This window comes from Phragmites australis, chromosome 15 (genome assembly GCF_958298935.1).
Source record: "Phragmites australis chromosome 15, lpPhrAust1.1, whole genome shotgun sequence".
NCBI classification, from domain to species: domain Eukaryota; kingdom Viridiplantae; phylum Streptophyta; class Magnoliopsida; order Poales; family Poaceae; genus Phragmites; species Phragmites australis.
The window spans coordinates 1,032,375-1,104,463 of NC_084935.1; the positions used below are offsets into that span (position 1 = coordinate 1,032,375).

Genomic DNA, 72,089 nt, shown 5'->3' on the forward strand with positions numbered 1-72,089 from the left:
TTCAACGATCGACATGGCCGCCCTAGGCATTATGCCTCGAGATGTTTCCAGCCTCGATGAAGAGGAAGCTAGTGTGGAAAGTGATCAAGCGTCTCCTGGCCGACAAAGCTCTCGGCCGGACCAGACGGGTTTGTTGGGGCATTCTATCAGTCATCATGGCCAATCATCAAGGGTGACGCATTGTGCGCAATCGACGCATTCTTCCTCACGGATCGTCGTCATTTTCAGTGCATTAATGGAGCCCTGTTGACACTGTTGCCGAAGAAACCTGATGCAAAAGCGCCCAAGGACTACCAGCCCATTAGTCTGATACACAGTCTCCCTAAACTGGTATCCAAGTCGATGGGCGGCAGATTGGCACCGTGCCTCCACGACATGATACAATGCAACCATAGCGCGTTCATCAAGGGGCGGTCTATTCTGGACAGCTTCACATACGTGCAGAGGTCGGCAAGGGAAAACAGATGCTGAACCATTTTGGTTGTGGCTAGCGAAAACAGATGTGGATAGAGCTTGGTCCGCACTACAAATACAAGGCGTACGTGCCGTGCGCAGCGGCCGGGCTCATATCACATGCGTGCATGATCGGGTGCAGCGCGGTTGTGGGAGAAGATGAGATGAAGCGGCGCATCGGGCATCGATAACGCACGCACGCACGCATGTTTGCTCGATGCTGGTGCGTGATTCCGACGGGGAAGATGGCCATGGGCCTCGCTTTAGTCGGACAGTTGGGTGCCGGACCACGCCCACAGCTTTAAAGCTGCTAGCTATTTCCGTGCGAGCCGTGCCGATCGCGGCGGAGAGTGCGGACGACGTACGCGGCGCGAATGAAATTATTCGGTTTGTCGCGCGGGGAGGGCGCATCAGCCTGCACACGGTTAGAAACATGAGTTTTACACTTAAAAAAATTTGGACTCGTCGATCTTTAAAGATTTGGGTTTTTAAAAAAGTCTAAGATTTTTAGCACTATATATACAGTACAACATAATTTATTATAAACACGGATAAATAAAAAATAGATAATATTTTTTCTATATTATATCTCTTTTGCAATCGTTCTCTCGAGTAATCGCTAGACCATACCTGTTAGCAGTAATTTCTCAACACATTATCAGCACGAGACTCTGTCAAGAGATAAGTTAGGGAATCGAATCGTCTCGCTAGTAAGGATTGAAAGGTATGATCGATTTAAATATGTGTGGTGCCCGCACAGAGGAAGTGTGTATTATAGATAGTGGAACCACAAACATCATCTTAAGAGAGAAGATGTATTTTCAATCTATTAGAAATAGCTTTAAAAAAATGATGATTATCACTGGTATTGATAAATACATAGTAGGTTCTGGAAGAGTTATAGTCATACTACATTAGAGAAATACTTTGCACATTGAAGAAGTATTGTTGTATCCTGAATCTATAAGAAATCTTTTAAGTTTTAAAGATATTCGTGCTAATAGTTTCTATGTAAAAACTGATAAAGAAGATGGTAGGAAGTATCTATACATCACTAAGCATGATAGCGAAGTGAGAATATTAAAAAAAACTTTCCACCATAAGCAGTGGCTTATACTACACTCGCATTAGGCCACCTGAAGTGTTCACTACCTTGAAGATTATGTTTTATAGTGCAGAATTATTCTTCCTATGGCATGATAGATTAGGTCACCTTGATCTTAAAATAATGATAAACATAATTACCAACTCATAAGATCATGACATAAATATGAAGAATTTTTCGAATCATTAAAATTTCATATGCCCTACGTTACTACCAGGAAATTAACTATAAGACTATCTACCTTGAAGTTACAAGAAGAAATATCTGCATTCCTGGACTGAATACAGGGGATATTTGTGGTCCTATTCAACCACTTTTTAGTCAGTTTTGGTACTTTATGGTATTAATAGACGTATCCTCAAAGTAGTCACATGTATATCTATTATCTACATGCAACCACACATTTACAAAGTTAATCTCGCAGATCATACAAATCAGGAATAATTTTCTGGATCATCGAGTGAAATCCATTAGAATGGACAATACTAGAGAATTTAATTCTAAAGCGTTCGATGATTATTGCACTAGTATGGAAATTCAAGTTAAACATTCTATACTGCATGTTCACACCTAGAATGGACTAGTCGAAGCACTGATAAAAAGAATAAAGTTCATTGCTAGATATTTATTGCAGCACTATAATTTGCCTGCTACATATTGGAGACACACAGTCTTACATGTGATAACTCTCATTAATTATAGAACATCCTTATATAACATACATTCACCTATCCATCTAGTGCAATGGGTAATTCCAAAGATTTCTCATTTACTCAAATTTGGATGTATGATTTATGTGCCAATACCGTCGTTACAACAAACCGCTATGAGATCATTTCGAAAAATTGGAATATATATCAGTTATGAGACTACGACTATAATTCGATAATAAGAACCAACAACTGGAAATCTGTATACGGTCTGCTTCGTTGACTGCATTTTTTATGAAAATAATTTTCTGTCATTAGGGGGAGAAAATATACCCTTGGATGAAAAATGTCCGGAAATTATATGACAGGCTGAAGGAATTACGATGCATAATCCTCGCACTAGTGAAGCAAGTAGTGAAATACAGAAAATTGCAAACGATCTGCTAGATCATTTTTTTGATTTGAAGAGCGTGACTAAGTCGCATGTGTTTGCACACAATGCACCGAAGAAGGTGGAAGTGCAAAAGAAGGTACCCTCATCTTATTTTAGGAGTTCCGAAAAATAATAAAAGGACAAGAAATTCAGTTTCTCAGGTTCCGAATAGCCGGAGACATCTGGCGAAGGTGGAAAATAAGAATTTACCACAACCGATCGCAAAAGTACCCCAAAGATAAAAAGAAGGAGAGCTAGTTGAGACCTGATGATAGTATGGAACATCAGGAAGTAGACATACCAGATTTGAATCTTCCCATATAGGAAGAAACCAGTGAAAATGCATGTATTGAAATTGACGTTGGTAAATTAAATTACCTTGCTTCAACCGTAAGAAATTATGAAAAGCAAGATGAAGAAGCATTTGAAAGTGCAGCTCATGATGAAATAGCAATAAACTATGTAAATTTGAGGGAAATCTTAGAATAGAGCAACCATAATAGTTGACACATACTTCGCAAATAAAATTATCACGGTTATAGATTTTAACTCTGAGCCTGCATCGCTCACTGAATGTACAATGAGGTCAAATTAGGAAGACTAGTAGAAGGCAATAACAGCTAAATTGTTATGTCTGAACAAAAGAGAGATTTTGGATCAGTATGCTGCACACCTCTCTACATCAAACAAGTTGGATAAAAATGGGTTTTTGTTCATAAGAGAAATGAAAGGAATAAAATTGCGAGATACAAAGCACGATTAGTGGTATAATATTTCACTCAACGACCAGATGTTAATTATGAAGAAACATATTCCCCGATTATAAGTAACATTACCTTTAGATATTTAAACTTAATGGCAGTCAACCTGAAGTTGAAAATAAAATTGATGGATGTTGTGACCGCGTATCTTTATGAGAGACTAGATTCGGATATTTATATGAAGGTACCTGAAGGAATACTATTGGCAAATCAAGATGGAGGAAATAGTATAGTGTACAATTGAAGAAGTTGCTATATGGGTTGAAACAGTCAGATAGAATGTAGTACAATAGTTTGAGTGAATTTTTTGGAAAACGATGCTACAAAAATTGCACGGATTGTCCCTATGTATTTATAAGAAGGTCCCAGAATAGATTCTGCATAATATATATACGTAGATGATCTAAATATCATCGGTACAGAAGAAGAAATAGAGGAAGCAAGTTCATACTTAAAGGATGAATTTAAAATGAAAGATTTAGATAAAATCAAGTTTTGCTTGGGCCTGCAGCTAGAGCATGTGGCAGATGGAATCTTTATATATCAGTTAGACTACACTTATAAGGTGCTAGAGCGGTTTGATTTTGAAAAATCATTTCCCACTAAAACCCCCACGGTCGGAAAATCATTGCAAGCAAATCAAGATCCCTATAGACCTAGAGAAGAGGGGGAGGAAGTGTTGGAACTGGAATTCTCATAATAAGTGCATTAGGTGAGCTGATGTATCTAGCTAATTGCACTAAGCTAGACATAATATTTGCAGTAAACCTATTTGTATGATACAGTACAGAGCCCACTAAAAGTCATTGGAATGGTTTGAAGTATATTCTGCATTACTTGCAAGTAGCGAAGATCTAGGCTTGCTCTAAAAAAGAATCATGACCTGAGTTTGGTTGGATACACAGATACTGGGTACCTGTCGTACTCACATACAGCGAAATCACAGATTGGCTATGTTTTCTTATGTGGTGGAGCTGTAATTTTCTGAAAATCGATAAAACAAAGTCTTGTATCTACTTCGACAAAATACTCAAAAATAATAGCTTTATATGAAGCCATACGAGAATGTGCATGGCTTAGAAGAGTGATCAATCATATTCAACGGTCATGTGATTTGAACACTACTAACACCCATACCATTATCTATGAAAATAATATTGCATATGTCACACAAGTGCAATTAGGATATGTAAAAAGCAACTTAACGAAGCATATCAACCTCAAGTTCTTTTATGCCCAAGTTCTTTTATGCTCATGAATTGCATAAGATAAATGAAATAAAGGTAATACATACCAAATCATAAAATTTTGCATATTTATTCACTAAGTCTCTCCCTACATCTACTTTTAAAAGATATGTTCATTGCATTGGGATAATGAGCTTCAGAGAGTTGCATATTTTAGGAGGAGAATTTTCACATAAAACCGTTATGAAGAATTAGATCTTAGTCAAAAAGACTAAGTACACAAAATTAATCATGAAGATTATATGAAATATTTTGGATAAATTGCACTTTTTTTTCTCTTATATAAGTTTTTCTGAAGTTTCTCATATTAAGGTTTTTAATGAACCTATTTGTGTGAGCATGTCACGAGCTATGTATTTTTTTTCTATTTTTTTCACTGAGTTTTTAGAAAGTTTTGATAAGATATATGTATTTTACGAGAAATATACGAGTGAGAGTTTTAGTAAATCTAGAGTACAACTAGACTACAATTGGTAACAGCATCTCCTCAACACACATGATGAGGATAGTGTTGATTCGTGTGCGCCTGCGAGGAAGCCCGCTCATGCCGCTTTCCGATAGGAAAACGACAAGGCCGATGCAATTCGTGCGTCAGCGCAGCGGCGGGAGCTGCGAGGGAGCACTCGAGGCAGCGAAGCAACAGTTGCGTGGGTGCGTGCGCGTGTCAAACTCAGACGTCGGGCTACCGCATCGAAGCAACAGCGAAGCAAAGTTTTGAGAAAAAAATTTAAGAAAAAAGCTTTGTTCAAAAATTTTGAGAAAAAAGTTTTGCTCAAAAAGTTTAGTTCAAAAGTTTTAAGAAAAAAGTTTGGTGAAAAAGTTTTTAAAAAAAATTTGGCTCAACATTTTTGAGAAAAAAATTTTGAGCAAAAGTTTGGCTTAAAAATTTTCAGAAAAATTAATGACAAAAAGTTACTAAGAAAAAATTTGAAAAAAAATTATCGAGAAAAAGTTGCTGAGCCACCTTTCGGCGCTCCGCTGTGCCACGCCACACATCGCGTGCCAGACCGGCTTTGCTCATGCTCCTAGGCTGCCATTCCTTGCACGCTGGGCCGAGCCCCCTTCCAAGTCGAGGCCTCGCGCCCCACCCAGCCGAGCCGCAGAGTAGTAACAAAAAAAAGAAACACACGCGCGTGGACTCGGCCGACCAGCCCGAGGCCGACCGAGGCGCAAGGCAGGCCGCTAGGACAGCGCCGTCCGTGACTCGGCCGCTAGCGGGCGTGCTCGGAGAAGTTTTTTGGGGCACGTCGAGCGCATGTGCTACGTGACTACGTGCTGCCGCCGCCGCCGCAGCGGCGATGGATGGATGGATGGATGGATGGATCGGTGGGTGCCGAGATTTGGCCAGGCAGCGTCGACGAATGCTCGGAATTTGGTTTTTGATGGGGTAGGAAGGAAAGCCCCGAGTTGTGAAGGCCGATCTGGGCCCAAACGTAAGCACAGGAGGTCCACGAAATTCTAGTCGAAGAAACGCAATCTAGTGATTACGGCCCAAGCCGATAAACAAACAAAGGCTGGAAATCACAAAGACGGTGCGGTGCGTATTCCATGGACTAATGGCTTCACCGCAGGAAACTATTGGGCCAGGCCGCTATTTGCCAACTGATCTGAACTTCCGTTAGAGCTGCTCAATAGTACCCAAATGGTAACCTCCACACTTGATGCAAAGTGGTGAACTTGCAGAACTAATTACTTTTTTTCTTCCGAGTTTGGGAACTGATTGTTTTACTCAGGATTTGATTATCTATTCTATACTCCTATAAAATATTTAAATTATGACAGATCTGATCGATCTCACCGTTCATCAAAATTAATAAAACAGTCACCATGTAAAGTTAGACCTCATTTCTACTTCCAAAAATAATTTAATTTCTCATTATTTACACTCTATATTTAGATATCTAATATTTGTCTTTCATACATTTTAAAAAATATATTCATTCTCCTATTACTTATCTTCCATACCTAGACATCCAATATTTACATTTCATATATTCATCGCCGGGCCTCAGAGAGTTCGTCGTCTCCTGCACTTTGCTTACAGCGCCAACTTTCTGGAGATGGTGCACCGCTGCCCGCACATCGCCTCCACCACCGTCTACCATGAAGGTCACATCCGTCGCACTATCTTTATATCAAGTTACTATACGAGAATTATTTTTATCACCTTATAAACCAGTCACCATCTTAATCCTCTCATTGTTATGGCCGGTCAACTCTGAACGATACGGTCTCCTCTACTCTCATGTCCATATACTCGTCATTCTCCTCATTCTTGAAATTATATGATAATATTGTGAATTTTATGTATATAAATTTCTCTTTTGTTATGCTATATTCTTTTACTTCTTCAAATTACTATATCTTGAACTTATTCTAAATGTGTGAAACACGTATGCAGTTGCTCATACGTTTAAGTGAACAGATTACACCTTTGAACTAGTCTGCAAACATGAATCTGATTATGTGCACGGATGCATATGTTGACAATTCTGCAAAGACGAATGCAAACATTTAAATTATCATCACGCCATAGTGAATTATGGAACAGACAGCTAGCTTTCGTGCTACATCGACATCTCTCACTCATGCAAAATGGCTGCATCTAGCTTGCAGCCAACTGCGAGACAGCATTTGTTAATCAGTCCTGCCGTCTTCTGATCAATCGTTGAGACTTTGATCACCAGCTCATTTTGAATTCCGCCGGCGATTGTGAGTCCATATGCAGTAACCGGATCATATAGCAGCCCTGGGCGAATGTCATGCACTCGTGTGAGCAGTTACTACCTGTCTGTAATCGACGAAGCTCCGTCTACTGAATCACAATGTCTGAATCGTGTCGTCATATGCCAACTCTGAATTTTGTTCGATCAATTGCCATTTTCCCATGTCCTAAGAACCACCGTGTTGATACAAAATATATCTACTGAAAAAACAATGTACATGACAGCAGCACATATCCATCTCATACATAGCTAGCAGCAAGCTCTGGCCGCCCTCAATTCCATCGTCGTGTCCTCCCACTTTGCCGATCTACGTGAACGCCACCTCCACCCATCGATCATGGCCCTCAGCATCAATTTATCATCATATATAATCATCGTTCAACAACCATAAGAATGCCGCGTTTGAAACATCAATTGCATCCAAGCCAACAACCAAATCCTCAGAGCTCTCGCAACCAACATTCCAACAATAGCTAGCCATCTTACGCACAGCAAGAAACACCAAGAGAAAAGAAGATATAACAAGCACAATTTTTTCACCGGATTGCGCACATACACCAGCTGAAATCATTGCACTCGATCGATTGCCATTCCCATCTGCACAATGCCGTTCTGTTGCGTAGAGTGCAAGACATGCAATGGCATGCCCGCGCTCTTCAAGTGCCGGCGCCCGACGCTCCAGCTCCGCCGCGTGTTTGGCAAGATGAAGATGGGCGGCCGCCGCCGCCGCCGCGCCGGCAGCTTCAGCTCCGTCCGCGCGGTCTTCTGGCCGCTCATGTCCATGCGCTCCGACGTCGACGCCCGCAACGACGTCGCGATCGACCCCCCGCCGAGCGCCTCCACCGACGACAGTGGCGCGCGGGCGCCGTCGCCGTCACTGGACAACGACACGCCCGGCGCGGCGTCGACGACGGCCGCGCGGGTGCTAGCGCTGCAGGCCCGGCTCGGCGAGGCCGTGTCGCCGCTGACGAAGGCGGCGGCCAAGGTGGACAGCATCAACGTGCAGGCAGCACGTGACCGCGCCAGCGTCGGCGGCGGTGACCGCGACGTCGACGACGTGGAGGAGGCGTGCAGGAGCTTCGAGAAGCACCTGTTGGAGATGCTGGTGGAGGAGCGGAAGGTGATGGACCTCACGGACGTGGAGGAGCTGCTCTGCTGCTGGGAGAAGCTCAAGTGCCCGGCGTTCGTGCAGCTGGTGGGCCGCTTCTACGGCGAGCTCTGCATGGACCTCTTCTCCGGCGTGTCATCTGAATCAGAGGATTTAGCTGTTTGACTTGGCTATAGCCAATGAAGGCCTTTCTTCCATGACAGGTGGGCCCGGCATTGGATAGTTTGACCGTTCTATGTTTTGCCATTGCTTTGTGGCATGGCTCTAGCTTGCATCCGTACAGATACAGGATAACTCGGACACATGAAGCTACCATTGAGCTGTCTTGTACGTATTTTTTTGTGTACAATGTTTCAGTGTGTAAATCTGATTGATTTTCCTGTTTTGAAATCTTTGAGTGATTGAAACCGGCTTTCTGAAATTTGTGACCGCACTTCAGCAGGACTACCCACTCTGGAACTAAGTAGTGTTTGGTTGGTAGAACTGTATGAGATGGGGTGGGTATATTCTATTTTTGAGTTATTTGGATGAAAAGTAGTGAGATGAAATAATTTAAAATTAGAGAATATTTTTTAAAGATTTTGAACAAATTCGTTAAAAAATAGTGAAACATAGTCATTCTACTTTAAATATGACACTAACGATGAATATAAGGTATAAAATAAACTCGTTCTATCCTACTAAAATACTAAATATGACACTAAAAATGAACATAAGAATGCCGCATTTGAAACAACAATTGCATCCAAGCCAACAACCAAATCCTCATAGCTCTCGCAACCAACATTCCAACAATAGCTGTGGTCGCCGCCCAATCCGGCGAAAAAATTGTGCTCGTTATATCTTCTTTTCTCTTGGTGTTTCTTGCTGTGCGTGCAATGGCCAGCTATTGTTGGAATGTTGGTTGCGAGAGCTCTGAGGATTTGGTTGTTGGCTTAGATACAATTGTTGTTTCAAACGCGGTATTCTTATGTTCATCGTCAGTGTCATATTTAAATAGAATAATCCTATCATCAAATATATAAATAGAATTATTTTATCTCATCTCGTTCTCTAACTAAACGTGGGATAACAGATCGATAGCAGGCTCTCCTTCCCCCAAAAAATGAAAGAGAGCACAGAAATCAGCTCCTGCAAATAAGGCTTTGACCAAGAATATGGCAGTCACCAACTCACCATATCTACCAGAGAGCCTAAGTCTACTATAATAGAACATTATCTCCAATATAGAAACAGATAGATTTATATGGATCCGTATAGGGCTAGGCATTAGTATAGCTCCGCTCTTTCTTGCTGTCTGACTCGTTATATATGCATGGTTATCCAGTGGGAAAGTTGCAGCATTATCCGCTTATCCGAAACCACTTTCAGCATTGCTGTGCCCCAGGCAAATCTCAGCAATTAACCACTGTTGCTTGCTAGAATGTACAATATCTGTAGAATATACATAGTCAATCCACTACGTCGTTCCTCTCCGTTGACCATTTTTCTGTGTGTTGTCTACAATCTTCGGGTGGGGAATTTGGACTCTGACATCAGATAGTGGTGGTGCTGGGGGATCGAAGATCGCCTGACACTAAATGGACAAGAACTTATCTAGAGTATGTTAGATTAATCTTGTTGATTTTGCATTAGCAGTATGTTTAGCTTTGTGTATGTGTCGGTTTGGCATGTAATAGGCTAGTCCATGTGAAGAGTGCGTGATGCATGGCTTGTGGGCAAATCAGAAGAGAGTAGTGAGCTGATTGCCAGCCAGCCAGGAGACGAGTGCATGCAGGTGTTCATGGAGTTCAGCCATGCAGGAAATTGCGGCCAGGAGTTTGGCCAAGTCGTGGAGCATATCCAGGAGGAGGAAGCGGTCCGGCCATGGAGATGTGCGTGGCCTGCACTCCTGGAGAGATGGGCGATGTGGCTGGCCGCGTTAGTTAAGAGTCATGCATGTAGTCAGCGTATGGGTTAAGCAGTTGTGATCCGGTTCTTGCGGCTAGTTGAGCACGTCGCAAGGAACGATCTGTCACCAGTGTGTGTCTTTATATACGAGTATGTGTAATCAGTTTTATGAGGTAGAATAATAAGAAGAGAAAAGGCATAGTTGTGTGTGTGTTGCCGCAAGAACTCTTATGTGTTTCTCTTCCTACCAGTGTTCTACTAACTAGTTTTCTGCCTTGCATCTCCATCTCGCGTGAGTATTTCCAACATTTGGTATCTAGAGCCGGTTTATGCCCAAGTATTTGCAGTTCAAGGAGATGTCGATCATCCCGGCGCACGCGGTGAAGGAGGGCGGCGTGTCACTCTCGTACCCGATGCTCACCGCCACCAACTACTCTACCTGGGCGATCAAGATGGAGGCCAACATGGATGCGCAAGGTCTGTGGGACGCCATCGAGCCCGCGGCCGGGGAGGCCGTGGATACGAAGAAGGACAAGCTTGCACGAGCGTGTCTCTTCGGGGCTGTCCCTGACGATGTGCTGCAGCAGATCGCGAAGAAGAAGACTGCCAAGGAGGCTTGGGAGAGCCTGGCGACGAGGTGCCTTGGCGTTGATCGAGTGAAGAAGGCGCGAGTGCAGACCTTGAAGAGTGATTTCAAGGACCTGCACATGAAGGACATCGAGTCCATGGATGAGTTCGCGGGCAAAATCAGCGGCCTAGCGAACAAGTTGAGTGACCTCGGTGCAACCATGGAGGATGGCGAGCTCGTGAAGAAGCTGCTTGACTCGGTGCCCGATAAGTTTTTGCAGGTAATCGCTGCGATCGAGCAGTTCTCCGACTTGGACGACATGCCGTTCGATGAGGCGATTGGCCGCCTCAAAGCATACGAGGAAAGGATACGGAAGCGTGACGACAAGATGGAGGAGCGCCTGCTTCTCACCTCCGGTGCCTCAGCTGGTGGTGCTCCATCCCGTGGCAAGAAGAGCCGCACCTTTGACAAGGCAAAGGTGCGCTGCTACAACTACCAAGAGTATGGACATTACTCTTGGGAGAACAAGTGCAATGAGTTGAAGAAGAAGGAAGAGGCGCATCTTATCATGGCAGACGCCGACTACGAGCCTGCGCTACTCTGATCCACAGCAAGGATGTGATCAAAATAATGACAACAAGATTAGGGGGTGAATGTTAGATTAATCTTGTTGATTTTGCATTAGCAGTATGTTTAGCTTTTTGTATGTGTCGGTTTGGCATGTAATAGGCTAGTCCATGTGAAGAGTGCGTGATGCATGGCTTGTGGGCAAATCAGAAGAGAGTAGTGAGCTGATTGCCAGCCAGCCAGGAGACGAGTGCATGCAGGTGTTCATGGAGTTCAGCCATGCAGGAAATTGCGGCCAGGAGTTTGGCCAAGTCGTGAAGCATATCCAGGAGGAGGAAGCGGTCCGGCCATGGAGATGTGCGTGGCCTGCACTCCTGGAGAGATGGGCGATGTGGCTGGCTGCGTTAGTTAAGAGTCATGCATGTATTCAGCGTATGGGTTAAGCAGTTGTGATCCGGTTCTTGCGGCTAGTTGAGCACGTCGCAAGGAACGACCTGTCACCAGTGTGTGTCTTTATATACGAGTATGTGTAATCAGTTTTATGAGGTAGAATAATAAGAAGAGAAAAGGCATAGTTGTGTGTGTGTTGCCGCAATAACTCTTATGTGTTTCTCTTCCTACCAGTGTTCTACTAACTAGTTTTCTGCCTTGCATCTCCATCTCGCGTGAGTATTTCCAACATTTGGTATCTAGAGCCGGTTTATGCCCAAGTATTTGCAGTTCAAGGAGATGTCGATCATCCCGGCGCACGCGGTGAAGGAGGGCGGCGTGTCACTCTCGTACCCGATGCTCACCGCCACCAACTACTCTACCTGGGCGATCAAGATGGAGGCCAACATGGATGCGCAAGGTCTGTGGGACGCCATCGAGCCCGCGGCCGGGGAGGCCGTGGATACGAAGAAGGACAAGCTTGCACGAGCGTGTCTCTTCGGGGCTGTCCCTGACGATGTGCTGCAGCAGATCGCGAAGAAGAAGACTGCCAAGGAGGCTTGGGAGAGCCTGGCGACGAGGTGCCTTGGCGTTGATCGAGTGAAGAAGGCGCGAGTGCAGACCTTGAAGAGTGATTTCAAGGACCTGCACATGAAGGACATCGAGTCCATGGATGAGTTCGCGGGCAAAATCAGCGGCCTAGCGAACAAGTTGAGTGACCTCGGTGCAACCATGGAGGATGGCGAGCTCGTGAAGAAGCTGCTTGACTCGGTGCCCGATAAGTTTTTGCAGGTAATCGCTGCGATCGAGCAGTTCTCCGACTTGGACGACATGCCGTTCGATGAGGCGATTGGCCGCCTCAAAGCATACGAGGAAAGGATACGGAAGCGTGACGACAAGATGGAGGAGCGCCTGCTTCTCACCTCCGGTGCCTCAGCTGGTGGTGCTCCATCCCGTGGCAAGAAGAGCCGCACCTTTGACAAGGCAAAGGTGCGCTGCTACAACTACCAAGAGTATGGACATTACTCTTGGGAGAACAAGTGCAATGAGTTGAAGAAGAAGGAAGAGGCGCATCTTATCATGGCAGACGCCGACTACGAGCCTGCGCTACTCTGATCCACAGCAAGGATGTGATCAAAATAATGACAACAAGATTAGGGGGTGAATGTTAGATTAATCTTGTTGATTTTGCATTAGCAGTATGTTTAGCTTTGTGTATGTGTCGGTTTGGCATGTAATAGGCTAGTCCATGTGAAGAGTGCGTGATGCATGGCTTGTGGGCAAATCAGAAGAGAGTAGTGAGCTGATTGCCAGCCAGCCAGGAGACGAGTGCATGCAGGTGTTCATGGAGTTCAGCCATGCAGGAAATTGCGGCCAGGAGTTTGGCCAAGTCGTGAAGCATATCCAGGAGGAGGAAGCGGTCCGGCCATGGAGATGTGCGTGGCCTGCACTCCTGGAGAGATGGGCGATGTGGCTGGCTGCGTTAGTTAAGAGTCATGCATGTATTCAGCGTATGGGTTAAGCAGTTGTGATCCGGTTCTTGCGGCTAGTTGAGCACGTCGCAAGGAACGACCTGTCACCAGTGTGTGTCTTTATATACGAGTATGTGTAATCAGTTTTATGAGGTAGAATAATAAGAAGAGAAAAGGCATAGTTGTGTGTGTGTTGCCGCAATAACTCTTATGTGTTTCTCTTCCTACCAGTGTTCTACTAACTAGTTTTCTGCCTTGCATCTCCATCTCGCGTGAGTATTTCCAACATTTGGTATCTAGAGCCGGTTTATGCCCAAGTATTTGCAGTTCAAGGAGATGTCGATCATCCCGGCGCACGCGGTGAAGGAGGGCGGCGTGTCACTCTCGTACCCGATGCTCACCGCCACCAACTACTCTACCTGGGCGATCAAGATGGAGGCCAACATGGATGCGCAAGGTCTGTGGGACGCCATCGAGCCCGCGGCCGGGGAGGCCGTGGATACGAAGAAGGACAAGCTTGCACGAGCGTGTCTCTTCGGGGCTGTCCCTGACGATGTGCTGCAGCAGATCGCGAAGAAGAAGACTGCCAAGGAGGCTTGGGAGAGCCTGGCGACGAGGTGCCTTGGCGTTGATCGAGTGAAGAAGGCGCGAGTGCAGACCTTGAAGAGTGATTTCAAGGACCTGCACATGAAGGACATCGAGTCCATGGATGAGTTCGCGGGCAAAATCAGCGGCCTAGCGAACAAGTTGAGTGACCTCGGTGCAACCATGGAGGATGGCGAGCTCGTGAAGAAGCTGCTTGACTCGGTGCCCGATAAGTTTTTGCAGGTAATCGCTGCGATCGAGCAGTTCTCCGACTTGGACGACATGCCGTTCGATGAGGCGATTGGCCGCCTCAAAGCATACGAGGAAAGGATACGGAAGCGTGACGACAAGATGGAGGAGCGCCTGCTTCTCACCTCCGGTGCCTCAGCTGGTGGTGCTCCATCCCGTGGCAAGAAGAGCCGCACCTTTGACAAGGCAAAGGTGCGCTGCTACAACTACCAAGAGTATGGACATTACTCTTGGGAGAACAAGTGCAATGAGTTGAAGAAGAAGGAAGAGGCGCATCTTATCATGGCAGACGCCGACTACGAGCCTGCGCTACTCTGATCCACAGCAAGGATGTGATCAAAATAATGACAACAAGATTAGGGGGTGAATGTTAGATTAATCTTGTTGATTTTGCATTAGCAGTATGTTTAGCTTTGTGTATGTGTCGGTTTGGCATGTAATAGGCTAGTCCATGTGAAGAGTGCGTGATGCATGGCTTGTGGGCAAATCAGAAGAGAGTAGTGAGCTGATTGCCAGCCAGCCAGGAGACGAGTGCATGCAGGTGTTCATGGAGTTCAGCCATGCAGGAAATTGCGGCCAGGAGTTTGGCCAAGTCGTGAAGCATATCCAGGAGGAGGAAGCGGTCCGGCCATGGAGATGTGCGTGGCCTGCACTCCTGGAGAGATGGGCGATGTGGCTGGCTGCGTTAGTTAAGAGTCATGCATGTAGTCAGCGTATGGGTTAAGCAGTTGTGATCCGGTTCTTGCGGCTAGTTGAGCACGTCGCAAGGAACGACCTGTCACCAGTGTGTGTCTTTATATACGAGTATGTGTAATCAGTTTTATGAGGTAGAATAATAAGAAGAGAAAAGGCATAGTTGTGTGTGTGTTGCCGCAATAACTCTTATGTGTTTCTCTTCCTACCAGTGTTCTACTAACTAGTTTTCTGCCTTGCATCTCCATCTCGCGTGAGTATTTCCAACATTCTCTAACAGCATATTTATATTTTATCCTTTATATTCTTATATAGATTATCATCTATAAAAATTCTTTCTCTATATTACTTTATCACTTCAACAACATATATCTATTTCATCCTCTATAGTGTCTCTTATTTTTAATAGTATTTAACTAACAATTATGTGTCCCTCACCCACACACGCAGCGGCAAACTAGCAGTACACACTTTCCCTCCCCAAACCGTGAAGCAAACAAGCCACGAAGGCCGCCGCCCTGCTATGGCTCTCTGCGAACACTTCCTCCTTCGAAGTGAGGTTGTCTCTGTTAGAATTTGAGGTCTAATTCTGAAAATTCGAAAGCTATTTCTCTTTCTATTTATGCCAGCTATAAGTGATAATTAATAAGGTTAATTGCTGTTTATTTCAGCAGTTTTTAGTGCTGTTTAGGTTGTTTACTAAGCGGTTACTAGTTGTGTTTATAACTGTTTATTAAGGTTAATTTCAGCCATTACTGGTGGTGGTTACCGTTGCCTCTGTAAGCTCATGTGCAGCCACAAAGGTCTAGTTTTTGCACATAAGAACACGTAGAGTGCGCAGGGAAAGTGCGCTCATGGTGAGTGCAATGGACGTGCCCTGCATGCTGCTGCTGTTGCACCTGTGCCTCCTGGCAATGGCGCTGCGTTTCTTGGTGTCGGAGTCTGCGTGCGCACGTGTGTTGGTGTCAGACATCGAGTTAGCTGTGCCGCGTTGTGCTGCCGTGGTTCTACATCGTCAATGTGCACCCGAGCATGTGGGGGTGTTCTCGGCATGCACCCAAAGGTACATAGTACTCACGGACGCGTCAAGGGTTATGTCAGAGCCATTTCTCAGGGAGTGCCTCGGTGCCGACTCTGTCGCGGGCATCGAGCTCGCCACATGGCGTGGGCGCGCCACGAGCTCCGTGGACGCATGTAGAGGCATGCTCGTGGGACGTCTCAAGGCCTCGACGCTGCCGGTGACACGCCCAACATTGGTCTTGGGGACATCCGATCTGACTACCCCTTTATGACTATGTGGAAGTCCTGGAGATGTCCAGACTTGTAAAGCTATTTAGGGGCAACAAGGCTGCTAACAAATCCATCATATTTATTTTTCTCTCCTCGATATTACTATTTTTTTTTGGTTGAGTTATCGAATCTCGACGGCCCTCTCTTTTGCGTGCACCGAAGTTGAGAGTGAGAGGTATCTCCAAACCATTGTTATCGTGAAATATGCATGAGAGATAGCAATAAAGTTTCTAGACATCGCAACTGTGCGACCGCTCGTACACTACCATTATGACTACCTCCTCGACTTCAACTATGTTTAAGGAGCTCGACTTCGTCAACCCAACGACCTCCTTTTCGATCTGCATGGCTATATGTCTCCACTATATCGAGCATTTAACAATCTTAAAGGTGAGTACATGTTATTCTTATCTATTATGTGTTATAGCATGATGCTAACGATAGTTTTCTTCATCAGTCAAAAAACTATGAACTATGTCTTCGAGTAAAATATAAAATTATCAGTATAAAATACATTCTTTTCAACAGTCTCCGTACAGGTCCGGGAGAAACGAGGGCTCCCTTTCTCCAGCAGGTGGTTTCCTTGCCCTTAAATTGAATTGGCCCAATCGAACAGGTTTATGGATGCCATAGCCCTTCTGGACCTTGAACTTAGTAGTCTTAGGTACGCTCTGGCCACAGTCCCAGAGGTGGTTCCCGATGCAAGCAAATATTCGTGCATACATACGAACCACCCGTTTTTCAGAAGCAGTTGCGAAGGCAGATCAGATAAGGACCGGCTGCTTACCCACCTCTACCGGTCAACTGACATGAACCTCGCCGGCCACAGGAGGAAGCCATTTGGACACCGAATCACTAACGCTTACCGTATGATATGATGGGTACGATCAAAGACGTCGCAGCCGAGCTCGAACATCTTGTTTAAAAGTTTGTTGCAGGGCGACCAGCGGCGTCGGCAGCTTCTAGAAAGAAAGGAAAAGGACGAGTTCTTTCTTCACAAAAGACGCCACCTTTGGACCCGAGCATTGCCGGTACAGACAGTTCATTGGTGGATGCCGTTGCGTTGAGCCACATGGAGATGGAGAGGGTACCTAATGAATGATTGATTGAGAGGGGAAATAAGGTGGCTCGTTTCTCTGAATTTCTCATGTTGAAGTCTGACAATATGGATAGGATCGGTTATGAGAGAGATGAATAGGAGTCTTAATAAATTTTTTAAATTGATAGTTTTTTCTTATCTGATCAACCAACACACTAAAATAGAATTACAACAGAATACAACAAAAATACGTAGTGAAAAAACTACACCTACACAGAAAATTCGAAGACTCCAGATAGATCGGAGAGTTTGGAGTTTACAGAGATAGGATTAGAGGGAGATCAAAAATCAAACTTGAAGTTTCAATAAAAGGTGGATCTCATAGTTAGAATCGAACACTAGATTCCACAACAAATAAATCTATGACTCATCCTTATATAAAGGTTGAATTGTGAGAAAATATCACTTAAGGATAAAGAGATGAACATCGGGTGAAGAAAATCTTCAAGATGATGGTCTAAAGGTAAGGGAATTCAAGACCTTGTCACATATGTATGTATGTGTATATAAATTTTATATCTTTAGCATCAAGAAGAATAACCTCCTAAGGTGTTAAACTTTTAGCTCAAAAAGAAAAACGAAAGCAACACTGAAAAGAAAAAACTTGCACACAAGGTAAGGAAATCAAGAGAGTAAAACTAGAATGAGGAAAATTCAAGCATATGTAATAAAATAAACTCCATTACTCAAAGGGGACATCCCTATTTTAGACGGATTATAAAAATTTTCCCCTCAAAACTCTCATCTATTACATAAACTAAGCATTCATCATTCTCTCCTCTAAAATCCTAGCATAATGCTCTCATATGAGTGGCACAAGGGGCTCAAATAGCTAGTTCTACCTCTCACATAGCCCTACTCCTCTATTTATAGATCTAGAAAATTTGACCCCTAAATTTTTTAACTTTTTTTTCCCAAAATATCCATCTCTTGTAGTATACTCCTAACAACCACCGATGGTATTTTAGTCTATATTCTTCTTCATTCATCGGACGGTCTCGGTGCCTTCACGACTTGGCTTCGCCTTGACTCAAGCTTTACGATGGTGCCATATAATCATCCCTCCCACGATTTTGAGACCAAACCACGAAACCCTAGCATACTTCTCAAAGTGTGACTAGCCGCCACTTGCTCCCACATAAAGCAAGCGTTCTAATGATGACGTATGTCCTCCATCTTGCGATCTTGACCGTCGGCAAGTCTCTCTCGCTCCCGATCCCTCGAACCACCTTGTCACTTGCACCGGCATCCACTTCGCCTGACTTTGTCAACATACCGCCTTCATCCTCTGTTTCATACTTTGCTTGACCTTTATGTGTACAGTTAGGATCACGCTTGACTCTGTTCGGTCCTTCTTGATCATCTGGCACCAAACACCCACTTAGCTCCGATCACCCGTCGTCGACCGCCAAGTTGCATTCGTCATTTGCACACCATGAAATAAGCAAACATATTTCTTCACACTCCAAAATATTTTCAGGTTAGCACAACAATTAAAAACTTCAACTCAGAGCAAATTTTGCAGAAAACGTAAACATCGGATGTTCCGGTATGTTCTACTCCTAAACACTGGACCATCCACTGAGTGTAGCAATATCTGTTTCAGAAATGTTTTGCTCTCTGCAAGCAAAGGTCCGGTGAAAGCTTTCGATGATCTCATATCCATCACCGGATAATCCAGCGTGTGCCAATACACTGAACCACATTTCTGCAACCTCTCTGCAACAAAAGTTTCGACACATTCTCCTGTGTTCACAAACTCAGCACTGAACCATTCAGCGTACATATTCAAACTTGACGCTAAAAATCCCTTGTCTATAGAAAATACTCCGACGCTTTCTAAGTGCATCGTCGGATCATCCGGTGTTTGCTTTCATTTCTACTTCAGCACTGAAAATACTACGATACTTACTTCACCGTAACACCGAACTATCCGGTATGGTCAAAACCCTACACATCTGATGTTTCGATGAGACATAATCTTCTAGACTCTAAAATAGTATGCTCCAATTTAAATTCCTACCAACCAAAATCATTTCAAATCTAATGCTAATTTAGTTCCTCAGTAAGCAGGACAGGTCTTTGGATCGAACTTAGCGTTGGCTGGCATCAACGAAAGATTAACTCTTGTAGGAGAAATCAACCTGGTTGATTCACAACCGCACGGTAGAGATAGGACAATAGAATGAGCAATCACGGCAATCACGTTACACGTGAACGTCGCTTCCTGTCCTCTATGGGCATGACAAAATAGGCCGAAAGGCATCACACGTGAGGTGCATCGTGCATATGGACGAGCAAGGTTACAGAAGCGCACACACGTACGTGCGCATCACCTCTACACGCGCGTGGACGGCCAAACCAAACTCAAACCCAAACCTCAACACGCGTACGATCGATATCGCTCGGGACCCTGGAATCCTGCGTGCTGCACCGACCTCTGCTGCAATCCGAGCATGCATCCATCGATCCAGAGCGCCGAAAGCCCGAAAGCGGCATTCCTCTGATCCTGCGCATGCGTGCATGTTCTTCTGCTGTTCAACCATGTGAGCATCGAGGCATGTACACAACAATATAGCCATCAACGATAGCAACAGCCATCGATTCCATGTGATGCCGATCCTTATCGTGAACGCCGTCGACAGCGAGGTGAGAGCCTCAATGCGACCTTGGGAAACACGACCACTTAATTTTCCCAGTTTACAGTGGAGATTACCAGATTAAAGTGGCACGTTGATTGAGAGCAATATGACAGCGATGTTAACGTCGGCGGCATGTGGCCGGCTGGGGAGCAATATCACAGTGATGTTAACGTCGGCGGCATGTGGCCGGCTGGGGAGCGGTTAACCCCCTCCCCGCCACACACAGCAGAAGACCGGGTACTCCACGTTGATTCGCGCCTGATTGCGATCTGCGCCGCGCGAGTAACTACGTACGCGGTGGTGGGATGGAGCGGCCGATACATCGGCGACGAGGAGACAAGCGCGGCGATGCGGCTGATGTGAGCCGTCCCATTCGGATTGCCGCCACCGTTGGAGAAGAGTTGTTTTTGAGCCGGCCGGGTCTCACCAAGGAATTTGGTTGGATGGACACATGGGCTGGACTGGACAAATTTTATTCCTCGACGGACACCACCAACATTACGTTCACGTCCCGCTGGTAGATTGTCCGTCAGATCAGTAGACAGTAGTGTTATAATATATGAGTTTAATCTATCATATTTATATAATTCTAAATAAATTTTATAGTCTAACCTTACAGGTGACGTGTGTTTCTTTAGCTTTAAGCTTATCTTATTAATGAATGTGGACAAAGAACAACTTAAAAAGGCTTCTTTTATCCAAACTACTTATCATGTGTGGATGAAAGAACTAGAAGAACACATTCACGCACTCGCTCTTCTCACCGGGGTGGGGGCATATGGTACCTACATGAATAGTCTGTCGAAATCGGGTCCAGTTGCTTGCACATGTCCTATTTCTTTTTGTTGTTTTATTTCTTTTTGCTACGTAAGCAAATGGATAAATATATGGACTATTCCGCTGTGTCGTTGCACGTAGACTACTCCATCCCACTGTATCGACGTGCATCGACGAACGAGAGAGCAGGTCTATGGAACCTATCGCTCTTGGGATCCTGCACCGGGAGAGAGTGAATAAGATTTTTGGAAGTGCTCGTTGCGACTGTTCACGATCTGCTTCCTCTACATCATCGTGTGCTATTTCGTCTACATTGCCTCAATCGTTTTCGTCTGCTACATCGAAATCAACTTCGACTACTTTATCTTCGTCATCACCTACTTCGTCGACATCACAGGGGCTTCTGCAACTTATGTTGCTATCGGGTACGTACACTGCAATCCTACTCGAGTGTTTAATTGAGTGAATTAGTCAACATACTACTTGAGTGTTTTGTGAGCTAGTCAAGATCATTTTTGAGTATCTAGTCGATGTTGATTGGGGTTGATCGAATTCTAGTCGATTCTACTCGAATATTGTCAGGGCTTCTCCGAGCTAGTTGATAATTGATTATCTGCATCTATTCATGTTCATGTTATATCAGGAATTGAATTAAATTAAATCTAAGAGTGCTATTATTTTCAACAATCCAAAAACCTTATTGTATGCACTTTGATTTAACGATGGCTAGTTTTACCGATGCACTGAGGTCGAATAAGTTTACTGGTGTGCACTTTAAGAGATGGCAGGTCAAAGTCACACTCTGTGGCTTATGGCTATGAACTGCTACTAGGTTGCATCTGGTAAGCCTAAAAGAACTCTTTCCTCTGATAAAGAGAAGAAGTTCGAGGAAGCCAACACTCTCTTTGCAAGATGCGTTCTTAGCGCTCTTGCCGATTGTCTTTGTGATGTATACATACACATAAAGGATACAAATGAGTTGTGGGACGCACTGAATGTAAAATTTGGTGCATCGGATGCAGGTAATGAACGGTATATCATGGATACTGTCATGACTACAAGATGTCCAATAATCGATCAATAGTTGAGCAGACTCATGAGATTCAGTGCATTGTAAAAAACTCGAGCTCCTGAAGTGTACCTCACCTGACAAGTTTGTGGCTATGGGTATCATTGCCAAATTGCCTCCCTCTGAATGTACGTGATGTCGTCTAGAGAGAAGTGAATAGGTGTTTCCTAAAAATTAAAACTTTACAGAGGATTATAGATTTTGAATACTCCAGGTCAATCTAGAGACTCCGGGGTCCGAAGGTTCAAAGCTTAACCTAGACAGTCCAGATGGAATAGAAAATCGAAAAATAAGAACTCCTAAGTAAATCTAATTGAATCTAAGGGTTACCACATGTTTCAAAGGAAGCTTAAGGATAATTTTACCAACCACCTACATCTACAAACTCGCAAACATATAGATCGGACAACTTCCCCAAAAGATCAACTAGAACAAGAAAGAATGCAAGAAGGTAAATGAGACAAAAATTTATTTGCCGAAGCCTCTTCTTGGGAGCTTTCCTCGGCACCACTCAAAGCCTCTTCTTCGGTTTCTTCCTCATCAAAGAATTAATTTTTTGAAAAATAGCACTAAAAAGAGATTTTCGTAAACTTCTAGCTACCAAAGCTATAAGACTAGAACAAATAATTGTATGCACTATATCTAGCATGTGAGAATCTAGTATATTTAGCTCACTTCTCAACTCACAAAATCTTTGCTCGTCTAGTGGCTTGGTGAGAATATTGGCTAGTTGTTTTTCGGTTCTCATATGACGAATATTGATATCTCTTTTTGTTGAGTGATCTCTCAAGAAATGGTATCAGATGTCTATATATTTGGTTCTTGAGTGTTACACGAGATTTTTGGCTATTTTGATGACACTGTCATTGTGACACAAAATTGGGACTTTGGTCATGTTGTAGCCATAATCTCTCAAGATTTGTCTAATTTAAAGTAGTTGAGCACAACAAGCGCCCGCGACAACATACTCGGTTTCGACGGTGGATAAAGCTACATAATTTTGTTTCTTTGAAGTTCAATACACCAAGGACCTATCTAAGAATTGGTAAGTCCTGGAGGTACTTTTCTGATTCACTTTGCAATCGGCATAGTCGGAATCTGAATAGCCAATAAGACCAAATGTTGAACTTTTAGGATAACATAAGCCAAGTTAAGAGGTATAAACCAAATATCTAAGAATTATCTTAATAGCCACTAAATAACACTCTTTTAGAGCGGCTTGAAATCTTGCACATTAAGTATAATATCGGGCTTAAATGCGTAAAGGTAAAGTAAAGAATAGATCATGGAGCGATATACTTTTTGATCCACAGTCTTGTCATCTTCGTTGAGGTCAAGATGTCCATTGGTTTGCATAAGAGTCTTGATAAACTTGGTATTCTCCATATCAAATTTATTGAGCATATCTTTAATGTACTTGGTTTGACATACGAATGTATCTTCTTTGAGTTGTTTGATTTGAAATTCTAGGAAGAACTTTAACTCCCCTATCATTAACATCTCGAACTTTTTGGTCATGATCATACTGAATTCTTCAAAAAAAGTTATTTAGTAGATCCAAATATACTGACCTAGAGTATTCGGTTCAACGTGTAACCAAGAGCCCTGTCCGGATGATCTACTCTACTACTTTATCTTCATCATCGGCTACTGCATCAATATCACGAGGGCTTATACATCTCACATCGTCATCGGGTACATACACTGCAATCCTAATCGAGTTTATTAATCGAGTGAATTAATCGATATACTACTCGAGTGTTTTAGTCGATATATTTTTTGAGTGAGTTACTCAAGATCTTTCTCGAGTATCTAGTCGAGGTTGATTGAGGTTGCTAGAATTATAGTCGATTCTACTTGAATCTTGTCGGGACTCGTCCGAGTTAGTTGATAATTAATTATATGTATATATTTATATTGTATCAGAAATTAAATTAAATTTAAAAGTGGTATTATTTGCAGCAAGTAGTATATATACACTTGCAGTATAGGAGAGCAGGATACGATTCCGATTCGCTAATCTTCCGTTGACTGCACTCCTCTTCATGTGGTGTGCATCGCGATTTGCGAGATCCACGAGGAGATCACAGCCCATCTTTTCATGATGATTGGTACGCCCTTGGCCTGGTGTTTGATTGCATTCTGTTGCGTCAAGGTTCAGTTCTCTTCGTTCTCGCCCGGAAAACCTGAATATTTCTGGGACTTGCACAAATCTTTCTCTCCTGAGCTGGTCCATGATTTCGTGCATCGTCGATTCTTCACTCTTCAGGCGTTTCTTGCATCGCTAGGCCAGAATTTTGCGTTGAATCTCTTGGATGTTGTGCTGTTACCTGTCGCTGTTCCCTTGCTCATTCATTGAAGTTTCAGCGAAAAAGAGAGAGAATCTTTTCAATTCTACTGAGTGTGACACTTGGCGGTCTCTTGCTTCGCTTGATCTCTGTTGGGGTTGTTGCCTATTCGTTACCATCAGCCAGTTTCTGGCCGATTTTGACCTATCCTCCTGCCAAACTCTGAACAACTTCGTTTCTGGAAAACACAAACTCTGAATAACTGACCGAAAAAGGTTGGATCTTTTTCAGGCATCAGCATCACTAGCTTCTTGCACTGGTGCGGTAAAAGAAAATTATTAGATTCTATTTAGACACGAGCTATATATATAATGAGTCTTTAACGAAAAGAGAGGAAAAGCTGATCTAATGGCGGCGGCTGTCTCCTTTTATTGATTTATATGGTTATATAAAAATGATATTCTTATTAATCAAAAGAAGTGTTTCTTTCGTTTGCAGGTTATTTTTTTACACAGTAGTTTTGTATGTAGTCTATTCTGTAGCGACAGAAACGACAACATACGGTGGTTACAGTGTGTGCGCATTTGAAACGGTTAGTTAGGGTGTTGTTTACCCGTTTTGACGGCAGTCTAGACTTTGTTATAGCTTATTTGCCATCTTAGACCTTCTTCAAATTGTTTTCTTTTCAGAGCCGTGTGTTTGTCCTAGTTTGTGTTTTTTCTTTTTTGACTATGTATATCTTAGTTATACGGAGACAAAAATATTCTCTTATATGGTTATATAGTGTTGCTACTACGATAATAAAAAATAATAAAACTTTCTTTAAAAGGAAAAAAACATCATGAGCCCCACCGTTGACACAGTAAGGATCCAGGGGAGGCTTTCCTGGCCTGCATTATGCAGTGAAAGCTACCAACAAAACTATAAGGGACGGCAGACGGGTTAATAGTGTGACTAATTTTACTGTAATATTTTGTTACGATAATTTTTAAATAAAAATTAGTTTTTTATTTTTTACGAGGCTAGTGACATTTAGTTACAAAATGTATAAAATTAGAAGAAGAGATAAAAATTATACTAATGGAAGAGAAATTTATTTATGCTATAAACTTATATCCGAATCATATATATGTATTGGTTCGATTTGTATATATTTAGATTAACTGTCATAATTATGTGTCAGGTGTAGACATCTTACTAAAAATCAAAATAGATTTATTTTATCTTCCTATTGTGTCTTGCCTGCTAAATATAATACGAAGATCTTAAATTACTCTGTGCTTCTTAATCTATTATATTAATTGTATTTGATATAAAGTATTTAGTTTAACCGTTTAGATGTGCGTAACAATAGTAGCCTAAATTATTTTAATAATGACTCATTTCCTCTTAAATATTAATATAATACATGCGGACATGCTGCACAATGCAGCCCTTGGATTTTTATGTGCAATCGGTGATGCAACTTGGTAAAGATGCACCTATCTGATCTAGATTACTAGTATATCATTTCAATCCCATCATTCTTGTCATGCCAACTTTATCTCTCTGTTTGTGAAGAAGTTAGGCAGGGGAGGAGTGAGCAGTTGAGCACTAGAGTTGTAGCTGTAGGTGTGCTCATCCCCACCACACGTGCCCATTGCCCATTGTTTCCATTCCACTGCCTTGCCTCCACCCATTATCGAACAGCGATCCCGTGGGGCTCCAGCTTCACCATTCACCAACTTTATTTTCGCCTGGATATGTATGCCTCCCTTCCTTGATCTCTTGGCGCTTTCCCCTCCTCGCATTCATATTTTATTCTCCCTTCCCGATTCCCTACTCCCTACTGCGACTGCGGTCCTCACATTGTCCGCTCTCGCTCGTTGCGAGGTCCATTTAACTTCGTTTGTCTCTCCAGTTCCTGCCCGACCCAATCGGCACGGTTGATGACATTGTTCGCGTGCTGACGCGTTTCTTGGAGCAGGAGAGGCGTGGCTTGATGATCAGGAGCTAGCTAGCAGGCTTTCTTGATCTCGGAGACATGGATCCTGAATTTGGCGTAGGGATGGCGCCCCGAAAGGTCAGCAATTTCCAACTGTGCTAGGATCGATCAGCTCTAATTAACGCTGAGCAGAGCTTGGTGTGTTGGTTGCAGAGGGAGCCATGGCGGACGACGCTGCTGCTGGCGTACCAGAGCCTGGGGGTGGTGTACGGCGACCTGAGCATCTCCCCGCTGTACGTGTACAAGAGCACCTTCGCCGAGGACATCAAGCACTCCGAGACCAACGAGGAGATCTTCGGCGCCCTCTCCTTCGTCTTCTGGACGCTCACCCTCATCCCCCTCCTCAAGTACGTCTCCATCGTCCTGCGCGCCGACGACAACGGCGAGGGTGAGCAACCACTGATCCATCCCACTGCAAGATTCTGAAACGGGCATGTGTTGAGGTGAGCTCATGTGTTGTTGCGACTTTGGATTTGGCAGGAGGCACCTTCGCACTGTACTCTCTGATCTGCCGGCACGCCAATGTGAGCCTCCTCCCCAACAGGCAGGTTGCCGACGAGGAGCTCTCCACCTACAAGCTGGAGTGCCCACCTGAAGTCTCCGAGAAGTCACGAATCAAGGTGTGGCTGGAGAAGCATAAGAAGCTGCACACCGCACTGCTGGTCATGGTGATGATCGGCACCTGCATGGTGATTGGGGACGGCGTCCTCACACCGGCGCTATCTGGTACGTACCTTCAGTCCATTGGCTTGCCCCCTTATTTGATTCGGTGGTGGTTCGTGAGAAGCTGATGGTTCAGTTACTTACCTTGGACTTACTGCTATCTGTTCTGCCTGTTGCAGTGTTCTCAGCTGTTTCAGGGCTTGAGCTCTCCTTGTCCAAAGATCAGCATGAGTGTAAGTTCACAATTATGTGTGCTCAATTTATGGCTTCAAGTTTTTATAGGTCATGTAGTTGAATTCAAGTGTCTGTTCAGCATCCTTCATAAGGATACCAATAATATACATAACGAATCCTACGCATAATGCAAGATTGTGAGAGATTAGCAAAATAGTAGTTTTTATATACAACTAGAACAGAATAAATTCCATTTCCAGAATTGGAGGATCTTCTTCCTAGTTTACAGTATCATTTCCTGCAACCACCTATTTATAGGTCCCACTTGTCAGTTGTCACTTATCAGTAAAAGCATCTCAAACAGAGCTACATACAAATCATGACTATCTGGAATTTTAGATCTGAACTTAGGAAGTTCTTCATAAACTGTATCTGAAAGGAAACTATATATGGGCAAGTAGACTTTTGGATGCCATGTGACTGTATTTCTTCTCCAATCCCCATCACCACATTCACATGCTGCTTGTCTTAGGTTAGGTCTCAAAAACATTTCATCTGGATCTTAAAAAACACTAGTCTTACCATGCTCATTTCTGTTTTTCTTATGCAGACGCCGTAATCCCGATAACCTGCTCCATATTAGTATTCCTGTTTGCTCTCCAGCATTATGGCACCCACCGTGTCGGATTTCTCTTCGCTCCGATAATTCTGTCCTGGCTACTCTGCATGAGCGCAATCGGCCTGTATAACATCATCCACTGGAACCCTCAAGTTTACCAGGCCCTAAATCCCTATTACATGCTCAAATTCCTGAAGAAGACCAGGAAGTCTGGCTGGATGTCCCTGGGAGGAATTTTGCTATGCATGACAGGTAAAAAACAGTATTGCTGATAATACAATTTCTTTAATGAGTAAATTTCACAAAATCTAGAACAATTTGTACCTTTGTAACGTAAAACTACAACTTCTGAGACCCATTTCACAAAATTACAACTACTTACCATTTGTAACGCAAAACTACAATTTTTGGTCTGGTCCCACCCGTCAGTCACACATTACTCGTTTTTCCCATTATGCTAAAAAAGTGTGGCCGACGGGTGTAACTAGGCCAAAAAGTTGTAGTTTTACGTTACAAAGGCACAAGTAGTTGCAGTTTTGTGAAATAAGTCTCAGAAGTTGTAATTTTGCGTTACAAAGATATAAATAGATGTAGGTTTGTGAAATTTACTCTTCTTTAATTTGCAAGTTGCAAGAGCTGTGACACAGGGTAAGGCGTAAGTTAACATGATCCAACATGTTTGGCATTCAGGGTCTGAAGCAATGTTTGCAGATCTGGGCCATTTCTCCTACAGTTCAATCCAGGCAATTCTCGCTGGCCCTGCACTTCAAATACCTCTATAAATATTTGCATGTTAGATTTGAAGTGACGAAGTCTGATCCTTGTTTTTGCAGCTTGCTTTCACTTCTCTAGTGTACCCTTCACTGATTCTGGGATACATGGGTCAAGCTGCTTATTTGTCCAAACACCATAACCTTGACGCAAGCTACCAAATAGGATTCTACATCGCAGTTCCAGGTATATTGGCTGGTGAATTCTTACTGTACCCTTCTGCAGATTCAGAGTTTCAGACATTCACAGCAATTTTGCCTGTGCGATTGCAGAGAGTGTCAGGTGGCCTGTGCTTGTGCTGGCGATTCTGGCGTCGGTTGTCGGAAGCCAAGCAATCATCAGTGGAACGTTCTCCATTATCAACCAGAGCCAGTCCCTAAGTTGCTTCCCCAGGGTGAAAGTTGTGCACACGTCTGACAAAATTCATGGACAGATATACATCCCTGAGGTGAACTGGATGCTCATGATCCTCTGTATTGCTGTGACTGTCGGTTTTCGCAATACAAAGCGCATGGGAAATGCATCTGGTAAGCATCCTATAAGCTACCTGATATTCATTTTCCAACTTTTCTAGTACTTTCTTCAATAAGTAATAACCATGTACCTGAACTTTCCCCCCCTAAAAAAACAGTGTATATGAACTGATCAAACAATGTACCTGAATTTTCTTTCGCAATACATGTGTTGTTCTTGCAGATGATCCGTTAGTATATCAATGTTCATATCGCTTGATTTCTGAATTCTTGTGCAGGCTTGGCGGTAATCACGGTGATGCTGGTGACGACATGCCTCATGTCCCTGGTGATCATGCTGTGCTGGCACCGGTCGCCGGCGTGGGCCCTGGTGTTCCTCCTCCTCTTCGGCTCGATCGAGGCACTCTACTTCTCGGCGTCGCTGATCAAGTTCCTGGAGGGTGCGTGGCTGCCGATCCTGCTGGCGCTCATCCTGCTGGCCGTCATGTTCGTGTGGCATCACACGACGATCAAGAAGTACGAGTTCGACCTGCACAACAAGGTGACCCTGGAGTGGCTGCTCGCCCTTGGCGACAAGCTCGGCATGGTGCGCGTCCCGGGCATTGGCCTCGTCTACACGGACCTGACCTCTGGCGTCCCGGCCAACTTCTGCCGCTTCGTGACCAACCTCCCGGCGTTCCACCGGGTGCTCGTCTTCGTCTGCGTCAAGTCCGTGCCGGTGCCGCACGTTCTCCCCGCCGAGCGCTACCTCGTTGGTCGCGTCGGCCCGCCGGGCCATCGGTCCTACCGGTGCATCGTGCGGTACGGCTACCGCGACGTGCACCAGGACGTGGACTCCTTTGAGACGGAGCTCGTCGAGAGCCTCGTTACCTTCATCAAGCTCGACGCGCTGTTCCGGTGCAGCGACGCCGAGCGCCGGGACAGCAGCTACGAGCGAGAGAACGCGCTCACGGTCATCGGGAGCAACCCGCTGCGACGCCACCTCGACTACGACGACTCCCACGAAGGCGCGTCGTCCGTCGAGATGAGCGCGGGCATATACAGCCCGAACGGCATAGAGCTCGCCGCGTCGGCGCAGGGGCCGGCGATCAAGAAGCAGGTGAGATTCGCGGCAGCGAGCCCCCGCGTGGACGAGCGCGTGCTGGAGGAGCTGCACGAGCTGTGCGAGGCGCGGGAGGCCGGCACGGCGTTCATACTGGGTCACTCGCACGTACAGACGAAGCCCGAGTCGTCACTGCTGAAGAAGCTCGCCGTCGGCGTCGGGTACAACTTCCTGCGGCGGAACTGCCGCGGCCCTGACGTGGCGCTGCGCGTGCCGCCGGCTTCCCTGCTCGAGGTCGGCATGGTCTACGTGCTATGAGGACGCGGTGGCGCGCGGTATTTACGGCTTGAAACTATGGATCTCTCTGCCTGTGTGCAGTACGCAGATGTTAATATGCTGATGTAAATTGTAATGTGATGCAATGCAACGATGCCCTGACATTTCTCGATGGCACCATATATGCAACAAGATGATTCATCCACGTTTCAAAGCATTGCATCGGAAGAAAACTGATCGTGCACGGACGCACTGCATCCAAACTCATGATTGGACAATGTTTACGGTAACTAGAACAGATTCTCGGAAAATTTTGATAAATACCATTTCAAAACATTGCACCCGTGGAAATGCCACTCGATCTTATGAAATTAAGAAAAAAAATATTAGGTGCAAATAAGCTATGTGGTGCAAATGTGTAAACAATAGATGATAACCGTCATAGTCTAATCTAGCGACTCACTCACAGATAGACAGGATTCCCTTATCTAATCAAGCACTTTTACACAAAATCCTCACTATGGTAAAATCTGGATAGCTGCATCTAAGTGGGATGGTGTGATAAATATTAACCTTTGGATTATGATTTGACGGTGGGAGTTTGATGTTTGCATCAGATTTTCCCTGTTAAATTAAGCCGAACAACCCTAAAACGAGAAAACGGGATCAAACTTTTACGGGCCTTTCCCTCCTTCACATCACCCAGCCCATCTCTGTCGTCCATCATAGGATCGTCCTATGGATGGCAATAGGACTCGTGAGTCTGGGTACACGCGGGTTCTACACTCGACAGTTCCAAGTTTAAATTTCATTTTTCGCATATGGGTCCGTTGGGTCGGGTATCTGAATCGGATCAGGTCGGGTTCAGGTTTTAAATTTCACCCGTAGGGGCCCATCGGGTCGCCCAAAATCCATTCAAATCAACCTAGCCCATCAAACCCCAGCCTCCCCTCCGCCTCCCAGTGTCGGCTTCGACTCAAGCCTCCCTGGTTGGCGCCCGGTCTCCCTGCCAGCGGTCGTCACCTGTCGAGTCCATTTCTGGCCGCCCCGACGCCGCACCCCGCCTCCCTGCCCGACGCCGTCTTCATAGTCTCCTTGCTCGGCCACCGCCCTCTGGCCGACCTCCTATTCACCTCCCCTCCAGGGCCTCACCGCCAGGCCACCGTCATCCCTTTGGCCTCCCCATGGCTCCTCCCCAGCCTACCCACCGTCATCCCTCTCCAGCCTCCCCACCCGACCGCCCCGTCGCCATAGCAGGATGAGGGCATAGCTAGGCACCTGCGACCCGACGGGCACCGGCAAATGCGGGTCCTAAATCTCACCCGTTTACCTATCGGATTTTGGGTTGGGTTGAGACCGTGGGGTTTCAGATCAAGTGTGGTTTTGCCCCACCAGCTCTGACCTAACCTGTTTCCATGCCTAGATCGTCATCGTCCTACAAAACATACACGATTGCCTTCCTGTCTCACCATCTTCTCGATCTCGACGTGAATTCTGACTCGTGGGCCGTGACCTCGAGAATCCTACGAATTGCTGAAGCGCAGTTGTCTCCGGCGTGATCCCCTCCCGTCGTCTCGGGCGCCGTCGGATGCAGCGCAGTCAGAGGTAACCAAGGCCCTGCAAAACCCTTGCTTTTGTGATGAGATAACTGGGAAGCATGCTCCGTGAGTCCGTGTCAATGTTTGCAGTGTCGATTGCCTGTATAGTTTTCAAAATGTTCCTGTGTAGCAGTGTAGTCTAGATTCCTCTCTCTGAAAAATCCATTGTCTTCAAGATTCCGAGGGCATGGTTGCCCTGCTAAAGCTTCTCTTAATCAATGATCATTGCAGCGAATGAATTGAATTAGTGACATAATCATGTTGCTTAGAGTTTAGCATCGTGTTATGATATAACTGATTGCAGATTTGACATGCCCTACACGGTTTCTTTTACTATACTTCTAGTATTAGCTACATATTTTTTTTCTGACAGAGTGTGGTAATTACATTTCATTAGCCCCGTTGAAAGAGCGAACAACGTAATCTGCGAATGCAATATCTCAGGAAGATTTCAGCAGCTCATATTGTATTTTAATTGACGTGGTTCTGCTCCTTAAATGTCCAAAAAAGAAAAAAAAATCCTGGTTTGGTCTACTGATATGTCTTGTATAATCTTCTACATGTATGACAAAAAGTCAGGCATCATAACAGATGTATAATTAAAGATCCGTTGGCAAAGATGCTTATTAACTAGAGGACAGACGTGAGCCTGTACCCCCTCACCGTCGTCCATCGGACGACGACGCGGGACTGAAAGTGAATAATTGAGATGACAGTTTAGAGGAGGTGAATATGTATTTTTCTAATTTTTCTCTAAACAAGTTAAGGACATGTTTGTTTCTACTACAGGTTGTGGAAAGCGGTTTTTATAAGTTGAAATGGAAACAAACAAGCAGCTTTTAGGATCCAGATTTCACTATCCGCTTGCTAGATTGTCATAATCCCACAATCCAGTGGAGAGCAGTTTTTACATATTGTGGAATCTAAGGAAACCAACATGGGTATGAATTTTTAATGTACTTACCCACCAGTGTCATTACAATCTCAACAGCGAATCATTTTTTCTTCGTATCTCCCCGCTGGAGACCCATCCATGCCGACGTGCTTCTAGAATCGTTGGTCGAGCTGTCGTTGGAATCGCCACTAGTGGGGTCCTTCCGCCATGAACCCACTGAGCTTCGCGCTCTGTTCTTCACCAACGCTGGCACACTCCAGGCCACCGCCGATCTTACCGAGCCACACAAGAGCGAGCGGCCACTGCTGCCTCAATGAAAATCGGGTGTGTCATCTTCGTCTGCTCTGGCCAATCCCTCGCGCCAACACCATCTCCCTCACCCCTAAAACATATCCCCTTGGTCAATCACAGGAATCCATCGTCGAAAAACCACCGCCGCCATCTCACCATTTCTGTCGAAGCACCTCACCATCGTTGGGACTCCTCGAACCCCCTTTGCCTCAACTGAAAGCTCGGTGCGCACCCTTGTACCCCACAAACGCTCGAGCCACGCCCCTTTCTCCTTTTCCGCTGTCGGGCGCCATGGCCACTGTCGTCGCCCGGACACCCCGTGCCCAGGCTCAAGTATCTGGGAGGACCGCTAGGGTCCCATGAAGCCGCCTAGGCCACCACTCGAGCAAGTCAGAGCGCCGCTTGCCGCCAGTGAGGTCGTGTGGGCCACGACTAAGCTCTCCCCTGCTATTGGTCAACGACTGGTGGGCCCAGAGGTGACATGACAATCTAGCTTTTGAGGTCATTTTAGACTTTTGACATGCACAAATAGAAATCCAACCCACTAGAATCCAGGTTGCCAAACATCTCTGAGCTTTCCACAATCCAGCTTTCCATAATTCAGAAGCCAAAAACTGTTTTTCAGAATCCACAACTGGACAAACATGCCCTAAAACTTCATCTTAAAGAAATTAAATACAAAATTAAAGCTACTCTAAAGTAAGTAACAAGGTGAAATCCTATATGAGTTATAAACAACTAGGATTAAAAAAAAATTATGAACTTGCAATAGAGTAAATGAAATATGAGAAATAATCGAAAGACGGAGACATGTCGATGTTGTTCCCAAAGTTTAGATCCTTAAGAGGATCCTATATCACCGTTGAGAGGCTCAATCACACTTGAGCCGGGTCACTTTCAACCCTTTTCCTCCTAAGATTGCACAAAATACTCCTCGACTTTTTTGTGGTATTTATTCCCTTGCGGAGGCAAAATCTGGCCTTAACAAACTTTCTCACGATGCATCACAAACTTGTTGGTGGCTTGTGAGAGACTCCTAGCCATCTAGGAGTCCTCAAACTCCAAGAGAGACAAATGCAGATATAAAAGCTTGGAGATGACAAATAGTGCTCAAATATCAACTTTTGCTTCCTAGCACTCAATCTCTCTTTTCAAATTTCTCTCAAAAGATGGAATGCTTTCTTAGGAGAGGAGAGTGGCTTTTAGCTTTGGAGAGTTCTCATATTCGAAATGGTAGGGTTAAAAGAGTGAGAGGGGGAAGGGGTGTATAAATAGATATCTTCAAAAACTAGTCGTTGGACACATTTTCAGTCCACATCGGAAGTTCCCATCCCCACGATCGGAACATCCGATTAGTTCAAATAACATATTTGAACTTCAAAAGCCAACCCAGACCTAATAAAAGTAACACATTGGAACATCCGATGAAATCGAAACAAAAAGGTCCATCTTTACAAAAACTAGATGTCCCGAACCTGATCGGAACATCTCATTCAACCATCGGAACATCCGATATGAAGAATTAAATCGAAACATAAAGGTCCATGTTCACAGAAAATAGTCGGAACATCCAATCCAACCATCGGAACATCTGATATTGGATTTTAATTCAAGACCGAGACCTCCATAGTTGAGAAAATCGAACCATTCGACCTACATCGAAACTTTCGACCTATATCGGAACTTTCAATGAAAACATCGGAACATCCGATGCTAAAAAGGATTCCAACCCAAGAACCCCATGTTCTGAAAGTTTAGACTATTTGACTACATCGAAAGTTCCGATGTTTACATCGAAACATCTAACTTCACTAAGAACATTTTGACTCGGTGTTCGTGTTGTGAACTTGTGTTGATCTCTAAACTGAGTGTAGATCTTTTTTAGCACTAAGTTTATGACCAAACTACAGCGTTGGACCCCTCTTAATAATACGACAATTTTATACTCAATTTCAAAAATAAAAGAGTAATTTAAGGAGTAAAACCGTTCACTATCTTATTTCTTTAATTTGTGAGTAAATTTCAAAAACCTACAACTATTTTGACATATATTGCATAAAACTACAACTTCTGGTACCCATCTCAAAAACCTACAATTATTTTGATATATGTTATAAAAAACCACAACTTTCTCACAGTGGGCCCATCTGTCATCCTCTATGGCATGTAATAGGTGGAATAACCGTGGGCCCACCTATTGCCAGAGGATGACAGGTGGGACCACGGTGAGAAAGTTGTAGTTTTTTACAACATGTGTCAAAATAGTTATTGGTCTTTGAAATGAGCAACATAAGTTATAGTTTTATGCAACATGTGTTAAAATAGTTATAGAGTTTTAAAATTTACTCTTAATTTTTCGTAGTCGCCAACATCGTGTCACTTATATTAATGAGACTTTTACCTATTGAAATACTCATCGAATATATTATTTCCTTAATTGTTTATCGTTAATCATCAAAACCCATATAGGAGGTCTAGATGCATTTTCAGAAAGGCACACTGCCCTGCCCTTGCTCCATCGCTGCTGCCCGACAGTGGCAGCAGCCAATGGCGATGCCAAGCGGTGTTTGTGCTGTCCCCTCCCTCCCCCCTCCCTCCCCCCTTCTTCTCTATGTGTTGTAGCTACGTGCTGGCCCTTTGGTAGCTAGATCTGCTACCTCTCTAGCTAGATATGAGTTGCACACCTTCAGATCTGCCTATCGGCCGCGACGGCACGGGCTAGCAGCGGCCTGGGTGCGCATGGTGTGGACATCTGTGGTAGTGTGTGCATGCGCAGACATCCGCTTCTCCTACTGAGGGTCAACAGTGCGTCGGCGCTCCTGCTACTTGTCTGAGCAGGCGACGACTCGTGTGGTGCGAGGTCTCAGTGAGAAAAATCCTACTCAGTGTTTTATCGCTGCCGACAATGACAATGCCCTTAGGTGTCGTTCCACTCCTTGGAGGCGTTGCTAATGTGCCCATGTTCCCTAACCATCAGCAGGTTCTCCAGGTGAAAACTCATATCTAGCTTGTCGGATCGGGCAACGACTACGTCTTTGATGTCGTGTCCTCCTTAGAGGCGTTGCCTTAGAGTTTACTGTCCCATGTTAGATATCTGCAGGTGTTGGTCAGATTGGCGGCTACGATGACACCATCGGGTGCAGTCAAAGCTTATGTCTGTCAGTTGAGCTGAACCTCGCAGTGGCAAGCTATGTGCGGCGTGTCTTGCAGATGGAGGAGAGCATCTCCCCTTGGTTGTTTAGGACCTGGTGACCACTTGGTAGTGGTCCATCATGGAGCCGCGCTCCATGACGCTTCATGACAGATGAGCATGCTAGGATGGAATCGGAGTTGTGTTGTTGGTGTGCGATCAATCAAGCTTGGCAATGATGACACACATCATTCTAGTTCGGTTGGGACCGTGCGCGTCGGGTGAAGTGATATTGAGGCAAAGGCTAAGATTCATCGTGGTGAAGTCAGAGTTGTTTTGTCGCTACTGCGGCAAACTTGACAATGATGACATATGACAGGCTCCGTTGTTTGTAGAATTGTAGGGTGATGATGGTGTATTTTCTGCTGCATGTGTTGTCTGTTTTGCTAACCAGTTGCAGTGGAAAACATAGAGTTGTCTAGTGCTCCATCATACCATTTTGCATGTACAGGAAGGAGTACAAAAGATTCTTGTTTTGGTTATTTGGTAGGAGATCAATTCGTTTCCCCTTCCATATCTTAATCAATCGTTATGACAACAACTTCTGCGGCTCTCAGCGATTTGAGAGATTTTTATATGTTTCATGTTTGTTTGTTTTGAGCCTAATTGCTTACTTCAAGCGAAAGCACCAGGAAGTGCTTTTTGGCTGGTGGTTTGGAGATAAACAACAAGTTTAGGTTAGATGCATTTCGGGGCTGTTTGGTTTGTGCCACTAGCGTGCCTAGTCAAAATTTGGTCACGACCAGGGCATGGTCAAAATTTTGGTGAAGTAGACTTGTTTGGATCACAGCCAAGCCAAATAATTAAAATGTTGCCTAATAACTTAAAGTAGTGATTATGATATGTGGGTTTCACGTGATGCTAAATTTTTTATCCCTATAATAAAGATAATATGGGTCTTGTTTTGTTGATTAAATTGTAAGCAATACGATAATTTAGATAGACTACGAATTAGAACCACGGTTTAAGAGATACAGTCATCTGAAGGTTATGCTCCAACCATTAGTGTGCTTTAGCATGTTCTATACTTTGCTGCAACATGTCCTTGCATGGGATTTGGCTGCCGGAGCAGCTAGGGAGAGCAAATTCAGCGCCCAGATCTTGCCAGCAGTTTGTGAAGGAACGTCTGGGGGTGCCAAATTTTTTTTGGCCTACCAAATTTTGTCTTAGAACTAAATAATAGCAAATTTTATGGGCATAGCCAATTTTTGGTTTGGCATTCTTCTCTGACTTGCAGTGCGGTTTCCAAGTCAAATTTCATCTCACGTTTTTTCCTTAACCTAATGAAACAATTTAGTACGGCATATTCGCAACATTTTTCCTTAAAATTTCTGGTTTTGGTCAAATTGGATGGCTACTGTGGTGTGGAAATGCTATTAATAGAACCGTAACACAAAAAAACAAACTGCCATGCTTATCTGTACCTCATTTTTCCTTACAAGTCCATTGTATATAGATTCTTAATTGTGTCATCATTTGAGCAAAGTCTTGTTTACACCATGGTGAAATCTTAGTTGCTTGTCTGTTCTGAAACCGAATGATGTATACCCGAAATATAAAGTAGAGCAGATATTTTGCAGTGCAATTGCTAATTGCCGACTGATCCGGACAGGTAACAATTGAAAAAGGAAGACCCGCGTTTGCGAACACGGTTAGGGTCCATTTGATTCCAATTGTCTGTACTTGTCACTGATAGACAATTAGTCTAAGCTGCTGAAAATGACTTGGTCTCTGCCACTTCATGACATCATCATGATAGGAAATGGCCACCAATGTGCAGAATCTTTTGAGAAAACTAGCACATAGTTTTGAAGCACTGCATGCAGGCATTTGAGGTCACTTATCCTGCTTTCATTATTTTGATCGACGAAACAGAAAGCACGTTTTCTTGAGAGGAAAAAAATTGCAAGAGAAACCAGTGCTCTGATCTGATCTTGTATGGAACTTCTCAATTTTTTCAGAGCCATTTAACTTGCTTTTTATTTTTCCAGATGAGCCATTTAACCTGAGTAGGTGATGCTCAACTCATCAAATTGTACTACTATTTTTTTAGGCCTTGATGACATGAGGCGTGATTGTCAGCGGTGGAAGGTCAGTCTCTCATGGACACACATACTCCCAATTCGCAGTTACATACATGCTTGCAATTCTCACTTACATACTCACAATGCTGCCATCTAACATAACATGATAATAGTTACATACATACCCGCAATTTGCTGAGTTGTTTAAAGTCAAGCAACATCACATGGTGTGGCTAGCATCTGCTCCTGTAAGCAGCGAAAGCTCAGGGAATCTAAACAAGGTGTATCAGTATCAGTTTAATGAGCTCTGACAGCAACCATTCGTTTGTGTAGCCCACAATTTGAGTGGTCTACAATTTGAGAACATACTTGGCCCAGGATCATCTAGTCCTTGCCGTTGATTCAGTTAGCCGTTGATCCAATCAAAGGATAGCCATTTATCTGCAACACAAATACTAGTACTATGATTCTGCATCCAGTCCTTGCCGTTGGTTAAGATAGGAAGGCTGACAGATGAAAGCAGCAACTGCAAGAGTTGCACTGTTGCAGTAGATAGACCCCCCAAAAAATCAGCGTTGCAGTATTACAGTTTGGTTCAATCCTCAGCCTTGTCTGAAAGCTGCACATGGTGACTGTCTAAAGAAAGCCCTGCAGTGTTCAGGGGCATGCAGCCAGAACAGGTGAAAAAAAAATATTCTCATGTTTCTTCGCCCGTTCGTTCGTCCACCATGTGAGGCAGCCAAAAACTAGCGCTGCTACTGCGTCGTCGTCAAGACGACGACTGCATCCGGAACCGGGAGACGAAATTCTGCGAGCAATATGGCAGCAGCGGCTCCTGGAGCGCCACCGGAGAAGTAGGCGGGCCCGCACGCATGCGCCGCGACGGAACGGAACAGGCGCCTGAATCTTTTCCTGTGATTGCAGGCGAGCACCTTTGGCAGAGACGGAAGCTTGAAGTGGACGTGCATAGAGGTTAAGTTCTCACCCCACCTGTGGGGTCTTCATCCGCCCCCATTTTAATTGGGGCAAGGTAGGACGGAGCATCGGTTAGAACGAAGTACCTGTCAGATCAAAGTCGAGGTTTAATAGGACGGGGCAGGGATAAGAAAAAAAATTCACTTGATCTCGAATCAAGACGGGACGGGACGGGGTGGGAGACAAACGGATGTAGGCGGGTCAAGGGGGCGAAAACTGTCTCCACCTCATTCTATTTAGATCCCTAACGTGCTATGGTCCAACAAACGGCAAGGGCCTTTTCTGTGTATTCTTCTTTCGGGGTCTTGATTTTAATTGATACTAACATGAATTTGGGGTGAATTTTTTCTTGGCTAAAGTGAGAATATTTTTACATGTCTTCTAAATTTTAGACGTATGAAATTTAGAAGCATGATTAGATGATGGGTTAGCGACAGAGACAAATTCCCGACGGGCGACAGGTTTAAAGGAAGGGCGATGACGACAGACTAGCTTAACAGAGGAGATAGACACGGGGTCAGAGCGGTGGGGACGCCTTCAGCCAAGGGCAGAGGAGGACGACCCATGGGCGGTGCCATGGCAAGCGGAGATGGCCTGGTAAAAAAAGGCTAGTGTGGCGGTGGCAGATACGTGAACGGAGCGGTGCCAGAGATGAGTGGTGGAGGGCGAGAGGCGAGAGCGAGGATCCGATGATGGGAGGCATCAACGTGGTGAGGTGGGAGGCGGCTGGAGACAGCTGGAGTTTGAAGATGTATGAGGCCCGTTGGATCAGATTCGACGTCTCAGATTCGCCATCTATATTTCTTTTGAAAACAGGCGTCTAATATTGTTATCTCTTGGAAAAGCAACACTGTATCTTCTGAAAACATCTGAAGTTATACAACCCAATTACTTATGCTCTTTGATTTGTTACACTTTGGAAACTTATCGACGGTGCAAGCCATAACTATAGCTTGGACAGAATTCGAGAACACACGTACCCGCCACTCATTCATTCGTTACTCAAGGAACAAGCTAGAAGGTACTAGCCGGGTGGGAGCGCTCGACATCTCATTCATCTCTAGAGAAATCCAACCGTTGACGACGGGTCCACGCTGATCGCGACGGAAGGTGGTCCCTCGCTGGCTTCATTTCCCGGCAATGTCACCGCTACTGCTTCAGTGGTGAACTACATCTCCGGTACAGAGAGAATCAAATGAAATCTGGTCGCCTCGCCTCACATTTCCTTTTTCTCCCATTTCAGAAAAAAGCACCTGAAACTCGAAGGACAGGCAATGTTCTGCCTGAAACTGAAACTCCAGGACATGCCATCGGCGTTCCGGCTTGCTCGCATGCATGCACTCATGGATTACGTACGCGATCGCCTTGAGCAAACACTAACGCACGAGGAAATGATGAGTCACTCGCCTCATGAGCCATGACGACGCGTACGGCTTGGGATCCATCGCGAGCGACAACCGAGCTGAGTGAGCGGGACGTCCAAGAAATTCACGAGTAAATAAGTACAACAGATTAGGCGGCATCCTCCGGTGGCCCAACGATTAGCTGTTTCTAGCAGACGCGTGGCGCGCCCTGCAGCAGCTGAGCTCGCGCCCGTCGGTGCCTCACAGCGACCCTTCGTCTGCCTGAGAAGCAGAAACTGCGACATGGCGAGCTCTAGTCTGTGCCTGTGAGCCGGCAACAAGACAGGTGGACGATCTAGGTGGCGAACGAACAACACCGGCCACCAGATCGCATGCATCGGTGGGGGCTTGTCATTGGTTCTTGAAAGGGTGGAGGTAGCTAGAAACTGAGCTAGCGGCAGAAGCAGCAGGTGTAATTGAATGGAAATGAGATGTATATACTTTCTCCATTTTTTAATACTTATTATTATTTTATTATTTTATTTGTTTTTAAATACTTCTCACTTCACGTTTTTTACATAGTTTTCAATTTTATCCCTATAAAATATCTCTTATCTATTTATTTGCGGTAGGTTTTAGAATATTTTAACTAGTTTTTAAGGGTATTTTGTCATTTCACATTTAAAATTTATATTATCTTTGGTATGCCTCAGTATGCGTGTTTAATCAAAAGTGATCAGTATTGAAAAATGGATGGAGTAGCTTATTCTGTATTAATATTTTATATTTTTTCTCTAAGTCGAAGTAAGAGGTAGATATGAATAGTATCGGATAATTATTTCTTTATCATGTATTTTATTAGAGTTAAAGTCGGAGTGAATAGTTACATAGATGTCGGTTAGTCAGATAGATTATTATTTTTTACTTCATTTATATTTTCACACAACACATTAAATGGTATAGAGGTGCAATTAAAATAAGCACAAAGAGATTGATTGGTGAGACATGAAAATAAGAATATTTAGTATTATTTGTCTATATATTATCATGTGTTTAAATAAAATCATAATAGTTTTTCTCGTAATAATTAACATTCAAATATTTTGAACGGATATCAGTCATCCTATATCATATCATATATTTTTTTATATCCGAAATCAAACACGAATATTATCAAACAATATCAGATATTGATACTAATCACTCCATATTTACTTCTAAGGATTGGACGGTCAGAAAATATTCATCCTGTTTGCAGCCGTAAGAGTCAGGCTAGCTCCTTGCATGTCCTGCTCCAAACGCCTTCATAGTTTTTCCTACCTTAACAATTCTTGTTAATTAGATGTTATTGAATTATGCGAACGCACCTGGGAAACTTTTTCTTATCTGTAAAAAGAAGAGGCGGATTGCGAGGACCACGCGCCATGACAGCCTGAAACAAATATCATGCTTCTAGATGCAGGATGCCAAGATCATTTATGCTTGCCAAATCTTACTTTCAGAACGTGTAGAGAAATCATTTTTGCTTGCCAAATCTTTCTACAATTAGTCGTCGTGGCCATAACATGTTGCTAACCGGACCGGAGCCTTTGATGTGATTGTTACCCGTGTGTGTGTGTGTGTATATATATATATATATTATATATATACTATATATATATATATATATATATATATACTATATATATATATATATATATATATATATATATATATATATATATATATATATATATATATATATATATATATATATATATATATATGTGGGCTGATGAAAAACATGCTAGGCAGAGTTATATTCGTTGAAAATAAAAATATTTAATTGATTGTATTTATTTAGATAGACTGAACTTATTTTGTATTTAGTTGATTAAATCTGAAGTCATATGAGCGGATTTAAGAGTTAAGATTGTGATTGGTTGCTCATTTGAATGTGATTTTGTAACCTTGACAAGCAGACTCATCTATATGAGTGGATGCAAGAGCTTGCATCTATCGAATTAGGCTACTACTACTTTGCATCCATCGAATTAGGAAGCCTAGATTAAAACAATACATATAAATAACTAAACATATTTTTTTCTGAGATTATATGCATACGTCGAACCAGAAATCTCCGATGCAGCCGACCAATCAACCCCAAATTACAGCCAACTGATGCCTGTTTCGCCTTAGATAGACAACATATCGCATTTTTCGAAAACCTGATTTCGACACCTTATTTACTGAAAAAGGATAGACTAACAGTTTTCAGCACATGAGATGCTGAATACGATATTTTGCACCTTGTTCGGCACCTTAGATGAGGTACCGAATACGTGCACATGCTGAATATGCACGGGCGGTGGCGGCGGAGAGTTGGCAGGGAGCTAGCAAGACGATTAGTACGTATGTGTTTATATATTTTTATTTAATTCTTAATTTTGTTTGAAAATATAAAAGTAGTAAAAAAATTATTAACGTTTTTTAAGCAAACTAGAATTCACTAGCAATCCATTTTAATTAATTTGATAAAAAGGCCTGAGCCAACACTTAATTAAAATTATCTGAAGAAGCCTACTTTTATCAATTCTAGTAATTTTTAATGTCTCAAATAAATTCTTAAAAATCTAAAAAAATTCACTAATATTCTTCTCATATGATATACTAATTTATAAAAATATTTTTAACCTTAGATTATTTGGTAAGCGGAGACGGCTCGGTGAAGACAGACTAGTGTGGCGGTGGCAAATACGTGGACGGAGCGCTGCTAGAGATGAGTGGCGGAAGGCGAGGATCCGATGATGGGAGGCATCAACGTGGTGAGGCGGGAGGCGGCTGGAGACAACTAGAGTTTGAAGATGCACGAAGCCCGTTGGATCACGATTCGACATCTCAAATTCGCCATCTATTTTTCTTTTAAAAAAATAGGCGTCTAATATTGTTATCTCTTGGAAAAGCAACAAACATCTGAAGTTATACAACCCAATTACTTATGCTCTTTGATTTGTTACACTTTGGAAACTTATCGACGGTGCAAGCCATAACTATAGCTTGGACAGAATTCAAGAACACACGTACCCGCCACTCATTCATTCGTTACTCAAGGAACAAGCTAGAAGGTACTAGCCGGGTGGGAGCGCTCGACATCTCATTCATCTCTAGAGAAATCCAACCGTTGACGACGGGTCCACGCTGATCGCGACGGAAGATGGTCCCTCGCTGGCTTCATTTCCCGGCAATGTCACCGCTACTGCTTCAGTGGTGAACTACATCTCCGGTACAGAGAGAATCAAATGAAATCTGGTCGCCTCGCCTCACATTTCCTTTTTCTCCCATTTCAGAAAAAGCACCTGAAACTCAAGAGGACAGGCAACGTTCTGCCTGAAACTGAAACTCCAGGACATGCCATCGGCGTTCCGGCTTGCTCGCATGCATGCACTCATGGATTACGTACGCGATCGCCTTGAGCAAACACTAACGCACGAGGAAATGATGAGTCACTCGCCTCATGAGCCATGACGACGCGTACGGCTTGGGATCGATCGCGAGCGACAACCGAGCTGAATGAGCGGGACGTCCAAGAAATTCACGAGTAAATAAGTACATCAAATTAGGCGGCATCCTTCGGTGGCCCAACGATTAGCTGTTTCTAGCAGACGCGTGGCGCGCCCTGCAGCAGCTGAGCTCGCCCCCGTCGGTGCCTCACAGCGACCCTTCGTCTGCCTGAGAAGCAGAAGCTGCGACATGGCGAGCTCTAGTCTGTGCCTGTGAGCCGGCCACCAGACAGGTGGACGATCTAGGTGGCGAACGAACAACACCGGCCACCAGATCGCATGCATCGGTGGGGGTTTGTCATTGGTTCTTGAAAGGGTGGAGGTAGCTAGAAACTGAGCTAGCGGCAGAAGCAGCAGGTGTAATGGAATGGGAACGAGAGTATATACTTTCTCCGTTTTTCAATACTTATTATTTTTATTATTTTATTTGTTTTTACATATTTGTCACTTCACGTTTCTTTTACATAGTTTTCAATTTTATCATATAAAATATCTCTTATCTACTTATTTGCGGTAGATTCTAGAATATTTTAGCTAGTTTTTAAGGGTATTTTTGTCATTTCACATTTAAAATTTATATTATCTTTGGTATGCCTCAGTATGCGTGTTTAGTCAAAAGTGGCTAATATTGAAAAATGGATGGAATAGCTTATTCTGTATTAATATTTTATATTTTTTCTCTAAGTCGAAGTAAGAGTTAGATATGAATGGTATCGGATAATTATTTTTTTTATCATGTATTTTATCAGAGTCGAAGTCGGAGTGGATAGTTACATATATGTCGGTTAGTCGGATAGATTATTATTTTTTTACTTCATTTGTATTCTCACACAACACATTAAATAGTATAGAGGTGCAATTAAAGTAAGCACATCGAGATTGATTGGTGAGACATAAAAATAAGAATATTTAGTATTATTTGTTTACATATTATCATATGTTTAAGTGAAATCATAATAATTTTTCTCGTAATAACTAACATTCAAATATTTCGAACGGATATCGGTCATCCTATATCATATTATATATTTTTTTATATCCGAAGTCAAACACGAATATTATCAAACAATATCAGATATTGATAGTAATCACTCCATATTTACTTCTAAGGATTGGACGGTCAGAAAATATTCATCCTGTTTGCAGCCGTAAGAATCAGGCTAGCTCCTTGCATGTCCTGCCCCAAACGCTTGCTTCATAGTTTTTCCTACCTTAACAATTCTTGTTAATTAGATGTTATTGAATTATGCGAACGCACCTGGGCAACTTTTTCTTATCTGTAAAAAGAAGAGGCGGATTGCGAGGACCACGCGCCATGGCAGCCTGAAACAAATATCATGCTTCTAGATGCAGGATGCCAAGATCATTTATGCTTGCCAAATCTTACTTTCAGAACGTGTAGCGAAATCATTTTTGCTTGCCAAATCTTTGTACCATTAGTCGTCGTGGCCATAACATGTTGCTAACCGGACCGGAGCCTTTGATGTGATTGTTACCCGTACGGGTCTGACGACTAATGATATATATATATATATATATATATATATATATATATATATATATATATATATATATATATATATATATATATATATATACACACACACACAAAAGTATTTAATTGATTGTATGTATTTAGATAGTCTGAACTGGTTTTGTATTTAGCTGATTAAATCTGAAACCGTATAAGTGAATTTAAGAGTTAAGATTGTGATTGGTTGCTCGTTTGAATGTGATTTTGTAACCTTGACAAACGGACTCACCTATATAAGTGGATGCAAGAGCTTGCATCCATCGAATTAGGCTACTGTTACAAGTATATGTTTGCATCCATTGAATTAGGCTACTGCTACAAGTATATGTTTGTATCTATCGAATTAGGCTACTGCTACAAGTATATGTTTGCATCTATAAGCCTAGATTAAAACAATACATATAAATAACTAAACATATTTTTTTCTGAGATTAAAAGCAGTAGTGATATGACATGTTTTAATATTTATCAATTAAATATGGCAAATGATATATCTAAAATTTAAACAACCAGATAACAAACATGCAAATGTGGATGTCATCTCTCAAAGCAGAAAGAGAAAACAAGAAAAAAAATGAAGCACATAGAACAGCAAGAAGAAGATTAATATTAATCTGAGAGGTTCGAGAACTGTGTTATCATCGACAAGCAATGACAAAGAAACACAACCAATTAATTAAATAACACAATTACTGAACTTCTTGCTATGCATCTATTAAGCCTCATATTATATATTATGCACTTGTTTTGCGTATGCAATGATGATGTTAGGTTAGTTATGATAATTTTTTGGTTAACTTACCCTTGATGGTAGGTTTTGTGCATGTTTGAATTTCTTTTTATTTAAATTGAATTAAAAAGAGAATATTACATGACATGATAAAAATAGATATAAATGGAGCATTAAAAAAATTATTTTTTTCACAAAATAACCTAGGGCTGGAAACATTTTTATAAATTAATATATCACACGAGAATAATATTAGTGGTTTTTTCTAGATTTTTAGGAATTTATTTGAGGCAGTAAAAATTGATAGAATTGATAAAAAATAGGCTTATTTAGATAGTTTTAGTTAAATATTGGCTTAGACTTTGTGATCAAACTAATTAAAATAGATTGCTAGTGAACTCTAGTTTGTTTATAAAAATATTTAGATTTTTTTAATTACTTTTATATTCCCAAACAAAATCAAGAATTAAATAAAAACATAAACACATATGTACTAATGCTAGCTTCCTGCAGACTGGCTGCCGCCGCCGCATGCCGAATACAGCCATGTGATGTATTTGGTATCTCTGAGTGTCAAATATAATTTATTTTTTTAATCTAATTGCTAAAAATTGTTAGGTACATCTTTTTCGGTAAACAAAATGTCGAAATTAGATTTTTGGTAAACGAACTACCGAATATACATATTAAATTTACAAATATATTAATATATTATCTATTTTAATAAATACGATATCATATATTATCTATTTGTTGACTTTTCCCTACCCGAATACACATGCGCCGACCCGAGCAGACCAATTCGTAATTTTCTCTCGTGCGACATGCCAAATTATGAAACGCGGATGAGTGAATCCAGGGAGGTGACAGCTCACTGATTGCAGCTGAGGCAGGCCAGGCCAACAATAATTGGTGGGTCCGGCCCTCCTAATTGGGGGCGTGAGCGGTAATTTAACCGAACCGGCGGCAAGAACGGCAGGCAGGCCAACAGGAGGTTTCGTAGGGGGATCCCTTCCCGGCGTATAAAACCACCGGACCCCAAAGCTCTGCCTTCTGCTGCATACACACTCTCGAGCCACCACCCGGAGGCGAAGCCGATTCCGACTACGCGTCTCCTCCTGCGCCTGAGTCGTCGTTGGTGATTAACTTGGGTGCTTCTTCTTTGAGGAAGGGATCTACCGCCGCCGCAGTCTTCTTCACGTCCGCATCCGTCGGGATCTGGTACTAGTTCTGTTTCTCTCCCCGATCCATTTCCTGAGATTTGTTGTCAATAATCGAGATGTTCCTGATCCGTCCCTGTACGCAAAAACTCCATCTTTAGGGGTCACGGGGCTCAGAGTTCAGTGTGCTTCTGTAGGAACAGAGTTTACTGCTCCTTTTTTGAAAGAACATTGCGAACAGAGATTTGATGTTCTTTTTTACTTTGTTCAGCGTTAGCAACATCCATCCATTGATTGATTCAGTGACTCGCCCCGCTTAGCTAGTTGGTTAGACGGGTGTTTCTAGATTTGTTTTACCCCCGTGTTACTTCTTCTGCGCACGATGCAACAGCAGATCCATGCGAGTTTGTTGAATATAGTATGGGAAATAAAATATTGATATTCCTACGAGGTAGATGCATGGCAAGGAATTTTACGTAGCATCTCAATCTCCCGATTGCTGTTCCTAGATTTCGTTTTTTTCCCCCCAAGCTCCAGCCGTTTGTTTCATGGTACTGTCTTTTCTACAGATGTGGACTTGTGGGAGTTAGGTTTTAGAGATCACAGGACTAGGATCCTCTGGTGTTTTAGAAATTTAGGCAGCTGCTTCTGCTTGTAGATTTTCGGTTAACGCCGTCCATGATCTGGTTAAGGGGCAAAAGTTTATATTTGACAGTTCTGTTTTGAAAGATTAGGGAACTTTTTATTGCGAGAAGAACTACCTTTTATTGGTCACTCATTCTTTTTGTATAAACTGTTGATTCTAGTTGGATTTCTTTGACTTCCAAGTAGTTCTATGAGTTTATTACTGACCATATTATGTTTTTTTTGACAGTATTGAGCTTTCAATAAGAAGGAAACACTTTAGGGAATGCAGAAAGATGTGCTTGCATGTTAGAGAGCTACCTTGTGAGGGAATAGGCAGGGTAGCCGCCCATATTTCTTCTTTGGGAGCTCTTGATGACATTGGAGCACAAGAATATACACAGCTCTTGCTCCTTGTGCTTTCGCACAATGGGGCTCGACGTGGCAGCTCAGCCATCATCTTAGACCACCATCTTGGAGGAGACGGTTGAAGTCTTCTAACACTTGCAGGCTCCTTAGCCCGTTTCAAGTCTTTGGGTCGGTGCTTTCTGTGTCCATAGTACACATCCAGGACAATGACGGAGCAAAAAGGAAATGTTTTGATGCAAAAGTACGAGATTGGAAAATTACTTGGGCAAGGGACCTTTGCCAAGGTTTACCATGCTAGAAACACTAAGACTTCAGAAAGTGTGGCCATCAAGGTGATTGACAAAGAGAAGGTTATGAAACTTGGTCTCATGGATCAGATCAAACGAGAAATTTCTGTAATGAAGTTGGTGACGCATCCAAATATTGTGCAGTTATATGAGGTTATGGCTACCAAAACTAGGATATACTTTGTGTTGGAGCATGTGAGAGGTGGGGAACTGTTCAACAAAGTAAAGCGAGGAAGGCTCAAGGAAGATGCTGCTCGAAAGTACTTTCAACAGCTAATTTCTGCTGTGGACTTTTGCCATAGCAGGGGTGTCTATCACCGTGATTTGAAGCCAGAAAATCTTCTTCTTGATGAGAACAGCAACTTGAAGGTTTCAGATTTCGGTCTAAGTGCACTTGCTGAATGCAAAAGGCAAGACGGCCTGCTCCACACAACCTGTGGCACACCTGCTTATGTTGCTCCAGAAGTGATCAATAGAAAAGGTTATGAAGGTGCAAAGGCTGACATATGGTCTTGTGGGGTGATACTATTTGTGTTGTTGGCTGGGTATCTCCCATTTCATGATAAAAACTTGATGGATATGTACAAGAAGATTGGGAAAGCAGAGTTTAAATGTCCGAGTTGGTTTTCTACAGATGTCCGAAGGCTTTTGGTAAGGATTCTTGATCCTAACCCAAGTACAAGGATCTCGATGGAAAAAATCATGGAGAATCCATGGTTTAGGAAGGGTCTAGATGCAAAGCTACTCAGGCATAATTTACCAAAAGCAAAGGATGCCCCTCCTGTGGACATGAATACAGATTTTGATTCCACGAGTACCACCGCGGCAACAGAGAGCAAGCAACAAGAAGCAAGGAAGCCCACCAACATGAATGCGTTTGATATTATTTCTCTATCGTCTGGCTTAGACCTCTCAGGTATGTTTGAGACTGAGAAAAAGAGGGAGTCCAAATTCACATCCATCAGCACAACCTCGACAATACTATCGAAGATCGAGGATATTGCAAAGAGCTTGCGATTGAAGCTCACAAAGAAGGATGGTGGTTTGTTGAAGATGGAAGGTTCCAAGCTCGGAAGGAAAGGGGTGATGGGTATTGACGCTGAGATTTTCGAGGTTACCCCGACCTTCCATCTTGTGGAGTTAAAGAAGACAAATGGTGATACCCTGGAGTACCAAAAGGTCTTGAACCAAGAGATGAGGCCAGCGCTAAAGGACATAGTATGGGCTTGGCAAGGTGAGCAACCCTAGCAGCAACAGCAGCAGCTCTGTTAAAACTGTGACAACATTTTGTAATTCGAGACAATTTCCGATCATTCATGTATTTATGTAGTTTTTACTTGTTCGTTGTTGTTTTTGTTCCCCTTGCATTAATAATATAAACTTCTGTGTTATGTTATTTTCCAAGGTAGATTTTATTTAAAAACATGTTTGTGTATGCGTTAACAAGTTTATGCTGTGTTACATGGACACGGCTGCGGGTGTCGGAGTCTGACTCGTGTCGAGGCGTTCGATTCGGCAAAAAAAGATTTGGGACAAGTAAAATACCACTTGAAGTCCGACATGGATACGCGAGTGTCCGACTCGACAAAAATTCGTGTCCAGGTAACACAGAATTTATATCGTTAGGCCATGCAAGGCTAAAACCTTGTACTGTTCTGTTTCATCGATTGCGATTCAGAACTGAGTGATGATTTCAGTTTTGATACACATTACTATCTCAAGACAAACGCAGTGTTGTAAATCAAGATTCAGAGTTTATATGCATGTACCTTATAATTCCAAAAACAATATATATTTCTGGAAATTGCTTGAATCTCCTTTAGATTGGCATAGTTTCAAACGGGTACAGATTTGAGAGTGAGCATTGTAGGATCTGGTTCTCTAAGCAGTAAAATGAATTCCAAATAATAGCTTGAGGTACCCCCGAATGGTTAAGCCTTTTGACACACATGAGTATATCAATCCTATATACTAACGGCGGCGGAATCCCCGAGTGCTTGTATAAGGATATGTGTGTGTATGTATGTATATGTGTGTGTATATATATATATATATATATATATATATATTATGTGTATATATATATATATAGATATAAATATATATTTATATATATATTGCATACATGAGTCCAGATGAATCTAACATCCCACTTTCGATACCATATATTAACAGAGGAAAAATCAGTGCGTTAATACAAAGCAAATTTTGTTAGTTTCATATTACTGATATAGCTACTGTCCAGCAATATATTATATGTGTGTATATATTACATACACGAGTCTAAATGAATCCAATGTTTCCCTTCCAATAACATATATTAACGGTGAAAAAAATCAGTACGCTCCATGTGCTATTAAAACTACTACAAATCACACAACATTCAAGCATAACATTTATTTGAAACAAGCGTAACAAAACGCACCAATCTACCTAGTATATACTACATACATAGCTATGCCGATTGAAATTTTCCAAGAGTTGGTCTTCACCATGATTAAATCCACCTCATCTTTTGATCTTCAACTCTGGATGGAATTGTTAGAAATGTTGTCTTGGATACATGGCTCTTTTGTATAAAGCTAAGAAGATATGCTTATTTATTTTAGACAAGTTGGTGCTGGCATGGCCCAGAGATAATTGAAAGCTTTGTCCTCTCTGCACAATGTTTATTTTCTAGGCACTAGAGTTTGTCCAAGTTAAGCGGTAGGTCACAAGTTGCAGATAGCATACAAGCTTATGGAGTATACTTATTTGTTGCTGTAGCAAGAAGCCAGTAAAAAAAGATGCATACTATAATCTATAGGCTGGTGAAGTTTATTTTGCGGAGCATACGCAGCTGAGGCTAGATTCATGCATTGCTGTAGTTGTTTTGGTGACAATTCATGACTTCACCTACCTGACAGTATTACTGAAAAAAAAATGATAGGTGTGATGAATCTGGACCACCATGCAAGTTGTTCGTTTGCATTTGTCGTGCTCTAGCACTTCAGGTTGATGACCAACTGGAGGTTTACTTGTTAAAAAGTTCAGACAATTGGTAATCTGTGTGTACCTTGAAAGTAAAGAAAAAGAGGTGGCGAGTACTAGTAGCTTTCTCTGTCAGATCAGCACGCTGTTTACAAGCCTAGGTTTGATATTTGAAAATATGCTACTAAAAGCACACGAGACAGATGATTGGTGCTCAGTATACCTTTTCAATCCAATTGATTATTTTACATAATGATTACTTATCAATCCCATGATGGCATAATTTGATCGTTCTTTTGCTTTCCTGTGGGCAGGAAACTTTTAATTCCAACCTAACCTAAAAAGATTCGAGAGAACTAGAATAATAGGTACATCTTGGCGATTATCGGAGTACTGATAAGGGGACATTTAGGCTAACGGGTCTCATAGGTATAATGTCCAGCGGAGGATATTCTCTGAACCCTGGTCCATCACGCGACTAGCCCTTGGTCTACACAACCAGCACGAGACTTGCGCGATCAGCCTCCTAGCGATTTAATGTGATCCCGCGATCCGCCTTTGCTGGTCGCGAGCGTCTAGACCTAACCTGTATAAGTCGTATTTATTGACATCTACTCAAGTGTTTTCCTTCCTGATGCTCCTCCTCCAGCGAACAAAGTCGTAGCCAGCGCAGATGGACAGTGCCCCGTTCCGTAGTATTAATTGCTACGGAGTGAGGTGTTGCAGACCGACTTAGCACAACACAATAGATGGGACAAGGTCGGTAGAACGACCATGTGACGGGATAGGCAAGGCTTATAAGAGTATAGGCATCTAAGAGGATGGGACGGGTCCCGCAGTACCACCGAAGCAAGGTGCGGCGCGCACGCTCCGCGTGATGATGGCCTGAGAAAAGTTCATCTAGCTAGGTATAGGTTAGCAGAAAAGAGCTCACTTGTAGGTTCTCCTTCTCTTGTGTATAAAGAGTAGAACATGTCTAACAAAAGGGGACTCATCGATACCAAGTTCACGAACAATGATAACAAAATACATAGGATGCATAGTTGTTATCCTTTGGGAGGTCTGAACCTGGATAACCTCTGCGTTCTTGAGTTCATCACAAACACACGCACACCGCAAATGTTGGCCACACGCTCATTGACCAGTAGACCATGGAATCATTGTCAGCGACTAACACTCGACAGCTGGCACGCTAGGTAGGGGAGACGTTTCTGCGTTTTGGTAAGTGTTGGAGATTATATTGGGCTATCCATGACCGGATCCATGGAAACCATTGAGTCTCGTTCCGAGGACCCTAGTCACCGCAAGGTGTTCATCATGGGGTACGACCCAGATGAGCCCAGTATTCTCCAGGTCATGGGGTACGACCGAATCGGAGTCTAAAGGCTCTGAGGCTCAACGGGAAGTTTGCATGACAGTTTATGCAACCGGGGGGGGGGGGCAGCGGAGGCTCCCGTGTCCCAGGTGCCGGTGATGATTCCCACGCCACGCACCTAGAGGGGAGCCAGATCAGCGCCGGATATGGGGACGCTCTGGCACAGCCCCAACCACCATAGTGTCATCCGAAGGAGCCACTAAGAATCGCGACAGGCCCTACGACAGGAAAGATCTCGTCCTTCCTTGGTAGCGGGGAGCGCTCAGAGACCCTTGCTGCGTCAGGACAGCCAACCCTCTGGCATGCGTGACTCTCTAAGCCAATGCGACCTCCGCGGCGTGATCCATAGCTAGGTGGCCACCCGAGAGTAGGAGGACCACACCCAACAAGAGATGGAAAGGGGCAAGCAGCCCTACCACTCGCCTCCCCCACATAGTGAGGCGTTAGATTCCTCTATTCCCTCCCTATGACCACATGACCGTCGTCTCTCTCTTCGAGCATGTGTTGTCACCCATCAGCGGGTGACTCCCGTTATGAAACTGGGTGCAACTCTCTATCAGCCCGACTGCGAGAGGTGTGTTGGTCGGACAAGTTCCGACCGATCCTAGCCAAAACGTACGATGGCTCAACCAACTTCGAGGAGTTTTTGGATATCTACACCACCATGGTGCAGGTCGCAAGAGGTCATGGGAAATTCATGGTGTCGGTGACATGGGAACCAGGGGTCCTCGAGTCCCGAGGCCTGGACAGTAGAGTGCCACATGGCGCCTTCCCTCGGGGACTTTTCCCTGAGGTCCGAGAAGACCAAGTTCCGGGAGAGGGTGCTCGGGGCCATGAACAGTGGTCCCCGAGTGCCCGAGTTCTTCGAGGACCAACAAAAGGTATATCCAGGAGAGAGTGCTCGGGGCTATAAACAGTAGTCCCCGAGCACCCAGAGTTCCCCGAGGACTTGAGAAGCCCCTTACCGGTGGACCCCACAAGGGCCCAGCGGTGAGGTGTCAATTGGTGAGAGGCCCGATGCTGCATTTAAGAGGGAGCGTGACCTGTCACTTCCAACCACTCCCCCCACGCCTGCTGTCAGTCCTTGCCACTACCTGGCAAGGAGGTGTAGGGACATTTAATGCGGCGGGTCCCATCGCACGTCATCCGGCGCACCTTGGGATATCATCGCAGGGCTCAAGGCATATCGCCTGTCGCTCTGCTGCGTCAGGCTCGCTCTGACCGGACGGGCACGCGGGGTTGCTCGGTGGCTGCCCGGTGGGCCCCCCTGCTGCACCTGCTGAAAAGCGGGATGATGACAACAGGATCGGACGGGGGCGCATTTTCAACCTCTCCCCCCCGTAACGTCAAGCTGCAGCCCATGATGGTTATTTTTCCATTTATAGTGTATTGGGACTCGCGCCATCCTTTCTGGGCACGCCAGGCCGCCCCGACGGTATAAAAGGAGGGGTTGCACCCCGACAAAAAAGGACAAGCTTGGCAAGCCGGACAAGTTCTGGAAGTCGACCAAGTCTCACGAGTTGAAGAATATCGAGACAAGCTAACGAAGAACAAGACACACGAAACTCTAGAGTTAGACAGAAATCTTTGTAACGCAAGAGATCTTCATAAAGGCATTTCCAGAGCATTTATAGTATACACACATGAGTAGGGTATTACGCTCCGTGCGGTCCGAACTTGTCTAAAATCCCCTGAGCATTTATTTCCACTAGCATTTGATCATCCATCCCACCTGCATCCCATTTACTCTCATTTTTTTCACGTACGAGGTAGATTCAGAATCATCCCCCCGACCGAATCTCAAAGGGGGTCCCTCCGGATCCCCGCTTGTGGAGTTTATCCTCCGACACATGGCCAACTACTTCTCGACTGCCTTGACTGGTTCAACCCGGTCCTAGCTTATGTACCTCCCCCGCGAGTCAGTTCATTACTTGGAGGATCTGTACTACTAATTTGTCACCAACTTCCAAGGGACCTATGCCCGACCCGGGGTCGAGGACGATCTGTACCAAGCCAGACAACGACAAGGTGAGTCATTGTGAGACTTCATCCGGTGCTTCACCGAGCACCGAAACACCATTCCAAGGATCACGGATGAATCCGTGATCATAGCATTCAAGAGAGGGGTCAGAGACCAAAAGATGGTCGAGAAGTAGGCCACTAAGGAAATACGAAGCACTACAGAGCTCTTCGAGCTCACAGACAAGTGTGCACAGGCCGCCAAGGCCCGAGAGCGTCAGATTGATGCCAAGTCACAGCCGACCTTCAACCAGCCTGCATCCTCCAAAGCGGTAAGACGAAAGGAGAAAAAGAAGAACAAACTCAAGTAAGGATCGTTCGACATCATGGCGGTCAAGCAGACCGGCCAACCATGCCAGTGCTTCGAGAAAAGGGAGGGGAAGAAGGGTCGTGGCTACTGCCCGATCCACCGCATAGATGCTCATGACTTGACCAAGTGCAAGGTCATGCGGGGCATCATCAATAAGGAGCTTGGAGAGCGTAAATCTAGGCACAACGATGATGGTGAGGATGGGGCCGACCCTGACCAGTCGACACTGGGGTATCAGCAGCCTGATCACATAGTTGACCACATCTTCGGGGGGTGCCACGACATATTCCTCAAACAGGGAATATAAGTCGATGGTCCGGGAGGTGTGGGTGACCACTTCAGGCCTAAGCCCATGTTTGAACTGGTCAGAGGTGCCCCTCACCTTCAGTCAGGTCAACCACCCCACGAGTGCCAAGCGACCTAGACACTACCCTATTATGGTCGAACCCACCGTTCAGAACATCCGACTTGGTCTCGTGCTGATCGATGGAAGGAACTCCATCAACCTCCTCTTCGCTGATGTATTGGACGCCCTGCAAATCTTAAGGAGCACGTTGAAACCGTCTCCCCCTTCTTTGGGATTACCTCAGGCTCTCGCCTAAGCCCTTGGTCTGGTCAAGCTGTCTGTCACCTTCGACTCACCAAGTAACTTCAGGACCGAAAATGTTTTGTTTGATGTGGCGGACTTCGGGACCGCTTATAACGCTATCCTGAGGTGACTAGCGATGGCCTAGTTCATGGTCGTCGCCCACTACGCGTATCAAGCCATCAAGATCCCTGGTCCGATCAGGGCCATTGCCATCTTTAGCAACACAAAGATGGCCCTGCATTGTGACAAGTGGAGCCTCGACATGGTTGAGCTAACTCCTAGGTCATAGGTAGAGAACACTATGCCTAGTGGTCGCCCGATGAAGGTTCACGTTGCCACCAGCCAGCACGAGCAGCTCAAGGTAGTATGCCTTGATGACTCCAACTCAACCAGAACGGTCCAAATAGGGGCCGACCTGGACCCCAGATAGGAACTCACACTAATCACTTTCCTCCGCGTAAACACGGACGTCTTTTTACAGAGTCCGTCTGATATGCCTAGAGTCATCAGGGACGTGATCGAGCATAAGTTGTCAATGTGACATGACACGTGACTAGTTAAACAAAAAGCATGTTAGTTCGCAGCTGACCGAAAGGAAGCACTTCGTAAGGAGATCTAAAAGCTCCTGGAAGCAGGCTTTATTCGAGAAATTCAGTACCCGAAGTAGTTGGCTAACCCAGTTACGATCGAAAACACAATGGTAAGCGGAGGATGTGTGTCGACTTCACTGACCTCAACAAGGCGTGCTTGAAAGATTTGTTCCCTCTACCTCGGATCTACTAGCTTGTTGACTCAACCGCTGGCATAGATATTCTAAGCTTCTTAGAATATCCGTTCGAGGTACCACTAGATTTGCATGTACAGGGAAGACGAGAAGAAGATTGCTCTTGTGACACCCTTCGGGGTCTTTTGCTATGTAAAAATACCTCTTGGTTTAAAAAACATCGGTGCCACTTACCAACGTTATATTCAGCTCATTCTTTGACCACAGCTCGGTAGAAACATCTAGACGTATGTTGATGATGTGGTCGTAAAGAGTAGAATCAGGGACGAACTGGTCGCGTATTGTTTAAACCCTTAGAAGTGCATGTTTGGAGTTTCATCAGGGAAGTTGCTCGAGTTCCTCATTTATAGTCGAGGAATAGAGACAAACCTTGACAAGACCAGAGCCATCAATCGGATGGAATCCACAACCAGGCTAAAATAAGTCTAGAAACTAACAGGATATGTGGTAGAATTGAGCAGGTTCATCTCAAGTCTGGGAGAGAAGGAGATATCGCTCTTCAAGCTCCTGAAGAAGAGTGACCACTTTCAGTGGACCCCAGAAGCTACAACAGTCCTCCAAGATCTAAAAAGGTATCTCTCCTCCCCTCCTATACTGACCGCACCTCGATTAGACAAGGAGCTCTTGCTCTATGTTGCAGCTACCCCGCAGGTCACGAGCACGGTACTGGTCATCGAGCGAGAAGGTCTTCAGCGACCAGTATACTACATCAGTGAGGTCCTACACGTCGTGAAGGCCCGGTACCCTCAGGCTCATAAGGTGCTATATGCCATTATGATGCCCTCTCGCAAGCTTAGACACTACTTTCAGGCCCACAAAATCAAGGTGATCTCCTCACTCTTGATTAGAGAAATTCTCCATAATAGGAATGCAGCATGAAGAACAACAAAGTGGGCAGTAGAGCACAGAGAGATTGATCTCCAGTTCATCCTTTAAACGGCTATCAAGTCCCAGAAGGTGCTATATGGCATTATGATGGCCTCTCGCAAGCTTAGACACTGCTTTCAGGCCCACAAAATCAAGGTGATCTTCTCGCTCCCGATTAGAGAAATTCTTCATAATAGGGATGCAACATGAAGAATAACAAAGTGGATAGTAGAGCACGGAGAGATTGATCTCCAGTTCATCCTTTAAACGGCTATCAAGTCCCAGACGCTGGTCGATTTTGTGGCCAAGTGGTCGTCCTTTGAACCTGAGCAGGTACAACGACTAGAGGCAGATGAGCATTGAACCATGCACTTTGATGGATCGTTCACGTTGAAGGGAGCGGGAGCTGGAGTGGTCCTGACCTCACCGACCAGTGACCTCCTCGGGTATGTAGTTCAATTATATTTCCCTGCCACTAACAATATTGCGAAATTCAAGGGTCTCTTATCTGGAATGCAAGCAACCTCCGCACTTGGGATTAAACGCCTGTTAGTGATAGGAGACTCGCTATTGGTTGTTGACCAAGTGCATAAGGAGTTTCAATGCTCTGATCCAACAATGGTGGCATACGTCGCCGAACTGAGAAGACTGGAGTGATGTTTTTCACTTTCAAAGTCAAGCACATCCCTAACAAGGACAACTTCCTAGCCGATGAGCTGACCCATCTACCTTCTTCTCGTAAACCTGTCTTGGTTGAAATCTTTGAAGAAAGAATCACATGACCATCCACTGCGTTCTCGGGCCAAGGTGAAGGGGATGCCTGTCGGAGGATTAACTCCAGTCGCAGGGATCCCGAGAGACCCCTTTTTAGAGATTCGGCCGGGGGATGATCCTGAATAAGTTCGTCGGAGAAATAAATGGAAATAAATGCAACGGCCGGTGGTGGGGTGTTGACCTAGTGCAAGAAGAAGTAAATGCACTGGAATTTAGACAGGTTCGGGCCGCGCAGGGGTGTAATACCCTACTCCTGTATGGATGCTATAACTGTCCTGAGGAAGTCCCTCAAGGATGTTGCTGGTTACAAGAATGTGGGTCTCTCTAAGAGCTTGAGACTCCTTGTTCTTCGGCTGGGACTGAGCTTAGCCTTCCTCACAGTGTTCTTTTGCGCTGTGTTCTTCGTGTCTGCTCTTGGTCTCTGTTGTGCTATTCTTTTTCTCTTGTCTCTTTTTCTCTCCGTCTCTATTTCCCGTCTCTCTCTACTTCTCCGGTCCCTTGCTTCTGTGCCACCGGCTGCTTTAAGTACTCGCCGGCCGCGACATGCCCCGAACGGAAGGAGGGGGGCTCGAGTTCCGAGATGCCGTAAATGGAAAGGGCGTCATCATTTCTTCTAGGCGAAGTGACCGGGGGTGGAAAATGCGTCGCACGCCCGGTCACCCGTCACCATAAATGCCCTGGCAACGGGCGCCATGGAGAGGGCCCACTGGGCAGCCGCAGAGCAACCCGGCGTGCCCGCCCTGTCTTGTTCCCCTGCCACAGCAGCGCGGCAGACGGAACGCCTTGATCCTCACGACGTTATCCCGAGACAAGCCGGATGGCACGGGATGGGACCCGTGCAATTAATAACCCCACGCCTCTCTGCCAAAACATGGCAGGAACTGACGCTGAGCGCGGCGGGGACAGTTGGAGGTGTCAGGCCACACACGCTCATTAAATGCGGCATCGGGCCTCTGACTGGTTGACACCTCATTGGTAGGCCCCTCGGGGGTCTTTCTGGGTCGTCGGGGTACCGAGTGCTCGGGGGTACTGTTCACATCCCCGAGCACTCTCTCCCGAGAATGCCTCTCCTCGTCCTCGGGGTGCCGAGTGCTCGGGGGTACTGTTCACCTCCCCGAGTACTCTCTCCCGAGCATTCTTGCACGGACCCTCGGGGAACCGCGTGCTCGGGGGCTGCCGTGTGCAGCTCCAAGCACTCTCTCCCGAGCATTCTTGTACGAATCCTCGGGGAGCCGAGTGCTCGGGGGCCGCCGCGCGCAGCCCCGAGCACTCTCCCCCGGAACTTAGCTCTTCTGATCGTCGGGGGACTAGGGTGCTCGGGGGTGACCGTACACCTCCCCGAGCACTTTCTTCCCGGTACTTGGATTCCGTGGATCATCGGGGAACTGGGGTACTCGGGGGCCACCGACCGCGGCCCCGAGCACCTTCTCCCGGGACTTGACCTTTTCTCATCCTACAGGAGAGACCTCGCGGGATGGCGCCATGTGGCGGATGGCTGGCCTGGACTCGGGATTCGGGGACCCCCGGTTCCTGATACAACGACAATGCCCTACATGGAAACAGAGTAACAGAGGCAACACCTTTGGAGGAGACGTCAGCAGAAAAGGTCTCGCGACAAGTCCACAGATACTACCTGAAAGAGGGACGCCTTTACCGACGGGGGAGTAACATCTTGAAATGCATCACTCGGGAAGAGGGGAGCACATAGCTCTCTGATATCCACGGAGACATATATGACAACAACGCTTCATACCGCACTCTGATCAAAAAAGCGTTACAGCAAAGATTTTATTGGCCCACTGTCCTCCAAGATGCTTGCGAGCTAGTGATACGGTATGAGTCATGTCAATACCATAGCCGACAAACCAACCTACCAGCCCAAGCACTGCAAACTACACCACTCTCTTGGCCTTTCACTATCTAGGGGCTCGATATCGTGGGACCGTTCCCTAAAGCCCCGGTTGGTTTTGAATTCCTTTTTGTGGCAGTTGACAAATTCACCAAATGGATAGAGGCCGAGCTCGTTGGGAAGATCACTGATCCAACATCGATTATGTTCATAAGGGGGTTGGTAGTGCTGTTTGGCAGTCCAAATTGCATAATTACAGACAACGAGACTCAGTTCCCCAGTAGTGCTTTCCAAGACTACTATAAATTCAGAATAAGACCGATCAAAATAAACTCTACTCAAAGTGGGAAGGGCCCTATAAAGTGATCGATGCCACCCGACCTGATGCGGTCATGCTAGCCATGGAGGATGGTCGTGAATTACACAACTCCTGGAACATCGCCTTGCTGTGCAAGTTCTATGTGTAGGGTTTCTCATAGACGGGCCTATTTTTCTATTTTGTAGAACCTTCCGAGTGTGGAATATAGCTTGTAAGTTTTTAAAGTTTAAAAGACCAGACTCTCTGTTTTGCAGGATTTCACGACCAACAACTGACCCCCGCCAGAGTGGCCCTTCGACCACAACATGCTATAATGCTCAACTGCCACTATAGGATCTGGCAACCAGGAACATAAAACAACCAGATGGTCTAGGGCTCTTGAATAGTATGTGATCGTAGCTCGCGCAATGTCAAAGGTACAAATGGCTCGGATAGCAACCTCAAGGCCATAAGTCCCCACTCGGATTGGGCACTGGTCACCGTCGAGGGACTTGTTCTGCTAAGGGTTGTCCTGTGCTTCGAAACCCTAACTAATGCGCAGAGCGAAACAATTAGAGTCTACTCACCGTGATAGCACAGGGAAAACTCTATGGACACTTCGAAGAGTGGTTCGGACCAGACGGTCCAAAACGCACGGGGCTCCCGAATGGTCTTCCAGCGATTGACGAGGCCATCAGAAAGGGCCAGAATATTTTTGTTCGTAGGAAAGATAGGTTACAGGCATGTTGATTACATTTGATTGGACTAACTACCATATTACATGATTGTTCCTTCCCTCTTGACTCGAGTGGCTAGAGCCAGGTTGATGTAAAGGTTCCATCTAACTCTTGCAAATCGTAAAGATCCACCACCTCTACGAATTCAGAAGTATATGGACCTCTACTTGCCCTTAAACGAGTCGAGTAACCTCTTATACTCTTCCTTAAGGAGGCAACTGATCGCCTCAGGAATCAGACGACCTTGCTGGACCTGCTGACCAGTGCCAGCAAACCCGGCTGACCCTCCTTCTGCTTCTCCTCCGCCTTCTCCTCTTCGTCGGTCTCCTCCTTTAGAGGGTCCCAGTCGATCTCCTCCTCGTTGTCGGAGATGTTGATAATCTCGACCGGGGCAACCACTCGGGACAGAGATCAAGCAGGGGCAGCTGGGGGAGACCCTCTCTGTAGCGAGGGAAGCATGATGGCGGCAGCTCCAACCCTGCGAGAAGGACCTTGAGATTGTCTGCCCTAGGGGCATCACAGCAAGCGGAGCCGGTATCAGAGGTGACTCGGTCCTTTCCAAATCCTCCAAAATCATCGACATTCCTGACGAAGAAAGGTTGGATAACGCCATGATCCACAAGAAGAGTTGCCTTCTTACATTGAAAAAAGTATCAATGGGTGGTTGGCTAGGTAAGCTCCTGCTTTTATAGTCTGACCGGCCATCGATTCACACCTAGGGTGGAAGGCGGAGTCACTACGAGAAATGTCCCTGGTCCTATCATTTACAACTCAGGGGCCTCATGGGCGATTCTCGGTCAAAACCGTACATGCGTGGCTGCGTCTGGGCACCAACACATTAGTTTTTTTTTATACACATCTTATCATGACACCTCACTCTCGGAAGTACTGAGAAACATCAACCAGCGTGTCATCCAAACCGCTCGAAATCCAAGGGGGCGCGCATGGGAAACTGAAAGTCCATCGAGCCTGGCGGCAATCAGTGTTTCTCTCTCTCTCTCTTTCTCAGGATGCTTAACTTCTGTAGGACCAAGATAGATGACTAGAGGGGATGAATAGATGTCTTACAAATTTTTTGTGAAATAGATGTCCTACTACTTGTTCACCTAACGCTCCTCAAAAACGCACAAACGAAAGCATACACATTAGAGAGACAAAGTGACAAAGAAAGTTCCAAGAAAACATGACTTCACAGATGGAATATAAACCATAGGCTCTATTCAAGATCATTCCATGTGTCTTTGTGCACCAAAGCTTAAAACTTGAATGAATAACAAAGCAAAAAAGACAGTCACCGAAAGAAGCAACTCTCCAAGTTGATGGTCTAGAGACAAGGGTATTCTAGACCCTCTCAAATACATGAGGATATGAATATTTATGCCTCTAGCAATAAGAAGAATAACTTCCTAAGGTTGAAAAAACGCAGCTCAAAAGCTAAAACAAAAATAAACAAGAAAATCACAACCAAAAAAGAAAACTTACAAACTTGCAAGGGAACCAATAAAGAGACTATAAGGAGGGGAATTCAAGTATATGCAAAAACATAAACTTCATTACTCAAAGAGATCATCCCTATTTTAGAATGATTACAAGGATTTTTTTTCAAAGACTCTCACATCTTACACAGGCTAAGCACTTATATTCCTCTCTTCTAAAATCCTAGCACTTGGCTCTCAAATGGGTAGCACAAGGAGCTCAAGTGGCTGGTTTACCCTCTCCCATAGCTCTACCACTCTATTTATAGGTCTAGAAAACTTGACACCTAAGATTTCTAGCTCGTTACCAAAATACCCTTCTCTTGTAGTACACTCCTATCTAACACTGAGGGCATTTTAGCTCATTTCTTGCTCCGCCCATCGAACGGCCGCGACGCCTTCACAACTTAGCTTCGCCTCAACGTAAGCTTTGCGATGGTGGCACATACTCCTCTAATCCTTCCACGATTTTAAGGTCCAACCGTAAAACCCTCTGCATGCTTCTCAAAGCGTGACTCGCCACTTACCTACACTTTAAGGAAGCGCTCTGATGTCTACATGTGTACTCTGTCTTGCGATCCTGACCGTTGGCAAGTCTCTCCCGTTCCCGATCCTCTGAGCTGCCTTGTCACTTCCACCGGTATCACTTTCGCTTGATTTTGTCAACACGCCGTTTCATCCACCGTTTCATGCTTTGCTTGACCTCCATGTGTAGAGATATGATCAACCTGGACTCTGCCCGGCCTCCTTAATTGTCTGGCACCAAGCACTTGCTTAGTCCTGATCACTCACCATCAACCACCAAGTTACATGCACCACCTGCACACCATGAGATAAGCAAACAAATTTCTCCAACTCCAACTCTAGTTAGTCCATAATCAAAATGCTCAAAATAAACTAAAGAAATCTGAAACTCGACAAACCAAATCGACAACCTTGTCAATTACTCATCACATATAAACCAAGGCACATTTCAACTTGTTTTCTCAATTTCCCCCTTTGATGAGTGCATTGATAACACATCAAAGCACAAAGATTTTGGTTTCAAGAAAATAGGCTCATCCAAATGACTAAAAACTCAAGAAAAGGTAAAAACAGGTCACTTGGTATAAGAATTATTGCATAAGGCCTAAGAGAGCCAAAGACAATCCAAAAAAACTCAAAAGAAAAATAACAACTCAAAAACACAAAATCAAATGATCCCTCTTGATGAATTCATATTTTTCATTTATGCAAGATTTTTCTTTGATTTGGTGCAAAATTTTCATTTCTCTCCTTTTTCATTCATTTCTCCCCATTTGGCAATGCAAACGTCAAGGACAAAACAATATGCAATGCATGAACATGCAATCCTAATGAGATTTCACAAGTATACCACAAACCATTTGCAAAAATTAGAAACATTAAACGACTATGGAAAGTGGAAGATAGAGTCCACAAATGCACAAAGGCTCAAAAAGAAACAGTGACAAAAGAATATGAAGCTGTAAAGCTAAACTCGAAGAATTAGTTGGCGCATTTAATTTTATATAGTCGAATCATGTTCAAAACGACCACCACATAAGCATCCACTCGTGCCGTGGCAATACAAGCATTAAGAACTAGCCAAGTTCAATTTCAATCTAGGGAAACAAGCATTCATGATAGTAGGATTTGCAAACTCTCACATATGAAATCAAGACTTAGTTAGATCAAGTGATTTAAAATAAAATTGAGTAATTAGGCATATTTTTTCATTTTTATCCTCATGTTGCCTCTTATCCAAGTAAAGTGTCGCACGACTGGGTACGGCAAACAGCTTAAGGCTTCAAGACAACTATATTGGATTACATTTTAGCACGTGATACTTGATTACACAAGATTATTCACATTTTCACAAAGAATTAAGTTTTCACATGATCAAGTTAAATAGTGTCTTTGCGATATAAGGAATACAGGTTCCTCCAAGGTTCTATCATGAGCTAAATATTTTACAAAGACATAAAACATAGTGCAATGTTTCTCAATCCACTGACTTGAACAAAGAAGTCTAGATAAATATATTCATCAAACTAGCCTCAAAACAAGCATTAACTAAGCAAAAGCAATTATGAATATTGTGATCAAGAATGTAGCATTTTATAGTCTACATAATTCATAAAATTATCAAATTTCATGTTAAGAAAAGCTAGGTTGCTTGAAATGTTTCATATCAAAAGCAGTAAGAGGGGCCTAAGATTAAAAGCTTGCTCCGCATAACTACTCAACTTAGTCTAAATTCAAGTTTAGCAATCGAAAATGCTAAAGACATACAAGTCAAAGGTCAACTATTATAATTATCTTACATGATACGATGCAATGCAAATACAATAAAAATAAGATAGAGTATATACAAAGGTAACTCTTCCTCACACAATGCCATAAGGATGGCACATACCAAGCTCTCTCCTCAAATAAGCAAATCTAGTAGTATCTAGAAGCTTGGTGAAGATATCGGCTAGCTGGTATTAGGTATCAATGTATTTCAAGTCTATATCCCCTTCTCATTGTGGTCTCACAGAAAGTGGAATCATACATCTATGTGTTTGGTTCTGGAGTGCTGGACTGGATTACTAGCTAAGTTTATGGCACTGATGTTGTCACACAAAAGTGGCACACTCCACAAATCTAACCCAAAGTCTCTCAAGGTAGCAACTATCCATAAAATCTATGAGCAACAGCTAGCGACAGGTACATATTCAACTTCAGCAGTAGACTGCACAACGTTATACTGTTTACGAGAAGACCAACACACAAGAGAAATACCCAAAAAATGATACGTACCAGAAGTACTCTTCCTGTCAATTCTACAGCTAGCAAAATCCGTATCGGAAAATCCTTAAAGAGAAAGCAAAGAGGAAACAGAAAATCAGAGTCCATACTCGAGAGTGTGCTTGAGATACTCAGAATGTGTTTCACCGCTTGGTGGTGAGATGTCCTCAGTGAAGCTTGGAAGCGTGCACAGAGACAGACGACGAAGTGGATGCTCGGTCTTATCGCCGTCAGGAACAAGAGGGAGCCAATCATGCTCCTAAACTCTCGTTGGTCCACCGCTTCGCCATCTTCATCCAGATCAAGCATAGTCAAATTAGCCATCGGTGTCGCTAAGGATTTCGCGTCACTCATGTCGAACTTCTTCAGCATCTCCTTGGTGTACTTCATCTGGTGAACGAATGTACCCTACTTGCATTACTTGATTAGAAGTCCAAGGAAAAAGTTGAGCTTGCCAATCATCGACATCTCAAACTCTCTACTTATAGTTTCTGCAAACTTGGCCACAAGTGTATGAGAAGAGCCACTAAAAATGATATCATCCACGTAAATATGAACAAATAGAAATCTTTGCCATACATGAGAGTGAATAAAGTTTTATCAACCGACCGCATGACATACCCATGCTCTATAAGAAAGACCTAATCCTATCATACCAAGCCTTAAGTGCTTACTTAAGCCCATACAAAGATTTCTGAAGCTTGTATAATCTATATGGGTATTTGGTGTGTTCAAAGCCTGGAGTTTGCTTAACATAGACCTCTTCTTGTATGAAACCATTTAGTAATGCACTCTTGACATACATTTGATACAGCTTGAAACCATGTGATGCCGCAAAAGCAAGAAGTATCCTAATGGCTTCTAGCCTAGCTACCAGTGCAAAGGTCTTTCCAAAAAATATGTCCACTCTATTTGAGTAAAACCCTGAGCCACTAGTTTAGCCTTGTTTCTCACTACAGACCTATCCTCCCCCTGTTTGTTTTTGAAAACTCATTTTATGCCTATGGTGTAAACATTAGGGGGCGACTCTACAAGGACTCAAACTTGGTTTCTTTTAAAAATTTTAAACTCTTCATACATGGCATTGACATAATTTGAATCAGATAAAGCATGTTCAACATCATGAGACTCAAAGAAAGCATCGAATACAGAATCAGTAAAATGAGCATGGTGAGTGGACTTAGACCTAGTTACCCTCTCATCGAGATCGCCGATCATCATGTGTGGAGGGTGTCACCACTGAATGTGTTGAGGAGCCTCACGCCTGGAGAGAACCTCCCCCTCAAACACTGCTGGTGCAGGCTCAAGAGTAGCTGAAGTTGAAGTAAAGGCTGCAGGACTCTCTGTTGAAGTATAAGAAACAGGAGCCAGCTCTGGAGCAGGTGTGATCCAGGGAAGTAGTGAATTATCTTCGTCGTCACCAAGAGCTGGAAGGTCGCTATCTATAAAGATGATCTCGCTTATCTCTTAATTACCTGCACATTCAATGACAGAACTAGCATAGGGGTTGATTAATTAAAAGTCACATCACAGGATTCTGTGATGTTGTTAAATGTCAAGATTGTAAACGCTGTCAACATGACTATGAAGAGAATACCCCAAGAAAATTCCATCAAAAGAATATGACTCGAACTTGTCAAGATTGCCACGTTTTAGGATGAAACACTGACAACTGAAAACTCTCAAATGTGAAACCTTTGGCTTCAACCCAAAGCACAACTCATAAAAAGTCAAATTCAAGATCGAGCGTTAGAAAATCCGATTTGAGATGTAGCACGTTGTGCTAATGGCCTCAGGCCAAAACTTCTTAGGAGTCATATGCTCATCGAGCATCATCCTAGCCATCTCCACCAAAATCATGTTTTTTCTTTCAACCATGCCATTCTGCTAAAGAACACATATGGAAGTAAATTGATGCTCAATACTATGTTCAAGGTAGAAAGTATCAAAAAGATAGTTCATGAACTTTGTGCCATTATTACTGTGAATTGCTTTGAATGCACCTAAGAGTTCTTTAAACAATCTCAAAACTAAGCTCTGAAAGTGTGAGAATACTTCATCCTTCCTTACAAGAAAGAAGATCCAAAAGTAGCGAGAGTAATCATCAGTAATAACAAGTACATATCACTTCTCACCTACCGAACGAACCCTGAAAGGACCAACATTGTCCATATGGAGAAGTTCTTCCAGTCATTCAGTCATCACCAGATTGACTAATGGGTGAGAAACGACAACCATCTTGCCATGCCGACAAAGAGCACAAACAAGGTTTTCTCAAATTTGAGCTTGGGCAATCCTCGGATCAAGCATAGGGTACTCAAATGAGTAAGCAAATCAAAACTTATATGCCCTAGTCTCCTATGCCACATCCAAAGCTCAGAAGTAGGTTGAGCAAATAAACACCAAGAAGAGTCAGAAAACTCAGAAAAATTGGCTTCAAAAACTCTCCCAACTCGAGAAATCTTGCAAATCAAAGCGCCGAAAGAATCAAGAACTCGAGAAGTATCGCACTTGAAGCGCACTTCCAAGTCCTCCTCTAGCAATTGAGATACAGAAAACAACTTGTATCCCAAATTCTCAACCAAAGCCACACCTTTGAGAGTGAAACTCTCATTTACCATTATAGTCCCTTTGGCCTTCATTCTACCTTTCCGATATTCCCCGAATGTGATGTACTTGTGATGCTTCGTTATGATGGGGCTAGAGAACCATGATGAATCTCCGGTCATGTGGCGTGAACAACACATGTTGATGAACCACTTATTCTCTAGGCCTCCGTCTGTCACCTACATATAAGAAGAATAAAAGGTGGATGACTCAGTACTAGAGTTAGTCAAAAACCTCTTGGGAATCTAGTATTAGTTCATCCGCCCTGAAGAAGAAACAACATGTGCATATGACTCAACACCAATACGCTAGGGGCGAGTACCACAATGAGAAAAATATGGTCCGCAAAAGCACCGGGACTCAAAACATCTCACACGTGAACCAAAATCATATGACTCATGTTAAATCCACGTCAAGGAACGCCTCTAGGAAAGAACTGAAAAACGATATAGACTCATAAGTAGGAGCGAGAAAAAAGCTCATGTACACCAACCGAGGGGTGGTACATGTCCTGGGAACTCAACTCCCACTCACGCCACTCATTTCTCCTACGGTGAAAGCAAAACCCAACAAAGTGACATTTCCTCTGTCAGTAGGTGCAATGGTAAAGTTTCTCGGAAGCTCGACTGTCGGTCACTCTGGGCTCTCTCATAGGTGCCCTCATCTTAGGTTGTGGATCTCTCTTGGGTGTGGGTTTCTTCTCTGTAGGTTGAGGTGTACGCTTGTTCTTTTCAAGCATGGATTGTGAGACATTGATCTTGGCTTTCTTTGACTCTAGGGTAGTAGGTAAGGTGAAAACAGTCTTGCCAGAACTGGTATAAGTAACTCTCTCAAAACCCAAACCCAAAGCTAACTTAGCCTTATTAGCACATATCTTGATCTTGGCCGAGATCAAATCCATTTTGCCCTTGCCTTCTTAGCATTTTTCCATAAGAGAAAGGAGCTACTCATTCTTAGCAATGAGATTTTCAATTTGCCCTCTAACCCAGCTGAGCTTGTCCTTAAGGATCATGCAAGTAGGATACTTTGGCTGCACATCCGTAGAACTCTCAGCACTCTTCAATCTAGACTCTAGCTCCTTTATACGCTTATCTTTCACATCAGTTTGAGAGCATAGGGTAATTCTTGCAAACGCCTAAGAAAGTAGGTATAGACTACTCCTCAATGAGCTTCTTCTCGGTAGTCTCAAGCTAACTAGCAACTTGAGCATGCACAGTTTAAAGCTCGGCAAGCTTACTCATGATAACCAAGTAACTCTCACAATTCTCATCCTCAACCTCGGACCTAGACCTAAACAACTCAAGGTCATAAGAAACAGACTCATACTTACACGTATGCACTTTTAACTCACGTACAACTTTCTTAAGTAACCTATTCTGGCTAACGAGAGCATCATTCAAGGTATCAGCTTGGATGAAAAGCTGATCGTAGAAAGATAGTACCTCCGAGGCATCAAGCTTGGGGTCGCTATCATTGTTGTCGTCTACCATGAAGTAGAAACCGGTGAAGTCCTTAGCTTTTTTCCTGTTCTTCACTTATGGTTCATCCTCCGAGCTCTCCTCCTCGCTTGAAGAGGTGTCGATGTCGCTGAGAGCTGCCACGAATGCCCTAGAAGCTGCTTGGTCACCTTCTTAGCCATCTTATCATGGTTCTTCTTAAAGAAGGGCATCTTGTTCTTCTTAAAGAAGGGCATCTTGTTCTTCTTGTTGTACTTATCGGAGTCGTAGTCGTGGTCCTCCCTCTTCTTGAGCTTGAGGCAATCCACCTTAAAGTGTGTGGTATCACCACACTTAAAATAAGCATGGGAGCCCCCTCTCCTCCGATCTCTTCTATTATTGTAGAAACGGGTGAACTTCTTCACAATGAGAGCAATGTCCTCATCATCCAGTGCATCCACCATCTCCTCTATGATAGAAACCAAGGATGCCAAAGCGAAATAACTCGGTAAAGTGTTAGCACAAGAATAGGTAGCTTCAGCCTGATTGCCACCATTAAGTACGGAAACCAATGACATGTTCTGAGATAAGGGGTTTTTGATGCCTATCCGAGTCATCTTGGCTATCTCAGTGGATTTGAGCTTGCTGAAAAGTTCATCATAAGTTAACGTATCGTAACTTGGTGACTCTTTAATGCTCGAGATCTTCACTTCCCATATGCTACAATTGAAAGTATAGAGAAGCTTGATTGTCTTCTCATGATTAGAGTAGGGCAAAACACTAGTGAATCTAAGGTAGCTCATAATTCCATCAAAACGTGCAAACATAGCATCCAGAGATTCATCTGGCCTTTATACAAATATTTGATATTCTTAGTTGTATGTGCTTTGGTGTCTGGCATTAATCTGATTAGCGCCTTCATTAAAGACGCTCAGAGTAGTCCAAATCTCTTGGCCAGTACAGAGGTGTTGGGCCCTATTAAACTTATTCCGACTCAGGCTTATGAAAAAAATATTTCTAGCCTTGTTGTTTGCCTCATATTGTTCGATTTGAATCTAAGTCATGTGAGCAGCATGGACTGTATAGTTGGAATCAACTATTTCCCATATTGCACTTCCTTGGCGTAGAAGATAAGGCTCTATGCGTATCTTCGAGTATGAAAAATCTTGACCATCGAACAAAGTAATCTTTCCACTTCTCTCCATATCGCCTACAGATCATAAAGCCAACTAGGGTCAATAAGTGATCAAACTGGCTCTAATACCAATTATAGGACCGAGATATGCGACTAGAGGGGGGTGAATAAACGTCTTACAAATTTGTTATGAAATAGATGACCTACTCCTTGTTCATCCAACGCTCCTTAAAAACACACAAACGGAAGAATAAACTTTAGAGAGACAAAGCGAAAAAGAAAATTCTAAGGCAATATGACTCCACGAATGAAATATGAACCATATGCTCTATTTAATATCATTCTAGGTGTCTTTGTACACAAAAGCTTTAAACTTGAACGAATAACAAAGCAAAAACGACAATCACTGAAAGAAGAAACTCTCCAAGTTGATAGTCTAGAGGCAAAGGGATTCAAGACCTTCTCAAATACATGAGTATATGAATGTTTATGCCTCTAGCAATAAGAAGAATAACTTACTAAGGTTGAAAAATCGTAGCTCAAAGGCAAAAACGAAAATCAACAAAAAAAATTACAACCGAAAAAGGAAAAAACATGTAAACTTGCAAGGGAACCAATAGAGAGATATTAGAAGGAGGAGAATTCAAGCATATGCAAAAACATAAACTTTATTACTCAAAGAGGTCAGTCCTATTTTAAATGGATTACAAGGATTTTTTTCTCAAAGACTATCACATATTACATAGGCTAAGCACTCATATTACTCTCCTCTAAAACCCTAGCATTAGACTCTCAAATAGGTGGCACAAGAGGCTCAAATGGCTGGTTCATCCTCTTCCATAGTCTTATCCCTCTATTTATAGACCTAGAAAACTTGATCCTTAAGTTTTTTAGATTGTTACTAAAATACCCATCTCTTGTAATAAACTTCTATCTACCACTTAGGGCATTTTGGTTCATTTTTTGCTCCGTTCATTGAACAGCCACGACGTTCACGACTTGGCTTCGCCTCAACGCAAGCTTCCCGATAGTGCCACATACTCCTCTAATCCTCACTTGGTTTTGAGGCCCAACCGTGAAACCTTTTGCATGCTTCTCAAAGCATGACTCGTCACTTTCCTACACCTTAAGCAAGCGCTCTGATGTCGACATGTGTACTCCGTCTTACGATCCTGATCGCCGGTAAATCTCTCCTGCTCCCGATCCCTTATGTCGGCTTGTCACTTGTACAAGCATCTCTTTCGCTTGACTTTTTCAACACGTCGTATTCATCCTTCGTTTCATGTTTTGCTCGACCTCCACATCTACAGCTAGGATCACTATTGACTCCGCTCGGCATTCTTGATCGTCTGACACTAAGCACCCGCTTAGCCTCGATCATGCGCCGTCGACCACCAAGTTACATCTGTCAC

General features: G+C 43.9%; 3 protein-coding genes across 4 annotated transcripts; all 3 read left to right on the plus strand.

Moving 5' to 3' along the window:
* The first annotated feature begins 7,785 nt into the window (after window positions 1-7,785).
* On the plus strand, window positions 7,786-8,808 carry LOC133893551 (uncharacterized). The gene has a single exon (XM_062334601.1). It carries the CDS (start codon window positions 7,980-7,982, stop codon window positions 8,646-8,648), a length of 669 nt encoding a protein of 222 aa, XP_062190585.1. The 5' UTR covers window positions 7,786-7,979; the 3' UTR covers window positions 8,649-8,808.
* A 16,931-nt stretch (window positions 8,809-25,739) lies between these two features.
* LOC133892624 (probable potassium transporter 9) lies at window positions 25,740-30,308 on the plus strand. Of its 2 annotated transcripts, none has more exons than XM_062333511.1 (10): window positions 25,740-25,845; window positions 26,068-26,163; window positions 26,239-26,473; window positions 26,566-26,811; window positions 26,928-26,981; window positions 27,533-27,793; window positions 28,232-28,284; window positions 28,375-28,498; window positions 28,585-28,839; window positions 29,064-30,308. In XM_062333511.1, the coding sequence occupies exons 2-10, from the start codon at window positions 26,125-26,127 to the stop codon at window positions 30,143-30,145; spliced, it is 2,349 nt and encodes a 782-aa protein (XP_062189495.1). In that variant the 5' UTR covers window positions 25,740-25,845; window positions 26,068-26,124; the 3' UTR covers window positions 30,146-30,308. The 2 variants fall into 2 exon arrangements, with proteins under 2 accessions (XP_062189495.1, XP_062189494.1); XM_062333510.1 differs by having other exon boundaries at window positions 25,837-25,973.
* A 16,882-nt stretch (window positions 30,309-47,190) lies between these two features.
* On the plus strand, window positions 47,191-50,066 carry LOC133893613 (CBL-interacting protein kinase 2-like). Its single transcript, XM_062334681.1, has 2 exons — window positions 47,191-47,443; window positions 48,257-50,066. Exon 2 carries the CDS (start codon window positions 48,582-48,584, stop codon window positions 49,908-49,910), a length of 1,329 nt encoding a protein of 442 aa, XP_062190665.1. The 5' UTR covers window positions 47,191-47,443; window positions 48,257-48,581; the 3' UTR covers window positions 49,911-50,066.
* Window positions 50,067-72,089: the final 22,023 nt, after the last annotated feature.

Coding starts and splice junctions, on each gene's coding strand:
- LOC133893551 (XM_062334601.1), top strand. CDS start 7,980: ATGCCGTTCTGTTGCGTAGAGTGCAAGACATGCAATGGCATGCCCGCG.
- LOC133892624 (XM_062333511.1), top strand. CDS start 26,125: ATGGATCCTGAATTTGGCGTAGGGATGGCGCCCCGAAAG. Junction 28,499..28,584: donor ATTCTACATCGCAGTTCCAG/GTATATTGGCTG, acceptor GTGCGATTGCAG/AGAGTGTCAGGTGGCCTGTG. Junction 28,840..29,063: donor GCGCATGGGAAATGCATCTG/GTAAGCATCCTA, acceptor ATTCTTGTGCAG/GCTTGGCGGTAATCACGGTG.
- LOC133893613 (XM_062334681.1), top strand. CDS start 48,582: ATGACGGAGCAAAAAGGAAATGTTTTGATGCAAAAGTACGAGATTGGA.